The sequence below is a fragment of the Saccopteryx leptura genome, chromosome 10 (genome assembly GCF_036850995.1).
Source record: "Saccopteryx leptura isolate mSacLep1 chromosome 10, mSacLep1_pri_phased_curated, whole genome shotgun sequence".
Classification (NCBI taxonomy): domain Eukaryota; kingdom Metazoa; phylum Chordata; class Mammalia; order Chiroptera; family Emballonuridae; genus Saccopteryx; species Saccopteryx leptura.
Genome location: NC_089512.1, coordinates 3,425,228 through 3,494,712, shown reverse-complemented (window position 1 = coordinate 3,494,712; position 69,485 = coordinate 3,425,228). Strand labels below are relative to the sequence as shown.

General features: G+C 57.2%; 2 protein-coding genes across 3 annotated transcripts; one reads left to right on the top strand and one right to left on the bottom strand.

The window, feature by feature from the left end:
* The first annotated feature begins 36,565 nt into the window (after positions 1-36,565).
* On the top strand, positions 36,566-51,104 carry CRBN (cereblon). Its single transcript, XM_066352004.1, has 11 exons — positions 36,566-36,681; positions 39,655-39,761; positions 40,372-40,574; positions 41,266-41,415; positions 45,098-45,257; positions 46,357-46,419; positions 47,789-47,873; positions 48,390-48,505; positions 48,826-48,890; positions 49,503-49,634; positions 50,916-51,104. The coding sequence occupies exons 1-11, from the start codon at positions 36,615-36,617 to the stop codon at positions 51,094-51,096; spliced, it is 1,329 nt and encodes a 442-aa protein (XP_066208101.1). The 5' UTR covers positions 36,566-36,614; the 3' UTR covers positions 51,097-51,104.
* A 603-nt stretch (positions 51,105-51,707) lies between these two features.
* Positions 51,708-68,763, bottom strand: TRNT1 (tRNA nucleotidyl transferase 1). 2 transcript variants are annotated; one of them, XM_066352005.1, is made up of 9 exons: positions 68,722-68,763; positions 67,808-67,949; positions 64,530-64,723; positions 61,463-61,601; positions 59,235-59,361; positions 55,352-55,545; positions 54,431-54,684; positions 53,836-54,106; positions 51,708-51,796 (listed from the first exon to the last, which is right to left on the bottom strand). In XM_066352005.1, the coding sequence occupies exons 2-8, from the start codon at positions 67,947-67,949 to the stop codon at positions 53,858-53,860; spliced, it is 1,299 nt and encodes a 432-aa protein (XP_066208102.1). In that variant the 5' UTR covers positions 68,722-68,763; the 3' UTR covers positions 51,708-51,796; positions 53,836-53,857. The 2 variants fall into 2 exon arrangements, with proteins under 2 accessions (XP_066208102.1, XP_066208103.1); XM_066352006.1 differs by lacking the exon at positions 68,722-68,763 and adding an exon at positions 68,606-68,704.
* Positions 68,764-69,485: the final 722 nt, after the last annotated feature.

The window sequence follows — 69,485 nt, the reverse complement described above, 5'->3', positions numbered from 1 at the left end:
CCGGAATCAGAGAACCCACTGAGGAGCCCAGGGTCGCTTTTACTTGAGGACAGTGTCTGAGTGGTGCTCCTGAAATGTTGCACAGTCATGGTTCTTGACACTGTCCTTGCCCGGTCAGTGCTCCCGGAAGTCTACAGTTATGAATTGAATGTTTGTGTCCCCACCCCCCAAAAAAAGTCCTATGTTGACGTCCTGACCCCCACTATGAGGGTATCAGGAGGAGGGGGGGCTCTGGGAGGTGCTGTGGTCTGAACGCTTGTGTCTTCCCCCCAAACTCCCATGTTGAAAGTCTGAGGCCCCCACGATGGTATCAGGAAGTCGGTCGTTAGGGGGAGGAGCTAAGCTCACCAGGGCGGAGCCTCACCCAGGGGGTCGGGGTCCTTATGAATCAGACTCCTGTCCCTTCCGTCCGCCCTGTGAGCACCGCGAGCAGGCTGGTCACCAGGGATCAGGCTCTCGCCGGACACTGGGTCAGCACGCCAGCACCTTGATCTCGGGCTTCCCACAACTCCAGGACTGGGCCTAATAGACGCTTGTTGTTCAAGCCCTCAGTCCATAGTGTTTCTGTTAGAGCGGCCCGCAGGGAAAGGGCAGTCTTCCATTCCATCCACCCCTACAACCAAGAAAAATAACAACCCAAAAACCAAAGGCCCTCAGCTCCAAGTGCACATAGCACATTGGCACCTAGTCCCAATGTATCTTTAAATTCACCATCATTTCCACAAGGGCCACAGCCCGTCTGGGTACCAGGCTCGAGAGCCAGGGGCAGGGTCCCCGGCTGCCCTGCTGTGACAGGCGTTCTCAGCGCTTTGTTGCGAGGCCCTAAGGAGAGGCTAGGAGAGTGGAAGGTGCCAGGGGGACCCAGGAGAGGAGCCACCGCCACCTGGGGACAAGGGCAGGCCCTCGGGGGGTCCCAGAGCAGCAACCATTGCCCACGAGTAGGATTGTTTCTGCATTTGAAGTATCAGCAGAGCCGTTGCAATATTGTGACTTATAATAAGACATATTCATAAAACGTTAAGATGCTTTAAGGGAGGAGAGCCACAAAGTTGCCTTTTGCTTTGTGAGTGAGGCGACTCTTGGAAAACCTCTAAGTAACCTGAGGGGAGGGGCTGGTTTCCAGGGGACCCAACCGCCCGGTTAGAGAGGTTAACATTCAGTCCCTAGCCTCGGGCCGCTGGGAACCGGAGGGCTCTGGTGTTTTGTTGAGATGAGGTAGCAAAAGGAGATGAGAGTCCGGTCCGGTTTATAGCCGCCCGGCTTATTTCACGGCACTGGTCACCTTAGCGTGAAACGGTGAGAGGATGAACCGCCCCTTGGCTTTGTGTGCAGCCAGAAAACAGCGATTACACGCGGGAAGGACTCCGTCTCGGTGGGCGCGATTAGGCGGCTTATGAATTCGCTTTACTGCTATAAATACCTGGGGCACAGTTTTCAGGCTCACACCGCCTGTAATTATACCCAGGGAAGATTGGAGGCCAAAGTCATCTTAAGGATAATTGTGCGATAAACTTGTTCTGCACAAAAGGAAAAAAAAAAAAAAAGAAACCTCAGGAGCCCGGTGATGTCAGACACAAGATGCCGTTCCGCAGGTGACGAGTTAGCACCTGCTGCCCGGAGGTGAGAACTCTGTCCTGAGGACTCTGCTCTCCTGATGATTTTTGTGTTGTGCCCCCTCCCCCATGTTTAAGCGGATAGCCTCTTACCAGACAAGCAGAGAGAGGTTCCTAACAGCGAAGTTTCCACAAAAGTCAAGTCATTTTCTTATTGGCATGGCCCCCGTGATCACCTCGCCGTAGACAAGAAAGCCTAAGCTCCTAAGCTGCGGAGTCTGGAATTTGGGATGGAGAACTCATCTTGGGGCAATCAAGGAAGACTTCATGGAAGAGGTGGTATCTTAGCTCAAGCTGCTAAGTTGTGGGGGACTCGAACCACAAATGCCTATTCTCACGGTTCTGGAGGCTGGCAGTCCAGCAGCAGGGTGCCCGCACGGTCCGGTTCTTAGTGGAGGCCCTCCTCCTGCCTGACAGACGGCCATCTTCTCACTGCGGCCTCGCCCGGCAGAGAGAGAGAGCGAGAGAGAGAGAGAGAGAGAGAGAGAGAGAGAGGAAGCGAGTGCCCCGGCCTCTTTGATAAGGGCACTCACTAACCCTGTTCGGGAAGGCTTCTCCTCATGCTGATCACCTCCCAGAGACCCGCCTCCTCGTGCCATCACAGTGGATGCTAGAATTCCATCGTGAATTTGGGGGAGGCACAAACGTCCGGTCTGTGAGGGGTGGTGGCGTGGACGGGAAGCTGGGGACTGGACGGATAAGTAGGCTGTTACTTCTTGGACCAGAACAGAAGGGAGGAGACGTTCCAGGCCGAGGAAACAGGGAGAAGGAAACCAGCAGCGTGTGGGGGCGTTTCTCCGCACACCTGGCTGGTGCCTGGTGTCACGTGTGCCGGAGGCAGCGAATGAGGCCTGTGTTCTCACTGGCCGTGGGACTTCCAGGGTTCATTCATTAACCTGCAAAGACGGCGCACACTTTGCCGTTACCAGTTTTACTGATACGCAGGAGGGGAGTTTGAATGTTGTCTTAAAACGTCCACAGAACCGCGTCAGGGTGCTGAAGCGATCAGCATCCTCGTTAGACGGCAGTTTAGTTCATTTGAAGGAAACGGAGCGCAGCGCCTCCGTACAACGCGGTGCGCCTCCGCCACGGAACCCGAGGCTTCCAAACAAAATCCTCCGAGTGCCAATTACAGCAGGTCTCTGAAAAGCAATTATAGGCCTCCGTCGCCGCGGCTGCCTTCCGCCCTGAATTTTAATTTAATTACTTCTTCTTTGTTTAAAATCCGTCACCGGGCTGGAAGGGACAGCCGTGGAAAAGGAGTTTAGCTACTGAGAAGAAGAAAAAAAAAAAGATAATTTTTTGAACTGAAGGTAATTAATTAGCCTTGGTCACCACGGCCTCCAGGAGGGAGTCGCGGGGAAGTGAACTCATTCATTTCAAGTGGCCGTCGTCGTTGCCCAGGAATTTCAACTGTAGGTTGATCTGGAAGATGAGAGAGAGAGGCGGAGGGAGAGAGAGAGAGAGAGAGAGGGGCGGAGGGAGAGCTTCCCCGCCCCTGTGCCCACCTGGGGGCCTCTGCAGCCCCCCCACCCACCCCGGCAGGATCAAGTCCACAGATGCATTTCATCGGCGGTGAATATTTAACAATCTCATTTGGCTTCCGAGGCCTGTTGATAAACAGCCATTTGCACAATGCGTGACTTGGCTCTTGGTGTTTCTGATGCTTTGGAGCTTGGGTGGCTGGGCAGAGCTGGCCGGGGCTGGCCGGGGCAAGGGCTGGCCCAAAGCCAAGCCATATTGACGCCTTATATGATAAAAGAGGCTTCCCCGCCATTCTCATGGCTCAGCTCTTCTCTGGGGGCACCAGAGTCTCTCCCGTTTCTAAACTGGCCGTCTCCCTGGTGGTTGGTGAAGAATCACTGCATTTTGGGGGCGGAAAGTGTCCTTTTGATTACAGGCTCCCAGATGAGGTGACGGTGGGGGACTGTCATGCAGGTCGCCGAGATGCTAGCAGAGCAGGGACTGCCTCCCGGGTCACCCACCATACCATTCCCTCATGGCAAGAAGCAATGAGATCAGCGTTTGACCTTGACCTGTAAGATGAAGGTCATCTCCAGCCCTCCCCCACTTTTTGTTAATCTTGATGAGTCCCAGTTTTGGGGAGTCTCCATAACAGTATTTCAAATCCCCTGTATGAATCTTCCTTTAGTATAAAAAGTTTGGCCCTGGCCGGTTGGCTCAGCGGTAGAGCGTCGGCCTGGCGTGCAGGAGTCCCGGGTTCGATTCCCGGCCAGGGCACACAGGAGAGGCGCCCATTTGCTTCTCCACCCCTCCCCCTCTCCTTCCTCTCTGTCTCTCTCTTCCCCTCCCACAGCGAGGCTCCATTGGAGCAAAGATGGCCCGGGTGCTGGGGATGGCTCTGTGGCCTCTGCCCCAGGCGCTAGAATGGCTCTGGTTGTGGCAGAGCATCGCCCCCTGGTGGGCGTGCCCGGTGGATCCCAGTCAGGCGCATGCGGGAGTCTGTCTGACTGCCTCCCCGTTTCCAGCTTTGGAAAAATGAAAAAAAAATTAAAAATAAAAAATAAAAAAATAAAAATAAAATAAAAAGTTTAATTGCATGCTTCTGGACCCTGCACCAGACCCAGTGGGTCAGAACGTATCACACTGAATTTTAAAAATACTGCCCCTTCCCCGAGGTCTCTCAGCACGGGTGGAGGAGGCTGATGCATAAATCAGGGAACCTCTTTGAACCACATGTCCCAAGTGTCCCCTCATCATCACTCCCAAGGTGACCGTAAAAAGAATATTTATTCCCCAGTACGAAGACCACTGATCCAAAGAACAGAGATATGTCAGGTTAAATATTTAAAAAACAGAATAAATGTACGTATTTCTAACTGCTTGCACTGAAAGACACAGTTATAGAATGATTAAAAATAGAGAAATAAAAAAAAACAGAGCAAAATGAATGTAATAAAGATGTCTTTGGAGAGAAAAATACTGTACAGAAAACTAACATTAGTGAAACCCGTTAAGACAGCACGTAGCCACCTCCGAGCTTCTTTAGCAGCCAAGGTGAGAAGGGAAGTGCCGTCACCTGCCACGTTCTCGTCACCTAGCAGCAGGACACAGGCGTGATGGTGGCGTCTTTCTAAGCGTGGAACACTGAGAGAATCGAATGAGGAGCCGTGGAACAGCACAGCAGCGTGGTGGGTCCTTATGGCTTCTGAAAGATACAGAAAGGTTGTTATTCCAGCACCTGTCATGTGCCTGTGCCCACGCAGCAGGGCTCCGGCCCCTCCACGCCTCGACCGCATCGCCTGGCGCGTGGCAGGGGGAACGAGGGAAGGGAGGCCGAGGAGGACGTTCTCGGAGGAGTGAGACTGCAGACCTGGGTGTGCCCTCCTCCTGCAGAGAGAAGTGGCCCCCACGATGCCCTGCCCAGCACGGGGAACTGGGAGGCTGCCGCCTGCATCAGCCTCCGAGTTAGCGACGCCGGTGGGGGTCCCATCACGGCAGCCTTGCATCCGGGGCACTGCAGCTCATGGGGCGTGTTCACGGCCCACAGACAGGGACGTCACCGGGGTGTGATCACGGCCCACAGACAGGGACGTCACCGGGGCGTGTTCATGGCCCACAGACAGGGGCGTCGCAGACCCGGGCACCGGGCTGCAGCTCACCGGGCATGATCACGGCCCACAGACAGGGACGTCGCAGACCCGGGCACCGGGCCGCAGCTCCCCGGGGACATGATCACGGCCCACAGACAGGGACGTCGCAGACCCGGGCACCAGGCCGCAGCTCACGGGGCATGATCACGGCCCACAGACAGGGACGTCGCAGACCCGGGCACCAGGCTGCAGCTCACCGGGGCGTGTTCACGGCCCACAGACAGGGACGTCACCGGGGCGTGTTCACGGCCCACAGACAGGGACATTGAAGACCCGGGCACCAGGCTGCAGCTCACCAGGGCGTGATCACGGCCCACAGACAGGGACATTGAAGACCCGGGCACCGGGCTGCAGCTCACCGGGGCGTGTTCACAGCCCACAGACAGGGACATTGAAGACCCGGGCACCAGGCTGCAGCTCACCGGGGCGTGTTCACGGCCCACAGACAGGGACGTCACCGGGGCGTGTTCACGGCCCACAGACAGGGGCGTTGAAGACCTGGGCACCAGGCTGCAGCTCACCGGGGCGTGATCACGGCCCACAGACAGGGACATTGAAGACCCGGGCACCAGGCTGCAGCTCACCGGGGCGTGTTCACGGCCCACAGACAGGGACGTCACCGGGGTGTGATCACGGCCCACAGACAGGGACATTGAAGACTCGGGCACCGGGCTGCAGCTCACCGGGGCGTGTTCACGGCCCACAGACAGGGGCGTCGCAGACCCGGGCACCGGCCGAGCCTCCACTTTGGAGAACTTGAGCTTGAGTTTCTCACGGACGCCGGCAGCAACACCCTTTCTACCACCGCCTCTCGTGTGTCCACGAAAACGCCGTTCCTCTGGGCTGAAAACTGAACGGCCTGCCGTGCTGTTCTGCCTAGATATTTCACAGACCATGTGTTGAGGCTATAAAACAAAATAAAATCATTGATTGCCAGGCCAGTCACTCTCCGGAGAGCCATAAGGACAGTCTTTGTTTACATGAAGAGGAAAAGATTATTAAAAAAAAAACAACAAAAAAAAACCCCCAAACTACAATATCTGGCCTACAGCTTCTCTCTGACTCCTTTTGAATTGCAGAATGGAACTCTAAAATAACGGAAGAGTACCCCCCCCCCCCCCCCCCCGCAAAGACGAGGCTATGCAAAGGACTGCAGATTGTGTATTCCAGCGATGTTTTGTGGAACGAGCTGATTAGGACCTGTGAGATTTCACTCTGCCTACAGTTGAGTAGCTGTATGTGTTTTGTTTTGTTTTAGCCCCTGGGCCAGTCCACACCAGAAGAGCTCATCGGGCACATGGAGACGTCCTTTCCTGGAAGGAGGCGGTCTGGGAGGCAGCGGGCAGTGTCCTGTGAGACGCCCGGCGCTCCAGCAGAGAGACACGTCCTTGCCCCACCGGAGTGAGTCCCCTCTGGCCCATCGCTCCTTGCCCCACCGGAGTGAGTCCCCTCTGGCCCACGGCTCGCCCTGACAGTCGCCCCTGTGCCTGCTTGTCGGGTCAGGCTGGAAATCCTGCCAACTCTAAGGGGGGCCCCTGAGAGGTCTCTCCTCCGTCGCGAATGTGACGCTCGAGCAGCAGAAGTTACACGCGGCCGTGCCTCCTTCATTCTTTATCGATCTTCGTGAAGACCTCGCTCCCGGGCCCCCCGCTCCGTCTCAGCCAGGAGAGGACCGCAGACCCGTGTCGGTCTCAGCCTGAGCTGCCGGGGATTTCTCCGCTGGGCGGTCGTAGCGGAGAGCTATCCTAGGGTGTGCTCCAGCGTCCGGGGTTGGACTGAACCAGAAATAAACGCTTAGATACGGGAAGCTGAGGAACCTCTGGGAGTCCGGTCACAGGTGGAGCTGGCATAACACCGAGGAGTGGAGCTGGGGACCGAGGCCCCCTGCCCCCTGCCCCTCAAAGAAGCACCTCCTGCCCCCTCCCCCGCCCCCGCCACAGCTCCGGGCCTGAGCGTTGTGCCCTCAGGTAACGCATCACTTCTCTGTGGCCCCGGGCTTCTCGTAGACATGAAAGCGTCAGTAGGGAGGATGGTGACAGCTGTCACAGCCTTCTGTTGTCCCCTTAACTCTCCTAAAACAGTCTCAAAGCATGGAGGACGGTGTCACGCGTCCCCAGATCACACAGGGATGTGAGGATTCTCAACGAGGCCAAGGGGTGCACCCCACAAAGTCCTCCAAGCCTGGAATCACCAGCTGAGCATCCCGACTCCAGGACAAGTGACAAGGACAGCAGGGAGGGCCCCAGGCCCCACCTGGCTCCCTCGGCAGGGGCTGCAGTCACTCGCAGGTGTGAGTGACTGTTCCCTTCCCACCGTCGGAGGGCAGGCTCCAGCACAAGGACAAAGCCACCAGCATGGCGGGACAGAAAGGGGAGGCTCCTGGGTGCCCCCCCTTCCACACCCGGGAACCAGAGGCCCTGGCTGCACAAAGAGAAGCCTCGTCTGGTCAGTCAGTGTCCGCCCCAGGCCAGAGCTGCTCCCTCGACCCAGAGACAAAACAGATTTCTCTGAAGGGCTCCATATCATGGTCTCGCTGTACGTCTGACTCAGGGAGTGTAATAATAAGACCGGTCGATAGCGTTGCCTCTCTCTAAAGCAGGCTTGGCACCGTGCCCACGCAGGGCTTCAAGGAGACGAGAAAAGTGTTATCTCGCCCGCCCGAAAGGACCTGAAATCACTGCACGTGTAACGGCATGGAGGAGTAATGAGATTCATTGAGTTTAGGAGAGCGGAAGAAAAAGCTCAGACGCTCAGAGAATGAGAAAATAAATCTCAGCCGCGGGGTGACTTCCAGCTCCGTCTAGCTCCTGACGCTCCGGGTCCACGTTTCCCAGGGCGGGGTCCCCTCAGGCGCCGTGCCTCCCGGGGCTCGTGGGTGAGGACACGGGTGCCCGTGCACACACGTGCTTGGGACGTTAACAAAGCAAACCCGGGACTTCCTGGGGTCGTTAACCTGTGCACTGCGTTTCCCGGAGGTGGCCGGTAAGCCCGGTGTAGCGAACAGCTGTCCAGCGTTTGCGGGGCGCGCCCTCCCCGGACCCGTGGCTCCCCGGCTGCCTCCAGATGGCCGATGGACTGTAAGTGAAACCTATAATTAATGCGGGGGGGGGGGAACCCAGCCATCACAGGGCTACGGGCTAAATCAATACTCGGAGCCATCGCTGAAACTACAGCCTCAGTCTGATTCCAGGGCTTTGTGATCCCAAATTCAGAACACGAGGACGCCGCGCTCTGCCTCCACCCACGATCTTCGGGTCTGAGGCCACTGTCATTGGTTCCTTACGGGAAAAGGGCTATTTCCAAATCCCTACGTGTGTGAAGGCTCCTTCCACCAGCCGCTTCACAGAGAGAGCAAAAGGCTTGAACGGAATGGCCACGGAACGCCGGTGTCCGAGGGTTTGTTCTATAGCCAGGCAGATGCGATTTTCAGAACAGATGCTTCCCGTGCGTTACTTCGGGGAGTAAGTAACTTCCCCAAGGTCACTCAGAGGTGGTCTCAGGGACGGCCATGGAAGTCGCAGGCTCCTGGGTGGCGGAGGCTGCATGCAGGCTGGCAGGACTTGGTCCTCAGCCAGGTGGGAAAGGGGCGACTGACAGCCCGTCACACTTTCCAGGGGCCGCAAGCGATGGCCACCAGCAGCACATTCCCGAGTGAACCGACAGACATCGGGCGGACGCCACGAGCAGCCCTTTAAACGAGAAGGAATTATGTGCAGGTGCAAACAAGCATGAAATAGAATTCTGCTAATGAGTTTCCATCCGCAGCTCAATGCTTAATCAAATTACTTAGGTTCTACGAATGACAGTGAGGAATGAATTCATCCCAGACCGAGGGATGGGCATGGACCGTCCTGGTCGGCGTCTGACGTCATCTGGTCTGTAAGGGACGGACGTTTCCACTTCAGGGGCGTGCTGTCATCCTGAGCCTGTGGATCGCGAAGGACCAAGGGACAGCTGAGAAGTTCTGAGCTAACGCAGACGCAAGAAACGCTGACAGATTTTCCTCCAGTGTGTTTTATGTTGAAGACCTAGATGAAGGTGAAAAGGAGATTTCTTCTCTCCAAGACACGGTGCTGGAACCATTGAGCACCCACGTTCAGAATAAATAAATGAGCAAACCAGAACCCACACTTTGTACCTAACACAATGTAGCACGGAATGGACCCTATCCAAAGGTAAAACTTGGTTGGTTGGTTGGTTGGTTGGTTTTAACCTGTCTCGAGGTAGGGAACTAGTAATTATGAAAAGAGTCCTCAACCAATGAGAAAAATAAATTACAAAAGAAGAAATCAAGATGTCAACGTATGCATGATGTGAGAAAGCCTTCCCCGTCATAATGGTGAAAGAAATTGAAACGGCAACATCGTTAGCTGTCCATCAAACTGAAGACAGGCATAAGGGGTCATGATGCTCAGGGCTGCTGGGGGTGCTGGGAGGAGCCCTCACCTACCTGTGGCGAGAGCGTACCTCGGAGAGCCGTCTGCTCGTGCGTATCGACCTGTGACACACACATGCCTTGACATCGACTGATTCTTCCTCTAGGACTTGAGTCCAGGGAAGTGGTTGTATAACCTTATGAAAGTCTGGGAACAAACACATTGACTTCATTCATAGTAACAACAACAACGAAACAGACTAAGCCCAACGGCACAGGGGACTGGATTTCTAAAAATAACGACCTGGTGGCGGAGCGGCAAGCCATCCAGTGGTTACAACGATCACGGCAGATGCGTAAGGTGGTGACACGGGGGATGTCTACACCGTGATGTGAGCTCAACAGCATGGTATCGTCTAGGCAAACATAGTGTCTGTTGTTTTATGTAGGATGAATGTGTTTTCTACGCATGTGTTAAAGAACCTCGAGAGGGCTGGCTATCTCACAGGGACCGGGGGTAATGAAGGAAATTGTAACTACTTTGGCTACATTGTTTAAATATCTCGCAACGTCTCTGTACTACTTAAGAGTCAGGAAATACGCAGCCTGTTCTTTTGGGGGGAAGGATGCAGGAGGACGATCAGATCCTGACCTAGGGAATCATCACGTCCTGGGAGAAGTCGGCCCGCGTAGGCGTCAGCTACGCTCCCCTGGGATGAAGAGAAGCTACGGATGGGTGGACAGAACAGTAACGGACCATGTAGGACTTTCACGTGGTCCACAGAGATCGCCAGGAGCCGGGGGTAAACTCTCCACGCCTTTCCTACTTGTGCACCACGCCCACCGTGAGATGCAGACCCGCGGGCCCAGCCCCACGGCGGCTGACGCCAGTGCCGATGCCCTGACTCCAGTGACGGGGCCCTGGGGGTTTCCAGAACATAATCCGTGCCCACTGGGCTGCCTGAGGTCTCCCCCCGGTTTTCGGGTGAACCCTTTGAAATTGCCGTCATCGGGCCATGTCGATGATCTCTCCTAACGCCGCTGTCTAATACAGAAATGTCCATTTTGTCTGATGTCCGTGAATCGGTATCTCCGGCCTCCCCGAACTGTGGCCATCGAAAGGTATAGATTATATCCCAGCGGACTGGGCACCGGGCCTCCCCAGAGTGGAGGATGTAGAAACGTGTGGGTTGTCCAATCTGAACAGCCTGTCTTTTCTGCCGGTGTTTTAAAACTGCTGGTAGCAGTGCAGTTGGAGGCCGAGCGCCCCCCTTTCAGACTGTCCCCCTTTCTGCTGCCGCTGCTCTGCCTGGGGAACCCCGCACAGAGAGCAGGTGGGCCCAGAGTGAGGCAGAGCCCTGGGGCGGGCAGACTGGGCTGTTAGCCCCCCGTAGCAGGAGGGCACAGCAGCTAGGAGGACCTGAAATGTGACCAGGTCATGAAGGTGGAGTGGTCTGCAGACACGGGGGTGCAGGTGGGGGGTCGGCTCCTACCCTGGATGGATTGATGTTCAGGAATTGTTTGTTGTTGTTTTTTTTTGTTTTTTTTGTTTTGTTTTGTTTTGTTTTGTTTTTTACAGAGACAGAGAGAGAGTCAGAGAGAGGGAGAGATAGGGACAGACAGACAGGAACGGAGAGAGATGAGAAGCATCAATCATTAGTTTTTCGTTGCAACACCTTAGTTGTTCATTGGTTGCTTTCTCATATGTGCCTTGACCGCGGGCCTTCAGCAGACCGAGTAACCCCTTGCTCGAGCCAGCGACCTTGGGTCCAAGCTGGTGAGCTTTGCTCAAACCAGATGAGCCCGCGCTCAAGCTGGTGACCTCGGGGTCTCGAACCTGGGTCCTCCGCATCCCAGTCCGACGCTCTATCCACTGCGCCACCACCTGGTCAGGCAATGTTCAGGAACTGGCTCTTGCTACTACCGAGGCTGGGAAGAGTCCAAACTGTGTCGGGTGGACCAGCAGGCTGGGAGGTTGCAGCTCCAGTTCAGAGGCAGTCTGCCGGCAGAGTCACCTCTGGCTTGGGAAAGGTCAGTCTTTGTCTGTCTGTCTGGGCCTTTGACTGATTCGATGCGGCCCACCCACATCAGGGAGAGCAGCCTGCCTTCTTCAAAGTCTATTGACGGAAACGTTAATTCATTCAGCAAACACTTCACAGAAACACCTGGAGTTACGTGTGACCCAATATTTGGGCTCCATGGGCCTGTTGGCAGATAAAACTAACTATATATCACACAGGGATTTGGATGTGGACATTAGTGAATAATACATTCTGGGCACTATTTGGAGCTTTAATATATATGTCAACTCATCTAACACCAGGGCCACTTCGGGGGTAGGGTTACTATCACCCTCTCGCTCTCTAACTGAAGACGCTAAAACAGGGAAGATCAAACAACCTCACTGAAGTCACCTGGCTCGTGAGTGACAGGGACAAGATGTCCACCCAGGCGGCCTGGTTTTAATCCAGTTAAGTTGGGGTTAATAGGCGTATTTCTGGTGCATCTTGGTCTTCATCGTGTCACCGACCTTTAAATTCCCCCCGATATTGGATATGTCCGCCCGGATGTGTCTGACTTGCTCACTCACCACGTGACGGTGGCAAGTGTGAAGGGAGGGTGGTTTCTATAGTGACTTCTCCTTTCTCGCCTTTCTCCCCCCCATGGGGGTCGCCTCACACCCAACTTCAGATGGTGCCTCTTGATGTCGTTTGCTCTCACCCCGTCTGGTTTTGTGCGGGGTCCTGTTCTGGGTGGGGGGTTTTGGTGAGGAGCCCTGTGCTCCGTTCCAGGGCTGGGAGCTTCTCCCCAAGCGTACACATCACACCGTAATCTTGCCCGGGGGGGAGGCTGGGGATGACTCAGAGGAGCTGGGGGATGCCTTCCTCTGGCCCAGTTCCAACGAGAGGGGTCCGTGCCACGGGAGGACCTTGGGAGGCGATGGCAGGGGCGTGGGAGCTATATGATAATGCAGGCGGTTCTTGTCACAACCTGGGTACAGCCAAGAAAGCCAGTGTCTCAGAGGAGGGGCTGGAGAGGTCGGGAGCTGGGAGGTTGGGGGCCGGACAGGGGTCAGAGGCTGGATGGGGGTCAGAGGCTGGACAGGGGTCAGAGGCTGGACAGAGGTCAGAGGCTGGACAGAGGTCAGAGGCTGAACGGGGGTCAGAGGCTGAACGGGGGTCAGAGGCTGGATGGGGTCAGAGGCTGGATGGGGTCAGAGGCTGGATGGGGGTCAGAGGCTGGACGGGGGTCAGAGGCTGGACGGGGGTCAGAGGCTGGACGGGGTCAGAGGCTGGACAGAGATCAGAGGCTGGACGGGGGTCAGAGGCTGGAGGGGGTCAGAGGCTGGACGGAGGTCAGAGGCTGGACAGGGGTCAGAGGCTGGACGGGGTCAGAGGCTGGACGGGGTCAGAGGCTGGACGGGGTCAGAGGCTGGACGGGGTCAGAGGCTGGACGGGGTCAGAGGCTGGACGGAGATCAGAGGCTGGACGGGGTCAGAGGCTGGACGGAGATCAGAGGCTGGACGGGGTCAGAGGCTGGACGGGGGTCAGAGGCTGGACGGGGTCAGAGGCTGGACGGGGGTCAGAGGCTGGACAGAGGTCAGGAGGGTCCAGGCAGGTGTTCATTGCTCTGACCATCAGGTTCTCAGCAGAACAAAGAGAACCTCATTTTCTGAAGCCTTCTAAACCCCAGGGAGCTGACTGTGGGGAGCTGACCCCAGGGAGCTAACCACAGGGAGATGACCCCGGGGACCTGACTGCAGGGACCTGACCGCAGGGAGATGACCCCTGGAGCTGACCCCCGGGAGCTGATCCCGGGGACCTGACTGCAGGGACCTGACCGTGGGGAGATGACCCCAGTGGGGAGCTGACCACGGGGAGCTGACCCCGGGGACCTGACTGCAGGGACCTGACCATGGGGAGATGACCCCAGGAGCTGACCCCCGGGAGATGACCGCGGCTCTGGCTAGAGCTCTGCTGCCAGGACCATGGAGCGAGGACTGCCCAGCTGTCTTGCTTCCCATACGGACAGAAAGGTTTCAGAAGCTGTCGTGTTTACCATCCTTTTCCAAATGAAGAAATTAAGACGGCGTGAGACCGTCACCTGTCTCCAGGCTGTAAACTATACAGAACATTTTAATGGAGTATGTAATCACGATAAGCCAATAGAAATAATTTCCAGATGAAGAGTAACTCTTTTGGAAGACCCTCTGATGGGGCTTCTCACTTGGGAACCATTTATTCCTCTGAGAGCAGGAAGTGTTACTATGTTGCTTTTACCTTTATCCTTTATTGAGAACAGGGCCCTGAGTCTCACACCCACCACTTCCCCTGGGTTAATCCCTCCCTGCTCCTGCCTGAAATACATTTCAGCTTCGTGTTTATTTTCATCCCCCACACACACTTAGTATAATCTGTGATGGATCACTGTGCAATTAATTCAAATTACCAACATATCATTATGATAATCTTTTCAACTGCCTCAGAGTGAACTCGGTCCTGATTTGACAAGTCCTCGCTGTCTGGAGGTGGAAGCCACGGGGCTGCACCAGCTGTCCTCACACGCTGAGGGCGGGGGCGACAGGAGGTTTGTCTCCCTGCCTCCGCCCACCTGGCATCCCTCCCTCCCACGGGCCTCAGGCTTCTCAAACTGGTAACCCATCAGCTAGAAATGGCCCACAAACATGCTTTCCCTCTAAACCTATGTGATTTTTTAAAAAATATATGGATCAGGGGCCAGCTTCAAAAATTGAACTGTTTATGTAAATCCAAATTTCTAGCTTCTCTTGAATGAAAAAAAAAAAAGGGGGGCAGAGCTGAAAATGTAGCTTCGCAGCAGTCAGCGAAGGCCTGGTAACAAATGCCCCCATTCCACAGAACATCACTTTGCAGCGTGCCTCTGTCCCATCGAGTCCTCTCCTCCCTGTGAAAACAAAACATCACACGGTGGTGTATCCCTGCCAGTTTTTTTCTTATGGTGATGTTACCAGAGCATTTCAGGTACGTATCCGTGTTCCCAGGGAAAGTGTGAAGATGAAGGAGGAGGGCTACGTGCTTCACAGAACACGGGAGGGAACCTTCGCACGCGAAACTCCTCCAGGCGGGTGATGTGGCATCTCTGACTGAGCCTGCTGGTCTCCCGTCACTCGGCTCCCGGGAGGATGGAGCCGATGGGACAGAAAGAGTCCTCTGACGACAGGGTAACAGCTCATGCAGCTATGGAGGCCGAGAAGCCCGTGACCGGCCATCGGTGAGCTGGAGACCTGGGGCGTGGGGGGAGGAAGCCCCTGGCAGTGCAGGACTGAAGGCCTGAGGACCAGGGGCATCAGGGGCAGGAGCCCAGGTCCCAGCTCGAATGGTCGGGCAGAGCTCACTCAGCCTCCCTCCACCCTCCCGTTCTGTGCAGACCCTCCACGGGTGGGACGACACCCACCCACATTGGGGAGGGCCATCCGGCTTACTCAGCCCACCCATCCAAAGGCTCACCTCCTCTGGACACAGCCTCACAGACAACCCCCCTCCCCCCCAGCTCGCTGGGCACCCGGTGACCCATTCAAGTGACAAAGTACAATTAGCCATCGCAGGGATCTTGCTACGGGGGGTGAAGGTTCTGAAGGAACACGGAAGAAAACTCTGTGTGTGCCTCACGCACCGAGGCGGCCTGTCGGTGGGGACGGTCCACCACGAAATCTTACAGCCGAGAGAGAGGCCTTCGTGCAGGACTGCTGGGTCTGTGAGTTTCCAATCGTGTGTTTCCAGTCCTGGGCCTCTTCCCGGGAGTCCTGCCAGGGGTGTGTGTGGACAGAGACCAGGGCAGCCCAGGCGTCCTCTCGAGGTCAGAGCTTCCGTCCTCGGGGGTCCTGCTCGTTCTCCACGGACTCCCCCTCCTCGTGCGTCCTCCTCGTCACCAAGGGGTCTCGTGCCACCGTCAACTGACTGACGCTTAAATGAAAATGTTTGCCTACTTGTCACAACAAGAGCAGACGAGTGTCTTTTTCTCCATCTCAATAAACCAAAGAAATAGAAGTCTCTAGACGACGTGAAACTGGTGATAGCCACTCCCAACAGACCCCACTGGACGGTGGCTTCCCATTTCGGCCTTTGGAGCCTCACGGAGGAGCTCCCGGGTCAAGTCCCTGATTGAGGCTCTGGTGGACGATGTTTTAAACACCACCGGCCACCGTGAACAGTTAACAGCACTTCGGCCTGTTTGTACCTGACCTTCCTCTGTGAACCTCAAGGAATGGTCACGAGACTTGCTCTCTGGAGAGATGATATGATCTAGTTTGGGAACAAATCTATTTAATGAATAAGTAATAAGTGCATTTTTAAATAAAACGAAATTCCTGGGGGCTCTTTGAAGAAAATAAAGAAAAGTTTAAAATTGCAGCCTGGGAGTGGGTTGAGCATACAATGATGGTCATGAGCTCACAGTCTCTGAGCTGGGAAGTTTCTTCATTCCCCGGGAAGGCTCTGGCAGGAGAACAGACCCCCGCCACGGAGGTCCGCGGCGACTGACGTGGATTAACTGTGGATTCCTGGAGTCTGGTCTCAACCAGCTGAATTGAAACGCCCTCGTAACAATACCGAACAGCTACAGGGACACTTGGCGGGAGGGGTGGGAATGGAGAGACGCAACAGTGATGGTGAAAACCCCTTTACCCGGAGAGATCTGTGGGATCGGGGGAGGGCTGGGGGTGGGGGGCATGGTGAGGGTGACTAATTTGCGTTGGCTCGTCTGTCCACCCCGGGTGAGACAGAGATGAAGTCAGAGAGCTCGTGCGTGCCTGGCTCAACCCGTTTAAGGCCCCCCAATCGGCTGTCACTCACGCAGGAAACGGGAACCTCCCCCTGGCCTTCAAGGCCTTTCCCTGTCTGGCTTTTGTCTGTCCGTCTGTGTTTTCACAAGTTTCCTCCTCCCCCCCCCACCCCTTTGCAGGAAGTGAGCGTTCAGTGGGTGGTCTGGGCCTGCCTTTAACTCCTGATCCTGCTGTGAATGACCAAGCAGTGTCCCTGCGTGGCCATCAGAGAGCATGCGGTGGCCCCCGGTGTGCGGAAAGAGACAGCGCTGTGCCGATGAGGATGAGGCAGCCGCCTGGCCCCCCGGGCCGGGCACTCGCTTGGGACATCTCAGATATGTGCAAAGCAGGGATCTTGGTGCTGGAGGGGGTGGCAGGGACGGACGGGCCTGTCTGAGTCTCCTGGACTCTAAATGGCGACCCCTCCCCACCCGCTCTGCCTGCAGCCTCGGTCCATGGAGATCCCTGTCACCACGGTGCCTGCTCACCATTCCGGTTCTCCCCTCACCTGCACGCCGTAGCCGCTGCCTTCTTACCTCTAAGACGTGCATTTCAGGGATTCCTATCTACGTTCAGTCGTTCTGTTAAAACTCAGTAACCCTCGTCCAGGGGTGGCTCCCCTGAGATGCTCGTTACTTGGTGTCCAGCCAGCCCGTGCAGGGTCCCGATGAGGAAGGTGGTGTCTGGGCATCGCTGGGACAGGGGGCTGTCACTCCTGGAATGCCCGCCCCAGAGCCCTGCTGTCGGAGCTCAGGGCTGACCTCACAGACCACAGAGACAGGGACTGTTTGTGACATGTGGCTTCAGGGACTTTGGAAGGGGCCTTGCACCTAAATTCTCCCAGATCGACCTGTGTTCTTTGAAGGGTCACGGACAACGTGTGCAAACACCGTGAGATGAGAGACACAGTCTGAGCTCCAGCTATGCACCCGGCCTCACACTGTGCATTTTACAGACGTTGTGTGCCTTACGCTAATCCCTGGATCCTCTGCCCCCAGTCATATATCCAAGAAGCACCTGTGATGTTCAAAAATCAGTGGAGTTAACACAGTGAATTCTCCCCTCAGGCTGACAGAAATACACAAATATGTACACACAACACATCAGGTTACCCGTGCTCTGACGGACGCTCACGAAGGAGTCGGCGAGGAAGGGAGGGTGCAAACGCTCTCGGAAGAGCAGCAGAGGCACAGGGGCCAGAGGTGCAAAGGCCCTGGGGCAGGAGTGTGTCTGTGTCTCAGGAATAGTGTGGGGTGGGTGGGAAGGAGCAAGCAGGCAGAAGAGGCGGGGGTAGTGGTCAGGGTGGAAGGGGGTGGCCCCGGCACGTCGGAGTTAGAATTTGGCCCCGTTTTCCAGGGTGAGATGGGGGAACCAGAGCAGGGAATGATGAAGCCCGGGATGTCTCACAACGGTAGCTCAGATCGCGTCCAACAGGTAAACCGCAGGACAGGGCAGCAGGAGGAGGCGGAGTCCACGAGAGAAGAGGGCGTGGACGAGAATGGTAACCACGGGAACCACAGTGACCACGGTGAGGAGTGGCTGGGGTCTCCGCAGAGCTGGGGACGGGCTGAATATGGAGCGTGAGCCTGAGAAAGGGAGGAGCCAAGGAGAGCTCAGGGGTCTGGACCCGACCCACCGACCGACGCCAGGCCTGCGGCCCTCCTCTGCGCGGGGGTGGGCGGGGGAGGAGCGGTGACCTCACCCCTGGGAGCGAGGCACGGCGGCCCCGTTGTCCGGGTGGGAAACTGAGGCCTGGAGCTGGTACGCATTGCTCATGATCACACGCCCGGAAGACGCTGCAGTAGCTTTGACCCTGACCTTCGGCGAGCCTGTCCAGGTATCTCCCTCCACGAGGCGAGTGTCAATGAGGAAACGCATGCGCTGTAGAAGCGATAGGAGACGGCAAAGGACGCGTGATCATCAATGACCTTGCCTGGAGTTCTCCTGGTTACAAGTGACGGAACCCCCCGCCCCGTGCGCTAACCGGGGCGGAGCACGGGGAGGAAGAGGCGGAGCAGGGGCCCGGCCGCTGGCTGCGCTCAGGGAGGGTGCCGCGTGGGCGGCTGCGCTCAGGGAGGAGGCCGCGTGGGCGACTGCGCTCAGGGAGGGTGCCGCGTGGGCGACTGCGCTCAGGGAGGGTGCCGCGTGGGCGACTGCGCTCAGGGAGGAGGTCGCCTGGGCGACTGCGCTCAGGGAGGGTGCCGCGTGGGCGGCTTGCTCAGGGAGGGTGCCGCCAGTGGAGGCGGCCGCGTGGGCGACTTGCGCTCAGTGGGCGGCTGCGCTCAGGGAGGGTGCCGCGTGGGCGACTGCGCTCAGGGAGGAGGCCGCGTGGGCGACTGCGCTCAGGGAGGAGGCCGCGTGGGCGACTGCGCTCAGGGAGGGTGCCGCGTGGGCGGCTGCGCTCAGGGAGGGTGCCGCGTGGGCGGCTGCGCTCAGGGAGGAGGCCGCGTGGGCGGCTGCGCTCAGGGAGGGTGCCGCGTGGGCGGCTGCGCTCAGGGAGGGTGCCGCGTGGGCGGCTGCGCTCAGGGAGGAGGCCGCGTGGGCGGCTGCGCTCAGGGAGGGTGCCGCGTGGGCGACTGCGCTCAGGGAGGAGGCCGCGTGGGTGACGCGGACCACAGAGCGAGGGGCACCCAGTCCCCAGAGCCTGCGCGGAGGGCTCCCTCCCAGCTGCAGGCGTCTGTTCTTTTCTTCTTTTTCCCAGAGCTGGGCTGACCGCCTCCCCTGTGGCACAGCCTCCTCCCCGGGCGGCAGACGGGGCGTTAGCAGCTGGAGCTGTAAACCCAGAGGAGTCAGGGTTTCTCCCCGCCGGCGTTCATACCTGGATACAAGGTATCTCGTGTTACATCATGATTCAAAGGAACTTGCTCTTCCCCGCCCCACGAGGGGGTTTCCCGCGGGCCCACCGCCGTGCGTCCTGCCGGGACTGGGGTGCGTCCCACCCTGTCGACACGGGGCTCGGCCGTGGGTGTGCTGGGGCCCACGGAAGGAAAGCGAAGACAGGGTGAGTTTCCCACCGGGCCTCTGGCTTTCCTCCCCTGTCCTGAGACCCGGGGCGCCCTCCTGTCTGCTGGGCGGAGGCGCTGAGACCCCGAGCTTGTCTGTTTCCGCAGCCCAGCCGCCTCCTGCCCGCGCTGAGGAAGGGCCCCGGGTGGCTCCCCGTACCTCACCTGCCCTCGCGTGGACCACTTGGTGCCCAGGGAAATGGGGTTCTGTGTACATGAAAGGAAGCCCGGCTGCCCCGGGGTAACAGCCCCCCACCCTGGTGGGTTCGCAGGTCTAACTTGAGGTCTAGACGTACGAACACCGGTGCGTGCCCCCCACGGGGATCCTCCGTCAGACACCTCCGACCTCTCGGCTTCGTCCTTCTGTGACGCTTGATCTAAGCACCCAGCCTCCAACGTCCCAGGACGTGAAAGTGCATCTAGCAGTTCGGAAAGGGCGGGCTCAGGAGCCAGACGTGGACGCCGCACGCATCATCTCCGTCCGTCTGTCCGTGTCCCACACGTGCCATGGGGCCCCGGCGAACCACACAGCACATTGGGGAATAGGCGGTTTTCCGGTGGGCCCAAGAAAAAGAAAATGAATTCACGTTGGCTGCCCTGTGGCGCAGCCTCTGCTGCCGTCAGAACGGTGTCCAAGCAGCCTGAGCCGTGTGCCCCACGAGGCTGTGGCCTCTATGACAAAAGGGGACGGGACAAGGTGGGTAAGCAGACAGCAGCAGCCATCGTCCACGCTGAATGGTGGGACTGCGGCGGTCACTAAGGACAGTGGCTTGGGGCCCAGGCACCGCAAGCTCTGGTCCTCTATCTGTCACCTACAGAGACTCACACCAGACCCCGTACCCACGGGTCTGCTTGGCTCAAGTGTAAATAGGTCAAAACTAATTTTATAAATTATTATTTGGGGAGGAGGGGGCACACAGGTCTCTTTCAACATCTCATAGAAGTCACGGACCAAACAAAAGCATATACACACCAGGAAGGTGCTGTGCCTCAGAAGACAGTTCTAGAAATTGACACACTGGGCCCCTTCCGACTCTGACACTTTGTCCTTCAACTGGAAGAAAGAACGAAACAGTTCAAGGACATATCTCACGGGGGCAGCTTCACAATGCAGGGCTTGCCCTCCAGCTCACTGACAGATGCCTCTTAGGTGCCCGAGGCACATCGGGGTTTGTTCTGGAATGACAGAAGCCTGGTTCTAAACTACGGGAGTCCTATTCGAGTTGGGGAGCCCAGACCTTAACGGGGTCCGGGGCAGACTGATCCCAGAACGGACCACTTCGACGTGTGGGTTACATCGACCTAAAGACATTCAAGGCCCAAAGGACTCAGGACAAGCTTCTCCCCTCCTCCCTGAACTGCCTCAAAGAATTTAGACAGAGGGCCCGGCCCAGGAAGAGCGTTGTCACCAGAGATAACCATGAGGAGTACGGCTCGGGGTGGTGGGCTCGGGGGGGCTCTGCGGGGCCAGGAGACCTGTGCACCCCCCATCCTCACCCCCACCCCCCGTCTCCACGGGGCCAGGAGACCAGTGTCCACCCCCACCCTCACCCCCGTCTCCGCAGGGCCAGGGCAAATGCTCGTGTATAGACAGCCACTCTTTCCACCATCCTGCACATCCTATACATTGCCCCCCTGCCCTTTGACGCCCAGACGCCCCCACCACTCCCTCCTCCATTGCCCAGGGTGGCATAGCGTCCTCAACTGCCTGCCGGCTGCTGGGTCTCAGACTCTCACGGGGCTCCCGTGCGAATGTATGGAGCTAAATTTGGTTCTCTCCTGTCAATCTTTCTTAATGTCAATCCAATTGTTAGCCCGGCCAAAAGAACATAGAAGGAAGGGAAAAAAAAAAAAAAAAAAGCAGAGCTCTCAATGAAGAATTTGCATGTGCAGATGCCGGAAGGGTAGAATCTAAATCCATCCTTCGGACGCTCAGGGGTTTGCTTAACGCCCAGCACAGGGGCTGACGGGCGAACTCCCCAGACCGGCAGGGCAGGGTCACGTCTGGAGGGAGACAGCGGCATTTCCGGGAGCTTTGAAAGGACTCAGTGCCCCAGAAGGAGCCCTAACTCTCAGTGGCTCCCAGGTTCACCCCGGGGTCCCGTAAAAGATGAAGCTTGCCTCCCCACGGAGAAGCAGATTTTTTTTTTTTAAGCCCTGATTTCCTTCAGAACTGTATCGTAAAACATGCTCAGAGGCCCCACCTGCATGAGAGAAACAGCAAGGACGGAAATTGCCACCTCGCAGAAAATATTTTCCAAAAATCGTTTCCTGCTCCCCTCAAGATGAGTTCCGATGACATAATGACATGCAGATCGGGTGGCGACGTCGTGTGGAGCTGGACGTCTTATCGATGTTGCCACCACAGGTCTGGGTCTTTTAGCGGCAGGAGGGTCACTCGGGAAGGGACCAGAACCCTTTCTATCCGGAGCAGGACGACCCTGGAAAATCAAATTAAGAGGATGCAAGGAATGTTATTTTCCATTGCTAATTTGTTTCATGGTTATTTCAGCAAGGGAGGGAAATACAGTGCCCTCTCCAGCAAAAAAAGAAAGAAAAAAAACAGTGGATAACATGCAAATGAATTAATTATTCATCTCTAAATGAATAACCCTATCGTGGCAAGCCCTTCACAAACCCACCGGACACGCGGACACGCGGAGCAGACAGATCTCGCGTAGCTGCCACCCGGCGAAGGATCGCGCTCGGGGTCAGGCTCGTCAGTGCCGTCTTCTGTCAAGCAAACTTGCAAAATGCGCTGAATCGAACAAAACCAACCAAATTTTATTCCCATGGGGCCGCTCTTTACCATGGAAGCATTCAAGGGCTGTCTCCCAAAGGCGGATAAAACAGGCAACGTCCCCAAGCGCTCCGGACCGTGGACACTCCCACGGTGAGCGGGACACTGCAGGCCTCCGGGGAGAAAGGTGCTCTGCAGGTCCAGGTGTGACCAGGGGGCCGGTGCCCTCCGTTCTCCACCAGGCCTGGGCTGTGCCCGCTTCTACGGAACAGAAGGGGCGACACTCCCCTCCCCTGTCCCGTGCCGTCAGGCAGACCGGAGAGACAGAGGGCGGGTAGGAACCTCCATGCTTCCTGTCCACTCCCCACGCAGAGCATTTCCAGGGCCAGCCGCCTGCGCTTCCTCCCACCGTCTTCCCCACACCCTGGGGAGGCCACTGTCCACTCAGTTCTGACCCTGGAGTTCATTTCCCTCGGCCTGGAACTGGGGCCACCTCCACCGGGGAAAGGGCTGTCCCCACGTCAGCTGCCAGTCGCCCGTGCCCCGCCTTGTCACCGGAGGTTCTGACCCCGCAGCTGTGGGCAGGGGGGTCCTGCCAAACTGCCTCCTGGGGTTTGCTGATTTGCTGGAATGGCCGACGGCACTGTGGGGAGATATTTACCTCTCCAGGATGGCAGTGGGAGGAAGAGAGACAGGGGGGTGGAGGGAGTGCGAGCACAGCCGCGTCCCTCCCCACGGCCCGAGGCTGCAGTGCAGCGCTGGGCGTCCGAAGGCTGGAGGGAAATTCTGACACCTTGATGGGAAAGTGGGTGTCCTGAGGAGTTCCCAACCTAAGCAATGTGTGGCCCCCCGTGGAGGCTCTGCCCGCCCCCCCATGTGCCCCAGCCTCCCACCTACCCCCCCCACATCCACCCGGAGCAGCTGTGCACACGTCAGTGACACAGCAACAGCCCCCCCTGTGGAGGAGTGTGGGCGTGGGTGAGGCCACTGATCGACCACTGCAGAACACTGGAGGGGAAGAGGACTCCCACGGGCGGGCATGTTTGCACCGGCCGCGTTTCTCAGGGGACACCACGGCCCTGGGCAGTCAGGCCCAAGGTCGCGCGGTTCACGGTGCAGGTCCAGCCCAACGGCCCAGCTTCCCGGGTGTATGAGAGTCAGGAAGACGCCAGCCATAGAGCCCAACCCAAAGTCTGGGCCGTTCTTACCCAAAATGAAACATAAAAAAACCCAAAAAGCCCTGGCCGGTTGGCTCAGCGGTAGAGCGTTGGCCTGGCGTGCAGGGGACCCGGGTTCGATTCCCGGCCAGGGCACATAGGAGAAGCACCCATTTGCTTCTCCACCCGCCTCCTCCTTCCTCTCTGTCTCTCTCTTCCCCTCCCGCAGCCAAGGATCCATTGGAGCAAAGATGGCCCGGGCGCTGGGGATGGCTCCTTGGCCTCTGCCCCAGGCACTAGAGTGGCTCTGGTCGCGGCAGAGCGACCCCCCCGGAGGGGCAGAGCATCGCCCCCTGGTGGGCAGAGCATCGCCCCTGGTGGGCGTGCCAGGTGGATCCCGGTCGGGCGCATGCGGGAGTCTGTCTGACTGTCTCTCCCTGTTTCCAGCTTCAGAAAAATACACACACAAAAAAAAAAAAACCCAAAAAACTAGACCGACACAAGCTGAGTCCGGCCCGCCCCCCTTTTCATGAAGGTCCTGCCTTGGGACAAGCGTCGGCACATGTGAGGATCGGGGTCTGTGCTCTACGTCCAGGGCTCCGTGTCACCCTCGAAGTGTGTCTGCCGCGAGGGTGGGCGTGAGACGGGTCAGCAGTGCCATGGAAGTGACTCGGTGGGGGGTGAAGTGAGGACCACGGGGCCGCAGATGAGGGTGATCAGGACAGTGTCCAGAGGGAAGGCGGAGGAGGGTTTGGGGCAGGGAGCAGGGGCTGCCCGTGCAGGCGGAGACCCTCATGAAAGGGGGTGACCGAGAGGGACAGTGAGAAGCTCCAGCTGATAACCCACAGAGCCAGTCCGGGGCGCTGTGGAAATGTATTGACAGACATGGAGGTCAAGGACAGAGAGGTTTCACCCTGGGGTGTGACGGGGAGAACCAGGCAAAGAATCAAGGGCAGGAGTGTCTCTTCCCTCACCCAGAAGATGGAAAGGGTGGCGGCTGAAACAGGAGCGGAGTAGAAGGGAAATGTGGAAATGGGTCACCCTTGGTCTGACAGGTGAAACAGAGATGTGTGTGCAAAAAACCCCCACAAAACGGGGGCTCTGCAAATGACGAGAGGGGTCTCTCCCTGCGTTAGACATGTCCGTCTTTCTTTTCTTCTCTGTCCTGGTGAGAGGGAGTGGGCTCATCCTGGTGGTAAATATCTCGGGGGGGGGGGGGGAGGAACGGGGCGGGGGGGGGGGGAGGAAAAGTTCGAATCATGCGCAGGGTTATGCAGGGTCGCCCAACCAACAGTCGTTTTCACAGAGGAGGTTGGGAGAAAGTTTCCTATTTTTAGAGACTTCGTTGAGCATTTTTTTTTGTAATGCCTCTCTTTTCTCATCTGCTTTCGTTTCCTTATTAAGCAAAACGGGGTGTGCGCGCGTGCGTGTGTGTGTTCGCGCGTGTGCGTGCAAGCGCGCGCCTGTGCGGCTGTGTCTGCCTGAGCCCTGCCCAGCGCCCCACGCTCTCTGTAAACGCCGACCGCGCCACCTTGTGGACACTGCGAGCTCACGCGCCTGGACTTAAATCTCACTGAAAAATGAGCATCAAGTTTAAAAAATGCCTACGCTGTGATGGATGTCTCCTTGCTTTCCATCCTGAAATAAAACAGGAATTCGGATGCCATCAGCGTTAACTAGGAGCCGAGTGTCAGTGAGTGAGGTGCCTGCTGTACACTACTTGTTATGAAATAAAGGGACAGTTACAACGTACTGGATACACAACAAAACCCTCTACCGGACTCTCGCCCGCGTGGACAGAAGGTCCGCCCCGCTCCGTGACGACCCTGTGGAAGGCGTCTCTCTCCTGCTCAAACGGAAGGGAGTCCCCTCATCTCTCTCTGCATCAGCCCTTACCATTTCGTCGTATTGATTTTTATTACCAATTCCTATTTTATTCGTCTCCCTCCCCCCCCTCTCCAGAATGTAGTAGATCTCACGAGGTTGGGGTGTCTAGCCCTTCGTGTTTCTCCCCGGGCGCCCCGTGCTTGGTATCATTCCTGGCACATAGTAACCGCTCAGCTAAAGTTTGTCAAGGGAGTTTGATTGAAGTCTTAAAACACCCAAGGACACTCTCACTGGTAAAGGAGCAGATCTATGGAACTAACGCAAAATAATACTGAAAGTAAACTGTAATTAGAAATAAAAATTTTAAAATATTGGTAAATCCATGGACACGCATCGATTAGCACAGTCCCTCTGACCGACGCGAACGGACGTTTCTCAAGGCATTCGGTCAAGCTGGTTTCGACACACGTCTTCGGTACTTTCAGAAGCTGCACGGGTTGGGGTCCAGCCGGACACAGCCGAGGGCTAGCACGTGCCCGCTCCTCACCGAGGCGGCGTTGGTCACGCAAAGCCCTCGGCTTTCGGCCGGGGTTGTCAGCTGTAAACTGGTGCCTTTCAGAAATCAGCCATCAACAGGCCAGAACGGCTGGGAAATTGACGTTTGGGGGTTGGCCCGATGGTGCTGGGTGTCTGACTGTGAAATCACGGATGGGAGTGAGTCTCAGCATCGGGAGGTGGGCGATCCGCCCACCCTGCGGGCGTCAGTGCGTTTGGAAGCCACGTGCTGGGCTGGGACTCCTCGGACATGAATCATTCTTCCACGACACACTCGCTTCCCCGTCACGGCTCCACGTTGGCACCTGACCTCGGACACACATTCTCGTCCCGGGCAGAGTCAACGCAGGCGCCGGAAGGGACATGGGAGGGTGGGAAACCAGGCCACACCTGGGCTTGAAGTGGACGCTGCGCTGATTTTGTGTTCAGTCGACTCCGTTCCATTCAGAGGGCAGGCGTGTGGGCTCTCGATGCTTCCTCCGGGGGATGATGTGGTTTGATGACCTCCCCCCGGAGCAGGGGGCGCAGGGGAGTCGGGACTGGGGGTGACGTCCTGGTCATACTGGGGCAGCGTGCCCTGCTCTGCCTTCTCTCTTCCCCTCTCCTCAGCCCCAGGGGGCTCCCCAAGAGCCACGGAGAGACTCAGGTGGGGCTCTGCCAGCTGAACTGTTTTCATTTCCCACGGTAGGATCCAAAATTTAATGGGTATTGAAATCACCTGGGGTGCTTTCCAAACTGCAGGGTCCCGGGTCCCCCCTCTGCCTCTGTGGACAGGGAGGAGCCCCGGTCTGGTCATCAGGGGAGGCGGAGGATACACTCAGGGAGCCCCCGACTTAGAGACGGCAGTCCTCCCAGTGCGGGGACTGTTCCCTTCACCACCGTCTCCCAAGCGCCCCGGAGGGAAGGACACAGGGTCCGCAGGCAGTGAGGGAGCCGGAGGGTGGGGACGACAGGAGGAGGCTGGATGGAGTGACAGATCTGGGGACGGAAAGAGAGCGTGAGCAACACTGGAGGAGAGAAGGGTCAAGTTTCCGAGACCCAGAGACTCGCTGGACTTCTTCTCCAATAGCCGATGCGTCCTATGCCGCGCGGGCGCCCTGATTCTGTACAACCTTTATGTAAATACCACCCCTCCTTCCGGTGACAGAGTAACTGTGACACTGGGGACTAGCAATGACATTTTTATAAAATGGCAGACCATCCTGAAATTTCATTACAAGCCCCTTTGACACATTTCCGTTTTCATCCAAAACTCGTCTTCCGGGTAGAACAGAGATTCCCATCTGTGTGGTTTTATCAAAACAAAATGCGTTTCTTTCTGCGCTGAGAGTCCATCCAGAGGGGCCGCAGGGACCAGGGGGGAGAGGCTGGGCCCTGAGCTGTAGTTAAGGACAAGTGGCTATAGCCTAAGGCCAAGTTCGGGTCAAAGGATCTGCCGGAAACAACCAGTCCTGCTGGTCCCGGGCCGAGATCTGCCTCTTGTCCTCCACCACAATCACTCTACCATAGACACTCCCACCTCCTAGAAAACAGGAGACCAGAGAACAGCTTCCCACGCGTCTGAAAACTCCACCAGAAAATAAATAATAAATAAATACAGGCAGAAAATAGGTTTTTCAATGGCTGTGCACCTTACCCAGGACCATTGGTGACAAGTCACGGAAGAATTCAAGTGGATCTGAAGTTAATTTTCCAGGGAGGCTCCCTGCAGGTGAAACTGTGCTCACGGTCTCAGAACTCCCTTGTACGCGCTCGGTCGACGTGTCCAGCGCTGTTGCCCCTGACCTGTGCCGTATCAGAGTTGTGAGAATGCTCACGAGAGACGGTCGGGGCCGAGACCCCCCGGAATTCACTCCACCGACCCTGGGCACGACCCTGGGCACGCCCTCCGGTCCCACAGCACATGGCGCTCAGGAGATTCAAAGCCAAGACAGACCCACCGTGAGAGGGACCATGCTCCTCCTCGGCCGTACCTGGTACCCCCACGAGAGGTGAGAACGGTTGTTGTGTTTTGCTTTTCGATTTGCAGGGGACCCCAGGGAACCAAAGGCAGAGACGATACCCCGAAGGAAGCTGCAGCCCAGTCAGGGGAAGCCGGCGATCTTCAAGAGTCAGTGCCCCATGAAGACGGGAGAACGTCAGGCTTTAAATGCTTTAACTCTTTATATGGAAGGAACAGCATAGGGAATGGAGCGTTGCCAACTCTCCGTTGAAAGGGGGTTGAAACAACAACCTCCCCCTCCCCCCTCCTCCTCCCCCTCCCCCTCCCCCTCCCCCTCCTCCCCCTCCTCCTCCTCCGTCAGCACCCTCGGCGGGCACAACCGTCCTGACGTTTGCATCGACTTTCGGACAGAACCACGTGGTGTCTATTGTTTCCTGTCTCTTCTCTCACTGAACAACGTTTTTGTCAGAGGTCACCCAGGTCCCGAGTGGCGACCCTGGGTCCCTGTCTGTCCCCTGTAGGACACATAGCCGCTGTGGAAATGCACCTCCGTGTAGTTACTCCCGTTCTGTTTCCGGAGGGGGCGGGTGTGGCTTCCTCGTGCATCCTTGTAACCGCGTCCCTCCTGGAGCTGTGACTGTTCTGCTGTCACTGCGGAGCCCTCGGGCACAGCGCACACCACGCAGGTGCTTCCAAGCCCTGTCCCCAGGGGCGGCCCCCACTCCGCCCTCAGGCCCGAGTGTGGGCGTGTCCCGTTGTGTGTGGGCGTGTCCCGTTGTGTGTGGGCGTGTCCCGTTGTGTGTGGGCGTGTCCCGGTGCTCCTGGCCTCCTCCTCACTTGGTATTTTCATAGGTAACGTGAATCCATCTCACGGGCAGTGCACTGGAGCGTGAGCGCGTCTCTGTACCCAAGGAGGTCGGGCACAGCTTGTTCTCACCAGACGCCCTCGTGTGGATTCGTGTTCAGACCTCCCCCCACCCCCCACCCTGCTCACTTTCCTTTGGGATCGTCTGATTTTCACATCGTCGCCCGTCCGTTGCCAAGTTGGATGATATACAAAGCACTTCATTCATCAGAAGGCACCAGCGAGTGTCTCTTCCCACTGGGGTCACGTCCGCTGCCCACGTCACCCCAGTCCTTTGAGGAGAGAGTCTAGTACAAAGGAGGACGAGGTAGGTACAAAGCGGTGAACCAGGTAAGCGGCTAGCGCAAGGCCTCGGGGACAGAGCAACTGCAGGGGACAGCCGACACCCCCGGACCGGACAAGGTTGAGGGCAAGGTTGACCCCCTCACCTCGAACTCAGGACCAGTGAGAGGGGCTGCAGCCCCGCGGCTGAGCTGAAATTTGGTCCCGGAGACTGTGCTCGGCTGGGCCCATGAGTGACACAGTCAGGTCCCACTGCAAATGCAGGCAGAACTGCCAACGTGACCTGCTGGCCACTGTGGGGGCTGCCTGGCGCTGCTGCAGTGACCTGTGGCTACGGGCCGGCCCGGTGCCCGGGGACAGGAAGGCAGGGCAGTGCCTCCCCTCCTCCAGCCTCCCAGCTCCCTCTAGGTCCCCTGTGGGCAGGTGGCTCTCAGAACACAGCCGCCTAGGGTGTGTCCGAGTCCAGGCCCCACCCCCGACAAAGACTCGGAATAGGGACGGGGCAGGGGTGGCAGCTGACCACCCTGCAGAGAACAGAAAGGCAGACAGAGGACGGAGGCAAGACAGACAGCCGATGGTGGGCTGCGTCCCCTGAGCAAGGCTCAGCCATGAGTCCTCGCTGACCTCTGAGCCGGTCACTCGCTGTGGGGCTTGTTCTCCATCCATCTCCGCTCACCATGGCCAGCCGAGAGGAGCCCTTCTGATTCCCAGATTCCCACCTGTGGGGGGCGAGGGGGGCGAGAGCAAGGCCACAGAGCGCCAGCCACCCGCCCGAGGTCACAGGGCAGGGACGCACAGGGCAGGTGGCCATCCTAGCAGTCTCCTTCACCTTCATCTTCACGCCCAAATTCACAGAGAAAGAAGATTCACCGTGAAGGAAGCCATGAAGGATGATGGCGAATGGGATGTGGAAATTAATAGCAGGCCTGCTGACTGCAGGGGACTTTTACAGAACCCGTATTTTCTGGTCGTCGTAGCTCATGAGAAACACGGCCGGCGGCACCAGGCTCTGCTCTTCCTCCCGACCCTCCCAGGCGGTCTCTGTCCTTGTTTTATTTTTTAGCTGGTGTTTCAGCGTGTTTGAAATGACCTGTCCTGCCTGTGGCTTTCCTCTCTGTCCCTCTGCTGTCGTGGATGATCACGCTCTTCCGGTGAGACCCGCCCTTGGGCTTCTCCAGAATCCACGCTGGGGCCCGTGCTGCGGGCACAGCCAGCCCGGTTGGACAGCCCAGTTTCTCCGTTGCCGGCGCGGCGCGGGTCTGCTAGACGAGGCCGACCACCTGCCAGCAGCGTCACTGCGCTTCCCTCGTGCAGCCCGGATGTGCTTGTCTGTCTGAGGTTCGGACAAAGCCCGGGGACTCGTGCATACACTGATCCTCAGGCCAAAGTGTCAGGTAAGTAAGCTGAAAACCTGACTTCTTTCCTCTCGACACGCTGATGTTGTAGGTTCGATCCCCGGCCAGGGCACATGCAAGAATCAACTGGTGAATGCATGAATGTTTAGAACAACAAACTGATGTTTCTCTCTCTCTCAAATCAATAAACAAAAACTAAAGTAACTAAAAGCCAAGCCAGTTGGCAGTCTTGTGGAATGAGAGGGGAGAGCTGAGGTTCAGGGGGCACCCTCTCGGGGTCTCGGGCACTGTAGTGGGTGCTGCCACTGCCTCCTGATGGGTGTCCCCGTCCATCCACTCCTCCCCAACACACCTGGCCCTGCACCTGCAGCCACGTGCAAACCCAGTCACGGGACTCCTTGCTCCGGGGAAGGTAACGTGCTGAGCAGGCTCACAGGCCTGCGCTCCCTGGGGCCCCAGCTCAGCTCAGCTGTTCTCTCCTTCCTGCCTGAGCTCCAGCCCAGGACTCCCTCCTGCCGCAGGGCTCTCGCACAGGCTGTTCCTGCTGCACACACACACCCTTCCTGCTGCTCCAGGTATCATTCCTGACGGAGGTTCTCCGGCCCCCTCCTCCAGGCCCGGCTCGAAGCGCCCGGACCGTCCTCTGCAGCACTCGCCATCCGTGTAAGCTGTTCACTCGCGTGCTTCCCTGACCCACGTCCGTGCGTTCACCCCGCGAGCCTGCAGGTTCCGGGGGAGAAGGCGCTGTTCTGGTCGCCACTGTGCGTCCCCAGCCCTTCACACGGCGCGGGAATGTCTTCTTCCGAGTTGAATCCGTGCCGAGGACTCCCCGTCCCCCTCGCCACTGAGCACACAGAGCCCAGCGAGGGTGGTCGCTGCCCTCAGCAGACACGCCCCAGAGCTGGGAATGGGGCACGAAGAAAGAAAATCTCAGAACGAGGAGGCAAATGCCGCTGTCACTCGCAGGGACGGGGAGAGAGTTCTGGCCGGAAAGGCCAGGAGAGCTGCGTGAGGGACGGCATCTCTTTGCAGGAGGAGGGTCCTGCTCTCTGTAATTCACCGACTGGGTCACTAGCCAGGGCACTGGGCCACACTGTCGTCAGCGAGATTCCTGCTGGAGCGTTTCGGAGCAGTGGCGGCTTCACCTCGCCGTCCCTCCAAGCCCCAGCCTGGCACACAGACCTGCTGGTGGGGGCTGACCCCTCCCAGGACGCCTGCTGTCCCAGGGAGGGGCCTGGCCTACACTTAAACCCAGGTGGCCACTTTGCATGATTGGAACACGGTGGTGGCTGCCCCAGGCGTCTTCAGCAGGCAAAGGGCTGCCCCTGTTGGCTGGAGACTGGCCATGTGACCACAGCAACCTGGGCATCAGGCTGGACTGTCCTTTGGTGGCTCTTTGAGCCACTTCAGCAAAGCCAAGCCCCCCCATCCACCCACCTTCTGCATTCTGGTTTCCTCGGGCAACAGAGCTCCAAGACCAGCAAACACTGGACAGGGCAGCCCCAGTAAGGCCTCCAAAAATGCATCCGTTGCCAATATAAGAAGCAACAAAAACAAATTTAAAAAGAGGGAAAAAAAACCCTCAACTGTATTAACTCATGCCACAGTAAGAGCGGCAATGCCAAACCAAGACCAGCTTAAGACCGCTGAGGGTGTCTGCATAACACGGCATCTTCCGGAATGCCGCAAGGGCCCTCTCTGTGCTTGCACGTTCTCAGCAGGAATCTTTCAAATTCTAATCATGTTCTAACTGCAGTTTATGAAAACCAAGTCTTAGTTACCTGTCTGTTTGAGCTTGACGAGGAGCTAGCCCTTGGTCGGGCATCAGAATGAAAATCTAAGGGTCTTCTTTTGCTGTCTCCAAGCAAAACCTGTGTCCTGGGATACCTTTACCACCACCCAGGGAGGCCCCTGTCACCTGTAGTGGGCCTCAAGACCAGACCCTGAGAAACATGGCTCTCAGCAAAGCAAACATCCCTTCCTCTTGCACCAGCCCCATTGACTCGGTTCTGTCGTCCGTCTTGGGGAGGTTGGGGAGTGTCCCACAGGACTGCAGATCTGGAGGAGGAGGAGCAAGGTGGAGGTGGATCCTGGTGGTGCTGGGACAGGTACCCCGTGAATAGGATGAAGGTTAAACACACATTGTCCCCTCCACCATCCACCCACCCACCTACCCATCCATCCACCCACCTATCCATTCATCCATCCATCCATCCATCCATTCACATATCCATCCATCCATCCTTCCATCCATCCATCCATCCACCCACCCACCCACCTATCCATCCATCCATCCATCCATCCATCCATCCATCCATCTACCTACCCACCCATCCACCATCCACTCACCTACCCACCCATCCATGTATCCGTCCATCCATCCATCCATCCACCCATCCATCCATTGACCTATCCATTCATCCATCCATCCACCTACCCATCCATCCACTTATCCATCCATCCATCCATCCACCCATCCACCATCCACCCACCTACCCACCCATCCACCATCCACTCACCTACCCACCCATCCACCATCCATCCATTGACCTATCCATTCATCCATCCATCCACCTACCCATCCATCCACCCATCCATCCATCCACCCACCCACCTATCCATCCATCCACCCACCCACCCACCTATCCATCCATCCATCCATCCACCCACCCACCTATCCATCCATCCACCCACCCACCCACCTATCCATCCATCCATCCATCCACCCACCCACCCACCTATCCATCCATCCATCCACCCACCCACCTACCCATCCACCCACCTATCCATCCATCCATCCATCCACCATCCATCCATCCACCCACCCACCCACCCACCTACCCATCCACCCACCTATCCATCCATCCATCCATCCATCCACCATCCATCCATCCACCCACCCACCCACCTACCCATCCACCCACCTATCCATCCATCCATCCATCCACCATCCATCCATCCACCCACCCACCCACCTACCCATCCACCACCCATCCACCCATCCATCCAATAAACATTTCAGGACAGTTAATTAGTGACAAGCACTGTGTCCGGCCCTTGGGGCACATTCACACACAGAAGAGACAGAGATCACTGACCTCCCCACTGAACTTACGTTCTTGGAGGGGGAGGGGGACAACAATTTTTAAAAGTAAGACCTTGTAGCATTTTAGAAGTTGGTAAGTCCTTTGAAGGAGAATAAAGCAGGGAAGGAGGACAGAGATGACCGGACAAGGCGGAGTTGCCATTTGATGATGAGTGTCTGGGCAGGACTCCCCAAGGAGAGCGCATCTGATCCCAGACCTGGGGGAGTGGGGGGATCAGGTCCTGCCTCTGGTGCAGGAAGCACGTTCCAGGCAGAGGCCCTGAGGTGGGCGTGGCCTCTGGTGCTGGAAGCGCATTCCAGGCAGAGGCCCTGAGGTGGGCGTGGCCTCTGGTGCAGGAAGCGTGTTTCAGGCAGAGGCCCTGAGGTGGGCGTGGCCTCTGGTGCAGGAAGCGCGTTCCAGGCAGAGGCCCTGAGGTGGGCGTGGCCTCTGGTGCAGGAAGCATTCCAGGCAGAGGCCCTGAGGTGGGCGTGGCCTCTGGTGCAGGAAGCGTGTTTCAGGCAGAGGCCCTGAGGTGGGCGTGGCCTCTGGTGCAGGAAGCGTGTTCCAGGCAGAGGCCCTGAGGTGGGCGTGGCCTCTGGTGCAGGAAGCGCGTTCCAGGCAGAGGCCCTGAGGTGGGCGTGGCCTCTGGTGCAGGAAGCGCGTTCCAGGCAGAGGCCCTGAGGTGGGCGTGGCCTCTGGTGCAGGAAGCGCGTTCCAGGCAGAGGCCCTGAGGTGGGCGTGGCCTCTGGTGCAGGAAGCGCGTTCCAGGCAGAGGCCCTGAGGTGGGCGTGGCCTCTGGTGCAGGAAGCATTCCAGGCAGAGGCCCTGAGGTGGGCGTGGCCCCCACTTGGCGTGGCGTGGCGTGCGGCCTTGTGGGCCAGGGTGACAACCTGGCTTATGTGACATGGGGCATGAGGGAGGGGGCCTGAGTGGGGTGTCCTGTAACTGCTTTCTGCTTCAGCAGGGTCAGCCCCACTGCTTTGCAGAGAAGGGTCTACAAGGACAAGTGGAAGCCGAGAACCATCATGGAGGCTGTCGTGACGATCCAGACAGGACAGAATCGACCACTCAGACCAAGGCAGGAGCATTCTCTCAGCCTTTAAAATAAATAATAATAAAAGATCACTCAAAACAGAAGGGAGCCTGAGTTGGCTCCCCAGGTGGTGGGTGTTCCCTTGCTGCTGACACGGGGTAGAAGCCAGGTGTTGGAAGAGCAGGAGAGTTTTCATCCACACTTTCTCTCCTCTAACACCTGCCTGACTCACGCGCCATGCAAGTCAGTTCCCGAGCTGCAAGGTGATGACCTCTGCACTTCCGCATGTCCCGTCCCTCTGGCTTGCAGGGCTTGTCACCATGGGCACATTTCACCCAAGAAGAAATGTGAGGAACTCAGTACAACACCTTGTTTCAGGATAAAGTTACTGCATTAAAAATAATGGTGAAGGCCTTGGCCGGTTGGCTTAGCGGTAGAGAGTCGGCCCAGAGTGTGGACGTCCTGGGTTCAATTCCCAGCCAGGGCACACAGGAGAAGCGCCCATCTGCTTCTCTATCCTTTCCCTTCTCCTTCCTTTCTATCTCTCTCTTCCCCTCCCGCAGCCAAGGCTCCACTGGAGCAAAGTAGGCCCGGGCGCTGAGGATGGCTCCATGGCCTTCGCCTCAGGTGCTAGAATGGCTCCAGTTTCAATGGAGCAACGGCCCCGATGGGCAGAGCATCACCCCTTGGTGGGCATGCTGGGTGGATCCCTGTTGTGCGCATGTGGGAGTCTGTCTCTCTGCTTCCCTGCTTCTCACTTCAGAAAAATACTAAAAATAATAACAGTGAAGGTCGGTGCTTTTCTTTCTGGTCTTAACGACCCAGGGGGCTTAATCCAAGAAACCCGTTAGGGCTATGATCTTGTTCACTGGTCACTCGCTGCTGTTGAATGCTGGCATTTTGGATGGCTGGGTGGACCCTGGCCGGGTCAAGTGGAGGAGGCAGCCGATGGCACAGTGTGAAGGGAGGGAGGGGAAGGAGGCAGACAGGGACAGACACACAGATGGCGCATCAGCACGGGGCACCGTGTGGGAAAGGGGAAGGAAAGACCGGGTGCTTACTCAGCCATGTATGCCGGCCCGGCCAGGCCCACGGCGGGGTCCTTTCCTGTCCACAGGGTTCTTGGTTGGCCTCGGGGGAGACCACAGTGGAGGTGCCACCAGTGGGGAGGACCGCCAGCAGGGCGGAGCTTCTTCTTTGCTGAGCGGCTGGTGAGCACACCTGACTGCAACTCACAAGCCACGGTGGATGGTGAGGCTGCTGCACGGGGTGTGCATGTCGGTTCTTCCCAACCCCCCTTCACGTGCACGCGCATGCGCACACAGACACACACATGCACACACACACACACACCAGCCATCCTCTCATCTTTCCATCCTTCTAGCACTTTCCTTCTGTCGTTCTGGCACAGACTCATCCTTAAACTGACCAGCAGGGTCACCTTAACGCCGCTAACCCATCCCAACAACATGCAACGAGCCTGGCGTGTGAGCCTGGCGGTAAACGGCGATGCCATCGCGAGCGCTGTGGACACGATGAGCGAGAACACGTCCGGGACACGGTTCGGTCCCGTCTCATTTTGCAAACAGGTAAGCGGAGGCCTGCGGCCGGAGGTGCCTGAGCAAGGTGACTCGGGGACAGACGTGGAGAGCGGGAGCGAGTGGGTTCTGGGGCTGAGGTCCCCGGGCGTTCGTGGTGGTTAACTTTTCAATGAGGGTTCAAGCTCATGCCGTTTCCTGAAGTCTCAGGTGCCTCCTGTTTTCCCCAGAGCGCAGCTCCCTCCCCTCCCCACGTGTGCGTGTTTTATTTCCTGTAACGCTGTTTCGGTTTCACTCCTCGCCGGCCTGGGGAAAAAGAAGTTGGAAGCCACCCTGGGGGTCGCGATGCGTCTTCTCCAGCCTTCACCACCGGCTTATTTTAGGAGCCGGAGCGCTCGCCGCCCAAGCACGTTCTTAGTGGCGCCCAGCCTCTTCCGTTAAGAGTGAGGTGTGCAGACCAGAATCTGAGCCTCAGTTTCCCCAGGCGAGGGCTCAGTCCGCGCGGCGGGCACGAAGGTGCAGGTGCCTGGACCCCGCAGCCACCCCTCCTCCCCGGTGCCGGTGCCCGTGCCCTGCCCGCGGGGGCCTCCAGGGGGCGCTGCGGCGCGTGCGCGGCGGCGGTGACAGCGGAGGGAGGGGTGGGTAGCGCGTCCAAAAGGCACTGCGGCGCGTGCGCGGCGGCGGAGACGGCGTGACGGCCTCCAGGGGGCGCTGCGGCGCGTGCGCGGCGGCGGAGACGGCGTGACGGCCTCCAGGGGGCGCTGCGGCGCGTGCGCGGCGGCGGAGAAGGCGGCACCGCCCCGTCCCAGCGTGCTGTGCGGGTAAACAGACATGGCGGGCCAGGGGGACCCGCAGGACGCTGCGCACGACATGGGGAACCACTTGCCGCTGCTGCCTGGTAACGGCCAGCCCACAGCGGGGTGGCGGGCGCGCGCCCAGGGCCGCGGGCTGCGCGCGGGGCGCGGGCGGGGAGGCCGGGACCGGCCCGGGGCCGTGGGGCGCGGCGGGGGCCTCCCGCGAGTGACAGCCCGGGGCCCTGGACGCGCGACCCGGCGGCTCAGCGCGGGGACGGCCCGGGAGGCCGTGCGGTGCGCGACGTGCGCTCCGGCGGCCGGGCGGTGGCGGCGGCGGCCGGGGCGCGGCTCCTGGAGGGGACGCCGAGGCGCCGGACGCACGAGCTCGGGGCCGCGCTGTGCGGCACGGGGCCCCGCAGCCGGCCGGGGAGCGCGCGTCTCCCACCCGGACCTGGGCGGGGGCTTCCGGCGTCTGCGGGGACGCTGCCCTCGGGGGAGTCCGTGCACGGGAGGGGCCGGGCCGAGAGCGCGCACCCCGGGGAGCAGGGGCCTCCCGTGCACGGATGACCCGGGTCAGAGGGCGTTGCGGAGCCCGCAGCCGAGCTGGCACGGAGCGGAGTGTGTCCGCCGTCCCTGCAGAGCTGCCGTCGGCCCCGTGCGCCCGTGTGCACCTGCCACCCCCGGGTTTCCGGGGGGACCGGGTGCCCCTGCGTGACCTGCCCTCGGACTGCACTCGGCCGGCTCGCAGCGGCTGGCGTGTTGATCCAGAAAGTCCGGAGGGAGACCGGCCAGACAGGCTGTCGGTCCAGTGATCGCGCCTTTGTGAATCGCAGAGCAGTTATTTGGAAGGGAGCGTGGGGTGCTGCGTGAATCCGCGCGGCGGGAGTTTTGAGGAGTAACCCCTGGGCGCGTGCTGAGGAAGTGGCTGGACATTTAAGATGCAAAGAATCTGTCTTGGTCACGGTGACACTGATGACAGCTGAGTAGGGAAGTGGGTGTCAGCTCTGTGATGAGAAAGGCTACTCTGTGGAAGGAGATTAAAAGTCAGAACAGTTAAAAATTTAAAAATTTAAATTATGGATTGTAGTCTTTGAGCTAACATCTGATCTGCTCAGCTTTCTCTCATAGAGCATGTGGTCTCTCCATGGAATTGTAAAGGTACCGAATTTGAGTCAGGATATTTGTATCATCCGTTTATATGTTTTTTTAAAAATTTATCCATTGATTTGAGAGAGAGAGGAAAGGCGAGAGAGACGGACAGAAAAAGCAAGCTGCTCCTGTATGTGCCCTGACTGGGGAGTGAACCTGCAGCCTTTTGCTTATTGGGACAATGCTCCAACTGAGCTCTCCAGCCAGGGCCAGTTTATATATATTTTTAGTCTCGTGGAAACATCAATGTTCTTAGGAAACATTTGTTCTTATATGAAGTGTTAGGTCATTGACCACGTGAATATAGGAGAAAATGACCATGGTCTCTGCCAAAGCCTCATATCTAGAATTCCTAAGAATTAACAGACAGCCCAAGGCAATTGCCTCAAGGAAAGGCATTTGTATTTTCTTGTCAGGGACATAGCTGGAGGTTGTTTGATTTAAATAAGGATTTTGAGGGATGACATTCTATCTGTTTAGAAGATTATTTGGGGCATTTAGAAATACAGGAATTATCAGGTCAAAAGGGAGTGTCACTAAATCTTTGTGGTCATTGTAGGCCAGGGTTTCTCGGCCTTGGCACTTTTGACATTTGGGGCCAGAGAAATCTTTGTTGTGGGGGACTGTCCTGTGGCATTTTTAGCAGCCTCTCTGGTGCAGGCAGGGCCGCCCTAGTTGTGACAACCAGAAACATCCCAGACGGCCCCCAAAGCCCCCGCACGACAGTCCCCCTGCTGCAGGGTGAGGACTTGAGCCCTAACTGGTGGGAAAAGGACAGACCCCCAAGTTTTCATTTTCATACCTGTTGTTAGTAGTGTCAGGTTTTAAAGCCATTGAGCTTAGGTTTTATCATTTAAAGATTACGGGAAAGCTGGCCGAGACATTTCTTTTAAAATGTTTCATGGAAACTTTTTAAAACTACAAGCAAAATTGCTATGAAAATGAGTGCAGACATTTCATTTTCAAACGGTATTGTGACAGTGGTTCTGGGAAGTGATATCACTGCTGTGACAATCCTCCGGCCATGTGATGTCTTTTCTTGGCCGTAATTAATGGGTCTTCCGTGCTTCCTGGCTCGTGTAGGAGCCCCTTAAAGTTTGGGAGCCTAGGGATTGTCTTCTTCGTGCCTCACTTTGCAGATGAGGAAACTCAGGTTTAATCAGGTGCAGTGGGTTTTCTCAGGTGTCAGAATTTGTCCCAGGGCAGGAGACGAATCTCTCACCCAGAACTTCAACAGTGTGTGTAGGCGCTCCTTTAAGGAGACGGGTCCCTTACCCCTGCAGTGGCGGTGGGCCTGGTGAGTTCCTTCCATCAGTGAGGTGACAGTGGAGAAGTCCCCCAGACCCGACCTCAGTGGGGTGGTCTGGGTCGGCACCAGCACCAACGGTCAGTCGTGTTGGGAGCCTTTTGCCTTCACGGCCTTCCACCCCAGGTCAGGTGACCCTAGTGTCATCATGAGACTACGTCAAACCAAATGCCTGACCAGTACTCCTCAAAACTGGGAAGTGTGTGCCCAGCGAGCCCCCGGAGACAAGCGACTGATGTGGTCTCGGACGGGGGATGGGGGTGGGGGGCAGAGTGGACGTTAGGTGCAGACTGAGGGAACCCGGGTGGAGGGTGGAGGTGAGCTGACGCTCACCCCTCAGCGTGACCCGTGTGAACCAGAGGACAGTGGGCGTGAGGCGTGCAGGGACGCTCCTCTCTGTCGTCTTCTGAGACGAAGACTGGGCCAAGAAAGTGTCGTGGCAGCACCCGGCAGAGCCCGGGTCCCTGGCGGCTCGTCTCCGTGCGGGCAGGATTGTCAGGTGGGGGTGGTGTTTGCACCCTGGCCACCAGGGCTCAGAGCCCTCGCCAGGTGTGCCTTCGAAAGGGAGCTCAGCTCTGACATTGTCACACATGTGGTCTCTTCTTGCGATGTTCTCCTACAGCAGAGAGTGAGGAAGAAGATGAAATGGAGGTTGAGGACCAGGATTGCAAAGACGCCAAAAAACCCAACGTTATAAACTTTGACACCAGTCTGCCCACATCACACACGGTACGTCATGTGGTGGCAGAGCTCAGAGACACTCCCATGCAGCCATCGGGGGAGGTGGCCGTTCCTGTTCCCAAGGCTGGTGTCTGTCCTGTGCCCTGCTGGGCGTCCCTCGCCCGATAGCGGGTGAGGACGCGGCCGTGTTCCAGCAGAGGCAGGTCCCCGGGACTGCCAGCACCACCACACCGTGTCCTCGTGGGGTTCTCCCAGGAATCGCCGCCCTCCCCTGTGTGCGCGGGTCGAGGGGTCCTGGCGCTGCTGCCGTGTTACGTGTCGGGGCCTCCACCGTGCTGGGAGCCGGTGCTGTGCAGCCGACTCACGCCCTACACTTGCCGTGGGGGTCATGGGACATAGAGATGTTTCTTATCTTAGCCACAGTGAAATATGTGGAACTAAAACATGGTCGAGTTTGTATGGGAGACCCTTACACAGTGTTAGCAGTTCTGTTTCTAGGCATCAGAATGAGGCTTGGACGTGGGGTGCCAACACGCTGAGGTCACTGCTGTTTTAGTGAATGTGTGGTCCTCTGCTCACGTTCCTGCCTCTCACTCCTCCCGTGTCTGTCACACTGGTGTTGTGCGGCTCCCGTAATGGCGCGTGTCTTGTGCCGCAGTACCTGGGCGCCGACATGGAGGAGTTCCACGGCCGGACCCTGCACGACGACGACAGCTGCCCGGTGATCCCTGTCCTGCCGCACGTGGCCCTGGTCCTGGTCCCCGGGCAGACCCTGCCCCTGCAGCTGTCCCGCCCGCAGGAGGTCAGCATGGTGCGCGCCCTCATCCAGAGGGACAGGACCTTCGCGGTCCTGGCGTACAGGTGAGCCCTCGCGGCCTCTGCCGGCGGCAGGCTGCAGGTCCGCCTCCACGCCGGGCGGACTGTCGCCCTGCGTGTCTAGTGCCTCGGCGAGGGGGGAGGGGCGTGGTTCGGTGGAAAGACAGAAGTGGGAATGGGCCATCGTTACACTAACAGACGTTTTCCTTCGCACACAAGTGAACTTTCTGCTATTTGAAGTTATCATTAATATTTAACAAAAAAACATTTCTAGAAACTTACTGTTAAGACCAGTCTCTATTTAAAGAGGAAGACAGCTTTTGCATTTTAAGGTAAAGGATGACTTTTACAAAGAATGGCTGTTTTGTCTGGATTCCTGGGTGTCCGTTAGGGGCCGTGGTAAGCGGAAGCTGCACTGCGGGTCTCTCGTGGCAACTGCAGGAAGTCAGCGGCGGGGGCGGGACATGACCAGGAAGTCCACGCTGCTGCTGCGTGGACAGAAGGCTGCCCGGGTCCCGGGTCGCTGCCCTTGACCAGAGCTCTGTTTCCCTGGAAGCGCTCCCCCCCTGCTCTGAGGGCCCCTCCTAAATCTCAGCTGCCCTGGGGCGTGAAGGGACCAGTGCAGCACCCTGCAGGGGGTCAGTCACCACGTGTTCTCCCGCGTGGACTGCTTTGTCAGCTTTGCATGTTTAGAACTGAAATGCGCACGATGCTTCTCTCGCCCTCTGCCCTGAAGCAACGTGCAGGAGCGGGAGGCGCAGTTCGGGATCACCGCGGAGATCTACGCCTACCGCGAGGAGCAGGACTTCGGAATCGAGATCGTGAAAGTGAAAGCCGTGGGCCGGCAGAGGTTCAAGGTCCTGGAGCTGAGAACCCAGTCCGACGGGTGAGGGCGCACCTCCCAGCTGGGCAGCATCCCCGTGACGTGGGCGCTGTGCGTGGTTTCATCCTACGGGGCCCCCTCACTAACTCGTAACTAGTTGTTCTCTTTCCCTTTGAAGGCTCAGCCTAGTGGCTTTGGATTTTCTCTGCATCTCAGTTACTTGGCATGTTTTTAAAACTAAAGAAACCAGAGGTCAGCGTCATCCTCATCCCCACAGGGTGATTAGCCTGGGGACAGTCCACCACCCTCCTCCCAGATTTCCAGGTGACCCTGACGTCCCTGCAGGCTTGAGAGCGTGCTGCATGCCCGGAGGGCAGGGTCCTGTGGGCACGGCTTCAGGGCGGGAAGACCTCTCTCTAGAGTGAGATGGGGGCAGGGCTCGTGAGCTCCGTGTTTGCAGGGACACCATGGGGACACTGTGGTGTTTCCGGCGTCCCTGTGACACCTGAGGGCCACACCAGCTCCTGCGGCAGCCGAGCTGTGGGAGCCACGTGTGTCTAGTGCAGGTGCGTGTCGCCCATGAGTGTGTCACCTTCCAGGGAACCGGTGAACGCTGGGTGCCTTGGGAAGTGCAGGGACCCTGCATGCCGTCCGGGTGCCGGTCAGTGCTGCCTGGGTCTCCTGCTGGAGGTTTGAGAAGTGTAAGGAACGCTGGGCTCCTTAAAGATCCAGTTCACCCTAATTTATCCTCTTAAAATTATCCATGTATCCTCCGGGACGTGGCCTCGGCTCTGGCCCGAGACCCACCTCTGAAGGAAGGCGGGTTCTTGGTTCTGCCCGGTCCTGGTGCCCTGGGCCCTACCTGCAGCTGAGGTGGGGGTCTCGTCCAACCTCAGTGTCGCACCAGCAGCGTTTTCTCAGCATGTGGAAGCTACGAGGGCTTTGTAAAGATTTAGGACAAGTGTGCGCTGCACGGGGACAGGGACTGTGCCTCTCAATCACTCAGCTGTCAGCCACGGAGACGGGAGACGGGGTCGGGCCAGCCTTCAGGCTGAGAGCGTGGAGGGCGGGTGGGGGCCAGCCTCCCGGGACGTTCCGTGTGGACGCTCCCAGCACTGAAGACGCACAGTCCCCAGACGTCTGTCCCCCTCCGTAGGTGAGCTGCACCAGGACAGCGGCAGAGACCACGTCATCCTGCCTTCGGGACTCACGTGGTGCCCGTGGGGGACGGCATGTCCTCCTGAGGCCCTGTGCTGAGAGTGAGGCCGCTGGGTTACTGGGGCTGTCACTGGCAGCTCCGTTCCTCCGGCCAGGCCTTCCCGGCCTCATACTTGTGAAGTACTTACTATCAGTGGTCACTTAGCTCCGGAAATCGTGATGGGATTGGACATGGGGAAAAGTGTGTCTGTGGCTGTTGTGTGTCAGTGACTTGTGATTGTGGAAACACCCTGTGGACACAAGATGGCAGCAGCCCGTTAGCTCTGAGAACAGGCCGGGGTCTGTCCAGCTGACCGTACTGAGCCTGAGCCTCAGACTGGCCGGCTGGACAGGACTTGGCAGGGGCTCGTTCTCCCATGGCAGGAGGTTCTTACGTTTGCTGCCCCCGGCGGGACGGGGGTCACAGAGATGACCAGTGCCACCGCGACCTATCCTGACGTGGAAGCCAGTCCTGGAGAGGGCCTGTCTCAGCTGGCTGGCTCCAGGTCCCTGCCTTGGAAGCTGCAGCATCTCTGCAGAGCACGGGGGCACTGCTTCCGTTCCTCCAGCGGGCAGCCTGGGGCGAGAGCCCCGTCGCCCACACGAGTGACCCTCCTGTGTGAGGCCCGGGCCACCTCTTCCCCTTTCTAGGGAACAGGCTTCGTCCTGTGCCATGTGCTGAACACGTGGATTTTATTTAAGTTAATTTGAAAGCAGTCGTGTATCTGAGTCACTGCAGGACTCCCCAGTCCTGAGTGCTGCTCCCCGTGCACAGAGGAAGGGGCGGTGACTTCCCATTTGGAACTAGAAGAGGCTAATAATAATGTCCTAACTGAGACCGATGACTGTTTGTCAGAAAGTTAAATCTGGAAATCATGCAGAGCTGCACACACACCTTCATGTTCGTTTTGTCACCGTGTGTGCTGATGTCCCTCCGTCACCGTCACTGGACGGAGACATTGGGCCAGGTCTGCAGGCCGAGGGGCGACAGGCGGCCGTCCCCTGCGCAGCCCTTCCTGCGTGTTGCGTGTCCGTGGTCGAAGGGTCCCCGGGGCAGCGTGCGCCCGAGCCGTCCCTCCCGGTCTCCCAGTCAGTCGGAACCAGATTGGGAAGCGTTCTTTGTGGTTCAGCCTAATAGTTGTTGGAACAGTTTTATTTCTGTACTCATTTTTTAAATATTTACATAAAGTAATGTGACTGTAATCTCAGACAGCTGCTATAGCAGGTTGGAAAGGGAACCAGACTATGTTCCAAATGGAACTCGGCTCCAGGGCACCGTCACTGGCCCCCCAGTGACCAGAGCGTCCGTTACCCTGGGCGATTCAGACACCTGCCAGGCCAGCCTCTCAGGTGACCGGGAAGCTGGCCTTTCTGTAACGTTAAGGGTGTTATCACAACAAGATAAAAGCATGCATCACTATTAATGTAACTGCACAACTAGTGTTGGGTAAAACATCATTCTTAATGTAGTTATTGATGACCTTAAAGAAGAATCCAATTTCTAAAAAGGTCTGTATAGAGGTCCACGCTTTTGTTTTAAAAATAGGATTACTAGTTGTTTGTGTTCACAGGTCAGGTGAAGAGAGTTGAGGTTTGTTTCTTTCTAATGCACTGTAGCGATATTGTAAGAACCTGTGAACACAGTTTGAACAGTCATTTCTTTTTAACATTTTCCAGAGTCACGCAGACATAAGCGTGAGCTTTCGGGAAAGAAATGAAGGTAGCAGAGTGGGTCTGTTTTCATTCAGTGAAACCCAGATATTTTTAGACAGACGTAACTATTTTATTTTAACAAGTAGAAGTATGCCAGTTTCCCTCAGAACTATTTGTTGGTCAGGACAGTGGTTACGGGAAGACCACTTTAGGTTCCTAGTGCACTGCGGGACTGTGCAGGGTGGCACACTGTTCCAGGTGGGCCGTGTCCTGCTGTCCCCAGGGGAGCGCGCCCGCTAAGAAAACCGCTCGCAGCCACAGCCTTCCTGTTGGCATCGCCCGCGGAAAGACGTTGCAAGTAGGATACAGTCTCCAGTCCCGTTCTGGAAATAATGTTACTATCATGAGCATTTAAGTTACTAAAAAAAAAAAAAAAAAAAAGATAATATGTATCTTGTTTGCATATTCATGTTAGACATGAGAATGAGGGGTAATGCACACAGAAGTTAAGGCTACAAGTAAATTTGGTCTAATTTTCACTCTCCCTTCTGTTCCCTGCTGCTCGGGTGGGGTGATGGCAGGGCCGGTGCAGGCAGTAGTAGGCTTGGTGATGCTTTTTAACTGGTTCTTTTATAGACTGCTCCTGGAATGGAAACACCTTCCGTTCCATTCCCTAGGGAGGCGGGAATCCATGCCTTCGGCCATCTCTGGTCTTAGCTTTGCTATGATTTATGAGATGTAGTCTTTTTGAAATTGTTTTATATCATAGTATCAGCATTTGATGAGTGTGTTAAGAAACTTTGAACACCGCAGTAGTTGAAATTCGCCTCGCGCTTCGAGTCGTCACCGTTTGAGTTAGCTCGTCTGACGACGGCCCCGCTTGGCTTGGCTGCAGGATCCAGCAGGCGAGGGTGCACATCCTGCCCGAGTGCGTGCTGCCGCCCACCATGTCCGCCGTGCAGCTCGGGTCCCTCAGCCGCCGCCAGGTCGTCCCCTCCACGCCCAGCTCCTGGGAGGACCGCCGCTCATACGTGTGGTGGCAGAGATACCAGAAGGTGAGACTCCAATTGTCTGTGTCCTCAGAAAAATGAGGACGGTGCTGATTTTGTTTTTAAAAAGCAAGAAACACCCACAGGTCTCACTGAGGATGCGTCCCCAGACGACTGTGGCCTCCCCGTGGCCACGTGGGTTCTGAGATGCGGTGGGTCCGCTGTCGGGGAGGGACTGCCGCGGGGCCTCCCTGGTCTGCAGTCGGTCAGACATGGGGCCCGCGCCCTGACCCACGGCCCCGCGGGAAGGAGAGCCGGCCCCACGAGCGAGACCCCGGGTGCTCGGCGAGCAGCCCCCGCTCCAGTTCCACACGGTGCCACACGGCACCACACGGCACCACACGGCACCACGGGCCTCGGGGAGTCGGCACGTCCCTCTGGCTACGTCACTCCTTCTCCTGGAAGGACAGCTGACAGCCTGTTTCTGCTCCTCTGTGAGAGGCAGCAGTTGAGGACAACAGTATTTATGATTTCTGCTTACAGGAAATGACTAGTTTATAAATGTAGAAGAAATGGGCTTTGTGAGGCTTACCTTTCAAGGATATGGGAAGTCTCCGTAGTAGCCTGGTAAGCCCCAGGCTGATGGCCCTGCTCTGTCAGGTGTCAGGTAGGGTAGTGGGGTTCATGCTGTGATGCCGGCGAGTCCAGATTCACTCACACTTTTATGTGGACCTGAGATCTCAGGGGACCCGATGGGGCATCCCAAGTGCGTGGTCACTGCCGCTCTGGGCTGTCTCCTCACGGCCACCTCACAGGGACGCTGGACACAGTTCTTACTCAGTTTGGCTTGTTTTCAGGTTTTCACTGCAGATGCTAGACACGTGCTTACTGGTCTACAGGTCAGTCATTATGAGGTGTAGGTCCTCTGTCCCAGTGGACTGGGTCGTCCTCAGTGTGGGAAGTCACGATTGTAGTTGCAAGATGTATTTGAAGGCTATAAAAACATGACTGTCAGACTTAGCCACCTATTATGGGATTATCTATGAAATGTTTCTTCTTTCTTAGCAAGTCTTTTTCTGGCCCAAATCAGTTTTCAGATGCAGCTCTTTCTACCGTGAGAATGTTGATAGTGAGGTCACTTTCTTGACTCTTTTTCTGTTTTCAGAGAAAATTTCATTGTGCTAACCTGACTTCCTGGCCTCGCTGGCTGTACTCCTTGTACGACGCTGTAAGTCACGCCCCCTCTACCCTCTGCCTCCAGGGGAGGCTGGTCCTTAAGGCAGGGCCTGTAGGACAAACACAGGCTTCCGTGCTCAGTGGCGTTTTACCCTCAAACCCTGCATTCATCCCGTCCAGAGGGAATGGTCAGGGGTCAGAGAGGCTCCCGGGAGACTTTGCCTTTAACGTGTAGTGTCGGTGCTCCCGGTTTCTTAGGCCTCGTAACTAAGACTAGATAGAGACGTTTTAGGGCTTACCAAGCATTTTGTTGGGTCAAGTGCTAGTTACTCTTAGAAAATTAAAGAATCCTTTAACAGTATTTTGGGTTTTTCTAAACAAATATCTTTACGCCTCCTGACCCCTAGGCAGTGTGCTGACCACACCCACTAGTGTTCCTGCTCAGGTCTGAGCACTAGGCACGCCCCACCACACAGAACTCAGTGAGACAGGCTGCCTGGTGGAACAGCTCAGACACTCCTGACCCCTAGGCAGTGCACTGACCAGCACGTCCACTAGTGTTCCTGCTCAGGTCTGAACACTGGGCAATGTCCTGACCAGCACACCCACTAGTGTTCCTGCTCAGGTCTGAACACTAGACACGCCCCACCACGCAGAACTCTGAGACAGGCTGGTGGAGCAGCTCAGACACTCCTGACCCCTAGGCAGTGTGCTGACCACACCCACTAGTGTTCCTGCTCAGGTCTGAGCACTAGGCACGCCCCACCACACAGAACTCTGAGACAGGCTGGTGGAACAGCTCAGACACTCCAGGGTTTAGACAGACTTTTCCCAGCCTGGTTTCTATCCCTTCCTCCGTGGTTCGAGGCAGGTGACGTCTCTAATACGGGCATCCCAGCAGTGGCTGCCCTTGGCGCAGTGCCCACTCACCCATGCCCCCTGTGCCCGTGGGGAGCCCTTGCCCACCAGCCTCCGGTCTGGGGGACGCCCAGCAGGTTTAGAGCACGTCCACGTGCACAGCACCACAGAGACGCCTCAGCAACATCCCAGCAGACGGGGCTGTGTGCACACCGGGGAGTCGGTGAGCTCTGTTCCGGGGAGGCATGTGCACAGAGCGGGCGAGCCTGCAGTGCACACACAATGCACGGGGCCACAGCCCAGGGAGCAGGGGAGCCTGCAGTGCACACACAATGCACGGGGCCACAGCCCAGGGAGCAGGGGAGCCTGCAGTGCACACACAATGCACGGGGCCACAGCCCAGGGAGCAGGGGAGCCCTCCCTCCCGACAAAACACATTGAAACTGGAGCTCAGACGGCTCGTGAGACTTCAGTTGCTACTGTTATCAGTTTTATTAGGGTTGACAGGTGGCAGTAAGCTCTAAAGGCCTGTGAAACTTATTGTGGCTTTTATTTTAAACAAGGAAACTTTAATGGATAGAATCAAGAAACAGCTACGTGAATGGGACGAAAACCTAAAAGATGATTCTCTTCCTTCAAATCCAATAGGTATGAAAAGTCAATTCCTTCCTGTGGCACTAACAGCAATATTAGTTTTAAAAAGCATATGCATTTCCTTTGCTTTCAGCAACTTTTAAAATGAATACATTTAGTTAAGTACAACCAAGTTCTTAAATTCCATGAGCACTCCAACTTTCAGCAAGGTGTTCGTAAGTTCAGGCTGCACTGTTGGCTGGCTCTCACTCCCTGCCTAGCTGCCCTCTCCCCGTGCAGTGCAGTCACACGCCCGTGTCTGTGGGGTGGCTGCTGCTTAGCTGTTTCTGGTCTCCTGGCAAATAAGTCACTTCCCACATGTGTTAGACTGTAAGTCACAAGGCACCTGCAAAACCAAGCATAGGACAGGCTACGTTTTAGGGCTTGCTAAGATCCGAGTCCCTCCTGAGGCCAGTGCACTTGACTCCTGCTCCATGTGTGAAAAGCGTTCTTGGGAAATCCTGTTGAGAAGGATTCCAAAAGCATATGATCTTCCTAAGTTTAAAACCTGCAAACCCACCGTGTCTCAAGATTTTTCTTACAGAGTAGCAGCTTGTCTTCCTATTGACGATGTATTAAGGATTCAGCTCCTTGAAATCGGTAGTGCTATCCAACGACTTCGCTGTGAACTAGACATCATTAACAAAGTAAGTAGAGCGGGCACGGGACACTGTGCTTAGTCCCCTGGGAGCACGGGGCCGGGGGTGGGGCCTGTCGCCGGTCCTGACGCCAGAAAACCAGACCGTGGAAAGGACAGTTGTCTTAAGTGTCCTGCTAGGGGTCCCAGACAGAAGCTCGGATGGTCTTGTGTTTCTCGGCGATGACCCTTGGTGAACATCTGTGGCCACGTGTCTGTTTAGGCGAGTCATTAGTTTAATAAGTGAATGAACAAGCCTCAGAGAGGTTTTTGTTAATTACATTATTACATGAATGAATTTTCCCCACTAATTTCCTCCAAATTTTTTAGTGCACGTCTCTTTGCTGTAAACAATGTCAAGAAACAGAAATAACCACCAAAAATGAAATATTCAGGTGAGACACTACCTTTTTAGTAAATTTCTGAGTACATTTTCCCAGGTACCTTACCAGAATTATTGTTGGGACTGTTTCCATTTTCCATAATTTCCCCCCTGGTCACACTGTAAGGGAGATGTGAGTGCAGTGTGCCCAGGGCTGGGCGGGCACCAGAGGGCGGGGTGGGACCGTCCTCCCGTCCTCGGTGTCACTGTGTCCTAGAACACAGCGAGGACCTAGAGCGGCACCCCGGCCTCATGTGTCCGGAAGCACCAGGGTCGCCCCAGAGGCCTATGATGAGCAGGACATGCTCTGACCACGTCCAGTGCCGTGTGACGTAACTGTTTGGAGGTCGTTCTGTGACAGATCCATAGTTAATAGTTATAAGTCAGGAGGGCAAGAACTGTCTGCGGAGTCACAGGCTGCCTGGTGACTTCCTCCTGACTCCAGGTGACACGGAGCTGTGGACAGAGGGAAAGCAGTGGGCTGGCCGCCCTGGGCTGAGGTTATGGAAGCTAACTACAGGCCAGGAACGGCAGCGCTCCCAGCCTGTCCTGGTCAGCGGGCACAAAGCTGTTAGGCTCGGGCTTGCTTCTCACGGTGCCTGACCCCACGCGGCCTCTGTTGCAGCTTGTCCCTGTGCGGGCCGATGGCCACCTACGTGAACCCTCACGGGTACGTGCACGAGACGCTGACCGTGTACAAAGCCTCCAACCTGAACCTGATTGGCCGTCCGTCCACGGAGCACAGCTGGTTTCCTGGGTAACTGCATCCTGGGGCTGTTTCAAGTGTTGCCTTAAGTGGGTAGAAACCAATTTTCAGCAGCATTGCTAGAACTGGAACCCACCGCAGAGAGCGGGATGAGGGATCCTGTCTGACGCTCTGGCTTGAGGGGCTGCAGAGCCCAGCCTGCCCACAGCTGCTGCTGCCTGGCCGAGCCTGGGACCAGGAGGCCCGTGGGAGCGGCCACCTGTCAGCAACAGTGCTTTCCGGGGTCCTAACCTCTGTCTTCCCTTTAGGTCCCAAGCCAGCCTGTTAGTGAGCTGGGCAGGAGTTGGGAACATGACTCATATTCTGAGCCTAGAATGGTGCCAGCTGGACCAGTCGTATCTGACACCCTCTTTAGTCCAGGGACTAGAGTTAAAATTAATGCTAAGCGTGGGCAATGCCCAGGGAGGAGGTCCGGGGACGGCTGCAGTCCAGGGCTTGGTTTACTTTCCTGAAGACACTGGACAGCAGCAAGGCCATGGCCTATGTTTCTGACACAGTCCCCCCTGTCTGGTCCTCCAGCGGGGGTCGGCCTGGTCAGAGTCCCCTGTCGGGTCCTCCAGCGGGGGTCGGCCTGGTCAGAGTCCCCCCGTGGGGTCCTCCAGCGGGGGTCGGCCTGGGCAGAGTCCCCTGTCGGGCCCTACAGTGGGGGTCGGCCTGGTCAGAATCCCCGTCAGGTCCTCCAGCAGGGGTCAGTCTTATACAAGGAGCGCTCGCCTCCCCACCCCACAGGGCTTCCTCCTGTGCACACCTTCCCTGCCAGGGAGGTGTTAGTGCTCCAGGGCCCACGGGCTGTCTTCCTGGGTCCAGGTGTCTGGAGAGCTGGCCTCTAGCACATCTGATGAGCCCCTTGCCCACTGACTTCCTTCACTGCCACACGCAGTGACTGGGAGATGGACTGTGATGCAGGTGGCATACAAAGGGACGTCACTGTCTGCCGTGAGGGTGAGGGAGGAACAGCGCACCTCAGGGTGGCGGAGAGAGCTGGGGGCGCCGCCTAGGGGAGGCCCCACAGCCTTATACAGACCATGCCCACACACTCATCAAGCAAAGTGCTTGCAGCCAGGAAACCCACAGGCAGGCCTAACACAGCTGCCCCCCCACATACAAAGTAGAAAACCTTTTTATGGGGTTTGGTTCAGTGACCTGTCAAGGTCAAAGTTCAGCCTTTGCTCTGATGCTTATACTTGGCTCCAAGTTCTGTCTTCATAACAGCGGCGTTCTGGGCTGCAGAGCAGAAAGGCGGCCCCGGCTGACCCCTCCTTCCCTCGGCAGGTTCGCCTGGACGATTGCCCAGTGTAAGATCTGTGCCAGCCACATCGGGTGGAAGTTCACTGCCACCAGGAAAGACATGTCACCTCAGAAGTTTTGGGGTTTGACTCGCTCTGCCCTGTTGTTCACGATCCCGGACACGGAGGATGAAATCAGCCCCGACAAAGTAGTGCTTTGCCTGTGAGCCTGCACGGCAGGGCTCCGACATGCAGCCGTCGGTCCTGAGGCCAGTGTGCGCCCACGTCCCTGCTGCTGCTGCTGCTGCTGGTGCACGCCGTGCACAGACCACGGGGACGCCCAGCTCCCAGCCAGGTGGCTCTGAGGTCGGACCTGCTGCGGAGGGGCCCTCAGGACTGGTCTCAGGAACGTGTACTTGACACTTGACCCCGCAGCCTGCGCGCAGGTGTGGAGGGGGCCACCGGCAGGTCACTGGTCTGAGTGAGGAGGTGCTTCCTGCAGGAGGCAGACGTGGGGACCCCCGGCTCCCACGGGCAGAGGGGACACGCGGGTGCTGCCAAGCTCAAGTACCTGTTCCTTTCCGATGGGGCGAGGTGACGGTGTGACCTGGCGACCCTCTGAAAGGGCTGTTCCTTCAGCGTCTAGTTTCTCTGATACTGATGTGTAAATTCTGAAGATACTAGTTAAAATATGCAGTTTGAGCCCCAGAGTAGTTTCCATTTTCTCGCTGTGTGTGTGTAAAAACTCGTACCCTCTGCACTTGTCGGGTGTCTGTCTGGACTGTCACACCGGTCACTCTGCTCCCACGTGGACCTGGACCCTCGGTGACCGAGCGGCGATGCTCGCGTCCCCTCGCTGAGGCCAGATGTGGCAGGAGCCTCTAGGTTCTTCTGTTCAGTGTGGGTTGAAGGAGATCTGTAAGTAAACTTGAAGAACAAAACTGAGTTAAACACGTTCCTTGCTTGAGCCCATGTCAAGTGTCCAGTCCAGCAGCTGCTGCAGGTGTGAGAGCTGAGATGGAGCTCTCGACAGACGGGGAGACCACCTACCCCTCTGCTCATGCACCCGAGGGTCTAACTCGCTCCTGTTCCTGCCGCCTCACAGAACTCACTGGGAAAAGCTCGCGGTCTGGGCAGGACACGAGGCTGCGCCAGACGAAGTGCTGCGGTCCTCAGTCCTCTTACCGACCACCCTGACGCTGGCCCGGGGCCACACATTCGCAGGAGAGCGGGCACGGAGCCTTCACCATGCCGGCCTTCTTTAGCATGTGCCCACCTGGTCCCCAATGCCACAATGTCACTTCTCCCCGAGCGCTGCCGTCACCACTAACGATGGCCCCGGGTTTATGGAGGGACTGGTTCAACCGTTGTGCGGCGGGGGCGTCACGTCTGCCCCCCGGTCCCACTCGGAGTGGTCTGTACTGTTACCGACACGTGCAAATAAACTCTCCCACATAGAAACAACAAGTGCGTATGCTATTTTACAGGGTTTTATCCAGGACAAAACCAGACTTCTAAAATCGCTGAGTCTGCACACATCCCACTGAGAACAGGAGGCATTCTGTGCTGGGGGTCCGGGCAGGTGTGCAGGGTAGAGACGTGCCCCGTCTAAGCCTGCAGACGTGCCCCTGCACGGGGTGGCACTGCCCAGCGGGAGCCCCCGGGTCCATGCTGCTGTCTGGGCCTCCACAGAAGTGCTGCTGCCTAGGACAGAGGCCCGGGAAGGGCAGGCCAGCGGCACGGGGCTCCCGACTTCAGGAGACAGTACAGCACTCGGCCAGGTGACCCGCAGGGGCCATTCATGCAACAAGGAAGGGCCTGGACTGGAAGCAACGGGGAGTCCAGGTGGGGCTGCCTCGACTCGAGAAATCTACAGGAAAGGAGCGAGCCCACACGGGGAAGTCAGAGGGCCTAACAGGGTCGGGGGGTCAGCCCAGGACGAGCTGCCGCTGCCCACTGCTCCTCCGGCTGCAGGTCTTCTGGGGCCCGCAGCACTCAGGAGGCACACGTCTGGGGGAGGCGAGGGCTCCCCACAGGGGGAGCTCATCCTGAGCCCTTTGTCTTGAGGGCTTTTGCAGACTGGGGATCCGGGGGAGGCGTTTGATAGAATAGTCATCAGCTTCCCCAGGTGTGCCTTTCAGGGGTTATCAGTCAAAACCACCTGGTTTTGCTGCTTTTCTGGGCCTGGAGCTTAAATATTACTGAGGCCTAGATGCTAATTCTAGAGCAGTGAACTTTTATATCTGGCTATAAACTGCTTAGCCAGTGTGTTCAACTGTCTGCCTCAGTTTCCCCGTTCCACTTGCCAAGGCATTTTCCTGGCGTCTCCCTCTCCTGCCCAACTAGAACTGACCACACACAAAGGAAAGTCAACTATAAAACGTCCACAGAGCAACTGGAACAGGCTCCATGCCACCCACCTGCCTCCCGCAGAGAGCATGTCGGGGTCAGCCCGGAGCGTGGACGCAGGCCTGCTCACGGACACACACACCAGGGCCTGGCCCTGATTGAGAGGACCGAACAGCTTGCCACAGGAGGACTGGTGAAGGAAGCTGCCGCCTGTTTTACAGGGTATTTTGTGCAAATTTTTCAACTATTTTCAAATATAAATTCATTCTGGAATTCAGGTAAGAACTGATACATACCAAATTAATATAACCTGGGTATTTCAATTGCAAATACCAGAAACATGTTTTTCCAAACAGACTGATTTTTTTTTTTTAAAGATTAATCTTAGTAATGCCACGTGTAAAAAAAATGGACGCCTAGACGGGTCTGAGACAGGCACAGCCCGTGTCCTTTCCCGGGGGAGCGTTTCCGGAGGAGCTCAGGAAGGAGGTGGAGGGCGGTGGAGCCCCTGGCCCATGTCCACAGCAGGGGACGCCTCTCTCCCGAGGGGCCCCGTTCCCCGAGGGGCGCCCGCCCACCCCCCGCGGGGAGGCACCAGCCCGGACAGGAGCGCCCACCTCGCCCTCAGGTGGCCTGGGCTCAGCTCTTCCTCACGTGGCTCAGCAGCTCGTCCTTCTGCATCTGGTAGCCGCTCTGCTTCCACTGGTCCCGCAGCTGCTGCAGCAGCGCCCCGATCTCCTTCCCGGAGGAGATGCCGGCCTTCCGGATGTCGTGGCCGCTCACGGGGAACGGGGGCACCGACCAGCGCTGCAGGCCCCGCAGGAGCCCGGGCTCGCCCTGGTACTTCAGCAGCTCCTGGACGCGCGCGCCCGCGTCGGGCTCCCTGCACTGGGGGCCAACGTCACACGTTAGAGAGCATGCGCACGGCCCCACCGTGACGTAACAAAGGAGACTGCGCCGTGGGCCGGGCACTGATGCAGGCGCTGCACCGACCGCAGGGGCAGGGGCGCGCACGCGCATGCGCACGGCCCCACCGTGATGTAACAAAGGAGACTGCGCTGCGGGCCGGGCACTGATGCAGGCGCTGCACCGACCGCAGGGGCGCGCACGCGCATGCGCACGGCCCCACCGTGACGTAACAAAGGAGACTGCGCTGCGGGCCGGGCAGGCGCTGCACCGACCGCAGGGGCGCGCAAGCACCGGCGTACTCACGTCTATGAGGAAGTCCTGGTAGGGCTTCAGCGGCTCGGGGCCGTCCACGGCTTTCACCAGGTCCTGCCTGTGTCTAACGATGAACAAACCCAGGTTCTTCTCCTCCTTTGAAATCTTCAACCTCAAATCCAATTTTGTGACATCATCCTGCACTTTGAATAATGAGGCCAAGAGAGTCATTGGCTTTGGTGAAAAACCTTCAACGTTTTTACAGACTTTGTCAAACTCTTCTAAACTTGCATTAGCAGGTAAACCTGTAGGGAGACAAGTATGTTTCACCTGTTTGTACTGTGGATCAACTTACTGAAGAACACCAGGTGGTACGCAGACACGCCCGCGAGTCCCTCCACCTCACAGGGACCGAGCGACACGGCTGCTGTCCTCGTCCCCTCACTCCGCAAACTGAGAGGACTCCAAAGGGCTCGTGTCCAGAGCCAGCGGCAGGAGGAACAGAGCCAATCTGGTCGCCAGCTCCTGACCCCTGGCTGACAGACGGCCACAGAACACCCACCCCTCCATACTGCCTGCGTGAACTATGCCCAAGCTGCCGAGGGGGACATGGAGAACCGTACCCCTTACTGAGCCGCCCCTCCCCGCCCTCGGCACTCTGAGTGCTGAGCGCACTGACCCCCACCGCCCGGCCCTCCCCTGGACAGACGCTGTGCTCGGTCCTGCCTTTAGATCCCGGCAGCGCCAGCCCAGAAACTGACTCGTGTCACGGGGCTAAAGGCTCACAGAGCCCGGTCACTAGTCCACGCTGTTTGAGTTGTTCTCCAACCCCGGACAACTGTCCTGCCCCATGCCCAAAGCTCATTTAAAAATACTCCATTTCTCTGAGAATTCTTCAACTATATAAACACATTTCTTCAATGAAATTTTAAACCAGATGAAAACGCCACCGTTGTAACAGCTCGGCCTCACCGATGTACGGAGCCACGTCAAGGTCGTAGATGAGGTGGAGCAGATGATTGACGTGATTACCACCAAGGATTTTTTTCAGTTCCACCCAAATCCTCTCCCCTGATATTCCAGCCAGGCCGCTGGCATTTTCTGCAATTGCTTCCAAAGTCTCAGGGTCGTGGTCACCAGGCTTGTCTACAATTCTTCCATAAAACCTACGGAACAGAATTCCCAGCGTTACCGGTGTTGCCGCATCTACCGGAAGCACGTGTTCCGGCCTGGAGTACTGCCCCCCCCCCCCCCCCCCCCCCCCCCGTTTAATCACAGACAGCAGAGGGTCCGGTGGGAAGGGTCCTGTAAGTCACACGGTCAGCTCTCCAGGGACTGGCTCTTTTCCCCACGTGAGAAACCCTGACAGCCAAAAAAGTGTAAGCCACTTCCAAGCGCTGGCCAGAACCAGGCCGTCCACCGCGCCTCCACGTCCAGCTCCCTGACGAGCACCTACAGCGCCGTCACGGTCACTTCCTGAGTTGGTACTCACAGTGGGTGAAGAAAAACAAGGTTCTTAGTTCCACGGGGGAAGGGAGAGAGGCTTAGCGCTCACACATTCAAAGTGTGGGTTCCTTGGAGCCTATTGTGGGGACTGGTCAAGGGGCTTAGCCACCTCCTGGGGGAAAGGTCCCACTCCGCATCAGTGTCGACTCTTGGAGTCTTCCTCCCTGCGACCCCGGGGGGGGGGGCTCCCCAGTGGGAGAAATTCTGCAGAGGGGCTGTCGGCCCCACCCAAATGGAACCTGCTGCTCACCTCTCTGGGGAGAAATGAAGTGTCAGAGCCTCTGGAATAGGGCCACTTTCCCCATACTAAGCTCTTGACCAAGAGACTCCTGAAGTAGGGGCTCTCGTTCGTTAATGTACCCTCGTCTCAGTTCCCCAACCCACCAAACTGGCAGCCTGTGCAGAGGCTGGTGGGAGGAAGCCAGTCTGAGCCCACTACAGAAAACACGGGCAGTGAACGCTCAGACGCCTCTCCTAGCAATAATCTCCTTGGGCAAGTAAAATAAAGGACTATGTTGAACTAAAAAGCTTTTGCACAACAAAAGACATTAACAAAATAGACAACCCAGTCTGTGGGAGAACATATTCACCAGTACATCTGATAGTGGATTCATAACGAAAACTTATTAAAACTTAAAAAACACCAGAAACACAAATAACCCAATTAAAAAGTGGGCAAAGGAGCTGAATAGACAATTCTGCAAAGAAGACATACAGATGGCCAAGAGGCATTTGAAAACCTGCTCAAAGTCACTAGTCATCAGAGAAATGCAAATTAAAACCACAATGAGATACCACCTCACACCTGTCAGAATGGCTCATTAACAAAACAACACACAAGTGCAGGCCAGAATGTGGAGAAAAGGGAACCCTCCTGCACTGCTGGTGGGAATGCAGACTGGTGCAGCCACTGTGGAGAACTGTATGGGGTTTCCTCAGAAAATTAAAAATGGAACTGCCTTTTGACCCAGCTATCTCATTTTTAGGAATATATCCTAAGAATCCCAAAACCCTAATTCAGAAAAAGCACCCCCATGTTTATAGCAGCATTGTTTACAATAGCCAAGATCTGGAAACAGCCCAGGTGTCCGTTAGTGGACAAGTGGATAAAAAGCTGTGGTACGTAAACACAACGGAATACTACTACGTGGCCACGAAAAAGGAAATCTTCTCTTCTGCGACAGCATGGACAGACGTGGAGATCATGCTAAGTGAAATAAGCCATGAAGAGAAAGACAGATATCATATGAGCTCAGATTTACGTGGAATCTAATGGACATGATGAAGTGGTCCCAGGGAACAGGTGGACAGCTGTCAGAGGGGAGGGGATGAGGGGATGGGATCAGAGAAGGTGAAGGGATTAGCCAGACTATATATATGTAACACAGAGCTACAGACACCAGGACAGCACAGCCCAGAGGGAAGGGGGTGGGGATGAGGGTCTGGGGGGAAGGGTGGAGACTTTGCATGGGGAATAGAGGGGCACAGAGCAGTGTGTAGAGGATGTTATACTGAATGGGACACCTTGAAACCATGTCAACACAATACCTTTTTTTTAAAGTTTAAGAAACAAAAACAGAGTGTTCTTATAAAGGCACCCGCACAAGACCAAAGGCCGACCTGGACCAGTCACCGTCCCTGAGAGCTGGCCGGTCACATCGGGACTTTTAATGAAGTTTCACATATGACACACCCAGCGCTGGGACTGGAGAGGCCCTCACGGACGCTCAGCACCGAAGCCTCAGGTACACCCACTCACTTCCCTGGTCTCCATACACCCGCTCACTTCCCCGGTCTCCATACACCCGCTCACTTCCCCGGTCTCCATACACCCGCTCACTTCCCCGGTCTCCATACACCCGCTCACTTCCCCGGTCTCCATACACCCGCTCACTTCCCCGGTCTCTCAGGGAAATCGTCCTGGCTCGGACTGAGCTCTCCTCTTTGTCAAGAGGCTGCTTGCAGATGCTCAGGTTTGAAGGAGCAGCACCTGACAACGTGGCGGGGTACAGAACACTGACAATCACCCCAACTGGGGAAAATCAGTATATTAATGGACACAAAGGAGCCAATCAGCAGAGTTGATGAAAAGGTTAGAGTTCAAGTCATCACCCCCCACAGAGCCATCCAAATGCATCTCATTCTTACCAGGGTCACCTAGGAGGGTGCCCGTGACCCCAGGACTAAGCCACAGGAAGGCAAGGGCTCCCGATCAATGCCCTGCGCTCAGAGCACCGAGCAATGCCAGACCTGAGAGAAGCTCTCAAATGTCTCTGTGAAGAACGACTAAGGCAGGAAATACTTGACTGAAAAAAAATGGACACTTGGCCCTGGCCGGTTGGCTCAATGGTAGAGCGTCAGCCTGGAGTGCAGAAGTCCCAGGTTCGATTACTGGCCAGGGCACACAGGAGAAGCGCCCATCTGCTTCTCCACCCCTCCCCCTCTCCTTCCTCTCTGTCTCTCTCTTCCCCTCCCGCAGCCAAGGCTCCATTGGAGCAAAGATGGCCCGGGCGCTGGGGATGGCTCCTTGGCCTCTGCCCCAGGCGCTAGAGTGGCTTTGGTCGCAACAGAGGGACGCCCCGGAGGGGCAGAGCATTGCCCCCTGGTGGGCAGAGCGTCGCCCCCTGGTGGGCGTGCCGGGTGGATCCCGGTCGGGCGCATGCGGGAGTCTGTCTGTCTCTCCCCGTTTCCAGCTTCAGAAAAATACAAAAAAAAAAAAAAATGGACACAAGGAAAGACTAAAAGCTGAATTCGATAAGAGATCACAGAAGGGAGTAAATGTGGTTACGTTTTAGGAATGAAAACATCAAGTTTCTAAATAATGTCACACAGCCGTCTCCTTTATTGGGGGGGCATTCCAAGACCTCCCACAGACGCCTGAAACTGCAGCCAGCACTGAACCTGTGTATGCTGTTTCCCAGTATATACATCTATGCCTACGATAAACTTCAATTTATAAATCAGGCGCAGTAAGAGTTAGCAACAAGAACCAGTAACAAAGCAGTCACAGCTTGCTGTAATAACAGTTACATGAACGTGGTGTCTCTGATGACCGATGTGACGCCCAAGACCGTCCTGAGTGGCTCACAGGCGGGGACCACACACCAACTGCACAGGGCAGGCCCAAGGGGTTGAGGCCCACAGTCCTGGGTGGGCCAGGGCGGGGCGGGGCTGGACAGCTTCCAGGTGTGGCAGCTGCTGGGAACTGAAACCGGGCGAGGTGCCTGGTCTGAGCCTCCCCGGAGGCAGCACCTGGGAGGTGGCCACCTCGCACACCAGCCTGCGCGGTGCATTCACGGGGTCAGAACGGCACTCCGGTAATAACTCACAGGGTTTTAGAATTTCTTACCTGAAGTATCTTAGGATTCTAAGGTAATCTTCTTGTATCCTCTTTTTAGCATGTCCAACAAATCTCACTTTCTTATTTTTTAAATCTTCATAACCATTAAAGTAGTCATATAAAGTGCCATCGAAACCTAGGCATATGAAGAGAGGGGAGAAAAATGTCAGCGAGTAATAACCCCGTGCACACGTCTGCAGTGAGTCACTCGGCCACAGACAAGAATCAAATGTTGCCATCTGAGAGTGGGCGGGCCCTGAGACATCAGGCTCGGCGCTGAGCCCCACTGGGAAAGGCAAGTACACTGAGCTCACTTACACATGCAACCTGGAGAAATCAAAACTCAGACACAGACGTCTTGGTGGCGGCCAGAGACGGGGTCGGGCAGACGCAGTGGGTGAGGGGGAAAGAGGCACCCCCCCAAGCTGATTTGGTTTATGGCATTTGATATGGATAGCAAATCTAAGATGTTTCAGATTCAAAAAGAAAAAAATGGAACAAAAAAAATGTAGGTAAATAAAAACAAAAATGTGACTGTTACAAAGTGACAATGTACCGCTCCCCAGAGAGCAGGGAGATCACGATGTGCAGGAAGGAAACATAGCGTGTGATAAAAGCGAAAATAAGAGAAATAAAGTAACCAGAAGCATCACACCAGGAATGTTTCATCAACTGAGGCCTGAAGAGAGTTTGGACAAAAAAATGCTTAAAACATTAGAGTCACATTGGTGCATGCTTTGCTTGGCCTGTCATTTTTTAAGATATGGCGAATAAAGACGTGGCAGCTTGAGGCGCTGCCGACAGAGCCAGGTGCACTGGAGGGTCAGTGACGTCAGCGGGCCCGGCGCCCAGCAGGCCAGCACAGATGTTTGGGAACCAGCGTTTTGAAGGGGAGAGTTAGTTTCTGTGTTCTGGTCAAGCTGTGGATGAGAAGGCTGAGAAGGCAGTCCTGAGGCTGTTTAGACGGCTGCCTGCAGCACCGACCTACGTGAGGGTGCCGGAAGGACGGACAGGCACTGGAGTGGGACCACTTCACCGAGAGGGGCACGCCACCGCCTGGGCGCCCTCTGGCCACCGCTCCCCAGGGCTCAGGTCCCGGCTTTCTCTGACCTGAGCGAAATTACTTCACATCTGAGTCAGTTTCCTCATCTGTGAAATGGAGTCTATTGACCTCATGAAGCTTTTCCGTGAGGTCCGTGACGACGTACAGCAGCGACCACGTCCGTGCCTCAACCTGGCAGCTTACAGCGTCAGGACCTGTCTGTCACGCACGCACTGTGGAGCAATGCCCATCGCGTGAGGCAAACTCGACCATCACCTGCCCTCACTGTGACCCTGTCACACGAGGTGACGACACTGGGTGCTCTTTCTCTCTCTCGTTTCAGACCCAAAGTATCAAACATATAGGGCAGGGGTCCCCAAACTTTTTACACAGGGGGCCAGTTCACTGTCCCTCAGACCATTGGAGGGCCACCACATACAGTGCTCCTCTCACTGACCACCAATGAAAGAGATGCCCTTTCCAGAAGTGTGGTAGGTGGCCGGATAAATGGCCTCAGGGGGCCGCATGCGGCCCGCGGGCCGTACTTTGGGGATGCCTGATATAGGGCTTTCCTGAGTTTTAAGCACAGAAAACGAGGCTCAGTCATGCACGGAACCCTGACCTGACTCGCCTCTGACCCCTCAGGGCTCTCCCTCCTTCCACAAGCCAGCCGAGAGGAGACAACCACTAGACTTCCCCTCCCGCCAGCCTGACCGACCAGACAACTCCCGCACGCCCTGGAGAGCGCGCCACACAAGCGGGAGTCGTGACCCAACGTGTGCCAGGCCCGGGCGGGAGAGGGGACACACTGTCAGAGAGCCACATGGGTGGGTGTCACTGTGTGGGTGCACACTGCCCGCTCTCTGCTGAAACGCCAGTGTTCTCACGTGCACCTCGCAGGGTCACACGACCGAGCGATGGCAGTGCCCGGGCTGATCTAGGACTTGGATCAGGGACACCCCGGGCCTCAGAGACCCTCACAGGACGCGCCACTGACATCTTCCCATCACAGCTAGGGACGGGTCAGAACCCGAACCCAGGGACCTGGGGTCCGGTCATCTTGTAACCACTGTGCTACACTGTCTCTTAGCGGACATGAAGGCCACCTCACAAGTGGCACAACACTCCAGAACGCAGGCTTCTCCAGAGAAGAGGCCTCCCGACAGCCCCGTGACCCACGTGTCGCCGCGGTTACCGAGGAACATGGAGTTGATGGTGAGGTCTCTGCGCTCCGCGTCCCTCAGCCAGTCGGTCGTGAATTCCACCTCCGCGTGTCTCCCGTCGGTGACCACGTCGATCCGCAGTGTGGTGATCTCAAAATTTTCCTGATGAAGCTGAAATTCAATGTACGTTTTATAAAAGTTAGTTTTTAGTACCACTGGATAGACTGCAAACACGCGTCCTGACAGCGGGGTGTCTGGTCGTCCTACTTAACGTCCACCAGCGCACGTGTACGCCGAGGCGGACACGCACCCACGGGACCCGAGGACTGTGCTTACAGATGATAACCCGTCCTGCTCTGAGCACGTGCGTCTGATGCAGAAGCGGCCCCGTGACGGGCAGAACGCCACGCACACGGACACTTCTGGGAGGAGCGCTAACAGACCCGTGCAGGGCGGAGCCGCAAGGGCAGAGATGGACATACGGACAGCACTGACCACCAGGACAGCACTGACCACCAGGACAGCACTGACTAGCCCGCACAGCGTCTGTCTGGGCCACGGCCTGTCTGCCGCTGACAGGTCAAGGAGCCTTGGACGGGCATGCGGGTGGAGCAGGGCACGCCGCAGGGCCTGTGCAGACATGCATGGGACGGAGGGAGGGAAGGAGGGAGGGAGGGAGGGAGGGAAGAAAGGAGGGAGGGAGGGAAAAAGGGAGGGAGGGAGGGACGCAGCATGCAAGCCCGCACTGACGGGCAGCACACATTGCATACGGGGCGAGCAGCACTGGCCATCATGCCACGCGGGGTCGGGCTCTCTCCTCGGGAACGGAAGCCCGGGCGGATGACCACTAGAGGTCCGTTCTAGAAGCTCCCACATCACACTCTTCTCTAGGTGCGTGCTCGCTGCGGAATTCAGAGCTCTGCACCTGAGCTCAGTGCTCGCAGACCAGAGGGAGGAAAGGGCTCGCAACATGAGGACTGCGTGAGACGCGTACAAAGGACCCCCACAAAGCCCTCACTAACCCACCCAGGAGGCTGGCCTGCACACAGTCCCCACTGGACAGCAGCACCGACGACCACGGAGCCACACCACAAGGAGAGCAGGGGAACGCGAGGAACGTCGGCACACCGAGCCCTTTCCCCACCGGGGTTTGCAGCTCCCAGCGGGCCCCCTCAAACCAGGCCACGCTGGACAGCTCCCGGCTGTCCCAGTGACAACGCCCACCTACGGAGGGCGGGGGCCACGCTGCGTCCTGCCTGCGGGCACCTCCACACGGGACTGAGAAGCTCTCCAGCCACCTGACACACACTGGGGGATCACCCCAGTCACGGAGGGGGCCAAGCACACCCCACTTAAGTGAAGCCGAAGGAAAGACAGAGGAAATAACATTACTGGAGAACTCTGAGTGGGATTCCAAGGAAGTAAGACAGAAACTTTCAAAGGAGATATTCTCGGAAAGACCACTAGAATTTCAAGAGACAGGAAACCTGCGTATGGAGCAGAAAGACTGGTGGCTGAGGTACGGCAATCCAGTGGAAAGTAAAGACCAGTCAGGAGAATAAAAGACACAGGAGACAACAGGACAGACTGGATCAGCCACCGTGGTCTACACACCATGTCACCGAGTTTCCAACGGGAAGAGCCTGAACCAGGCAATGAAGAGAGAATTCAGGAGGCCCACTGAGCAAGGCATCAGCCTGAAAATAAAACCAGCAGTGAGAAAAAGACCAGAAAGGCTTCCAAAAGGAAGAGCCCGGTCTGCCAGAGACCTCGCTGGGGCTGAGGCTTCCTGGTGGCCCCAGGAAAGCTGGCCCAGTCCCGAGAGAACTCCCTGCTCGAGTCACCATCAACAACACTGCTGAGAGCAGAGGGGAAAGATGTGTCAGCTCACCCAGGTTCTGGACAGTCAGAACACGGGCGGCACCAGACCCACCTGCAGCACCCAGGACACAGGCTGTGGACAAAGGGAGACTCGGGAGGCCCCGGGAGCAGCGCAGGGGGCCCAGCGGGCAGCGGACAGCCACCCAGACCATCCAGTGAGGGCCCAAAACCAGGACTGAAACATGGTGGCTGGGGTCCACCGAGAGGACCCTGACCGTGTGACCGCCCAGGAACGAGTCCGGAGCACACCCACTCCGAAAGCCACGGCCAAGAAGTGCCGTTAACTGCAGAAACGCAGACGCCACCGGGACGCGGTCTCAGTATGCTCAGGGTGCAGCTGGGCACGGGGTCCTGGCACACACCCTGATGTGACCGAACCACAGGGGTGACACCCCCTCCCTCCCGAGCAGGACATCTGTCAACAGACCCCATGTGAAAATGGGGAGTCAGCCGCAAACAAACACCACGACAGAACGGTGTGCTCGGCAGTGTGCCGGGACCGCAGAGAGGAATGGTGTGCTCGGCAGTGTGCAGTGTGCCGGGACCGGTAAGCGCAGAGAGGAACGGTGTGCTCGGCAGTGTGCCGGGACCGGTAAGCGCGCAGAGAGGAACGGTGTGCTCGGCAGTGTGCCGGGACCGGTAAGCGCGCAGAGAGGAACGGTGTGCTCGGCAGTGTGCCGGGACCGTAAGCGCGCAGAGAGGAACGGTGTGCTCGGCAGTGTGCAGGGTGCCGGGACCGTAAGCGCGCAGAGAGAACGGTGTGCTCGGCAGTGTGCAGGGTGCCGGGACCGTAAGCGCGCAGAGAGGAACAGTGTGCTCGGCAGTGTGCAGTGTGCCGGGACCGGTAAGCACGCAGAGAGGAACGGTGCAGGGGAGGGAGAAGGCTGCCTGTGGCGAGGCTCTTGCCGGCATCTGCTCTCTCTGACTAGGACCGGTGTCCGAGTCACTGAGCCGGGAGGAGGCAGGCTGCGAGCGTCCCCTCACCCTGAGTCACTGGGCCGGGGGGAGGCAGGCTGCGAGCGTCCCCTCACCCTGAGTCACTGGGCCGGGAGGAGGCAGGCTGCGAGCGTCCCCTCACCCTGAGTCACTGGGCCAGGAGGAGGCAGGCTGCGAGCGTCCCCTCACCCTGAGTCACTGAGCGGGAGGAGGCAGGCTGCGAGCGTCCCCTCACCCTGAGTCACTGGGCCAGGAGGAGGCAGGCTGCGAGCGTCCCCTCACCCTGGCCGTGATGGTCCCGTGCTTCTCTCCCTTGTTGTTGATCATGCGGACGCCCGCCGCCTGGAACAGCCCCTTCATCTGCTCCGGGGTGGCGGTGGTGGCGAAGTCCACGTCCTGCGGCTTGACGCCGTTCAGCAAGTCCCGCACGGCGCCGCCTGCGATGCGTAACTCGTGCTTCTCTTTGACAAATAATTCTGAGGAGAAAGGCATCTTCGTTTCAACACGTTGCTTTTAAGCACAGGGGAGGGGTCCGGGGTTCTCCAGCCCGGGAGCCGGCAGACAGGGCAGGAGGCAGGACGGCTACACCCCGTGGAGCTGCAGACACTGGCAGGGAAGACCAGCCGCCAGACTGAAGGCTGAGAACCAGCGGACGACCAGCTGGAACTGAAAGGTGACAAACTTCACCTAATGTGACCCCTAGCCTCACTAGCATGCCAAACTATGCACCTGAGCAGCCAGCGGAGGTCTTCCTGGAAATCCTCACCCCTCCCCCTGAATGCCCCACCCTGGACTGAGGGAGCCTCAATGGAGGAAGAAAGCCCACTCCAGGGCGGAGGAGCTGCTCTGTCTGTGAGGTAGCTGCTCTCTGTCTCATCGCTTCACTAACGAACTCACTTCAAATTTGACACTGGCTCACCTTTGAATTCTTTCCGGTGTGAGGCCGAGAACCTCCAGTGGGTGTGAACCTTTGGGTCCCCCGCCCTGGAATGCCTGTATCGTCTCCAAATTAAAACACTATCTAAGCAACTTTTGGGATGCAAACCCAGGGCACACTTTTCTTTCAGATGAACCTACTGTAACTGGAGGAAGGTCAACAATGAATTCACAGACAACCAGTTTGAAGATGGTCAGATTGGCTCGGCCATGGTAAAGTGAGAGCCCAGTCACCCAGTGAATTAGCTGCGTTAGGGAGAAGAAACCAGCCCAGAAGTAATGAATTCACCATTGTCAACAGCCTACGGACACGGGTACCTATTTCCATAAAACTCGCAATTCTGACATTTCAATACAACAGATAAAGGCATGTCCAGGAGCCCTGACACTGTGAGAAGGGGCGACTTCATTCTGACTGGAACAGGAGGGACGGCAAGCTTACAGACGCCAGCTCCCTCACTACTGACACCTTCAGGCTCCCAGGAACACGGACGCAGTCCACATGCCAACAGGTTTTGCAACCACATACATACTCAGTGGAAATACCACCTAATACCACTAAACTGTGAACTTAAGGCTAAGGTTCAAGAAATGCAAAACCTTCTGAAACTGGTAGTTTGCTTCATGTCTGATACTAAACTGCTGTTAATTATTCTCATTAACAATCAAAACACCGTGACACTAATGTGTCAGAAAACTCAGATGACTCCATTTTCATGAAGGTCTTCCCTTTCCCGGTTGAACTGAGTGCTGGAGGAGAGGGCTGGTGAGCAGGAAGTGTGAGCAGGGAGCCCATTACATGGCAGGGCTGTGACCACCTTCTTCAGTTTCCGGGAGTGATCAGCTTGTTCCTATTGTCCTGAATGTCAACAGGGCGACTTTCTGACATCACACACCCTCAGCACTATCGCCCAGCAGTCAATATGGACCAAAACCATGCGATCAAAGGCTCCTGGCCCATCCACTACCTCTGTGACTTGAGCAAAGAACACTGCACGTGAGACGTAAGTCTCATGTGCAGAACGGGGAAGCAATCTTATGTAACAATAGCATTAAATGGTTGTCCTCACGCAAAATGAAAAATGAAGTACATGAAATAAACTGACAAACTATAAAGCCCTGTATGAGCACAATACACCATCCTAACTTCCTAATTCTTGCATCCTGGAAACTGATTTCCCAGATGGCAGAGCACCTGTGAGGGTGAGAACTAGTGGTCACCCTCACCACACAATGCCCATCGGGTCTCTTCTCTCTGGGCGTCTCCGTATTTGTTTTCGTACAGAATATTTTAATAAGGTCTTTAAAAAGCAGCAAAGACAAAATAAAAGCAATTGTTTGCTTTTCAACTATCGAGCACTTCACTAGACAACTCCCTTCTTTACTCTCCCACTGCAGCCTACAAAAGGTCAACTCTGGAACAGGGCCATGCTCCCATCTGCCAGTCTTTCCAGGACAAGATCTCGGGGGCAGTCACTACTTCCTCAGCATGCTGACTTTATTAGCACTTCACCACTCCCCAAGGAGAAAACTGAGCTCCTGCAGTCAATGTTTGAGAACCTGTTTCCAAAAGAAACACACAGGAGCAGGGTAAGCTGAGGCAGCCCCTGGTGTGCAGTCATCGGCTGGCTGGCTGCCAGCAGCCGTCTGCAATTAAACACGGGAAGACCAGGAGAAGGGAGACACATGGCGACAACAATCTGGAATTCAGCTCAAATCTGGAGCCGTGAGACCCGTGCTGTCCAAACAGCAGCCCCACGCGGTTACTGAGCACCAGAAATGTGGGCAGCCTGAACTGGGACGGTCTGCTTGCAAGACTTACAAGGAAGGAAGGACATGAAGTATCTCATTAACCGCTTTTGATGCAAACCTTATAATAAAATGACAGTATCTCAAATATGCTAGATTAAATGAGATGTGCTGAAAATAATTACTGAAATTAATTTCGCCCACTTCTTTTTACCTGTTACTGTGGCTACTAGGTGACGGTGCGTGTGAGGCACATTTCTATTGGGCAGGGCAGCAGCTGCAGGCCCTGTACCTCAGAACTACGTGAGGAACCTGTAACAATCAACAAGGTCTGGACCATTTACCTTCTGACCTAAAAAAAAGTTGCCCCAATTCAGGAACAGGAAAGGGGCTTTAGGAACAAGTAACACCCCTTTAAAGCAGGAATCACCCCTCCTTCTGAACATCAGAACGAATGAAGTTTTCATAAAAATGTCTAGATACCCATGCTCCCCGGAGACTCCAGTCCAGGTCAGGGGCAGGACCCCAGCACGGGAGGTTTTCAAACTCCCCAGGGGCATCTGATGGCAGCCAGGGCTGCAAACCACCACCGTGCGGGTCACGTGTCCACATACAAACACCTCATCCTCAGGTTGCAGGTGCCACTAAACCACGGGCTTTGAAAGGCTGAGCAGCCTGTCCCGCACCACACGGAAGCCCTTCACACACAGAAATAAACACGCTCTTCCCTGGTCATTCTCCTGCCTCTTCTTGTGATCCAGCTATAGCTTAGCATTACCCATTGCAGGCCTTTCTCTCACTGGCTAAAAACAACACGGGGACCCTCTGCTTCTCCATCCGCACGGGCTTCCAGGGCACAAGGCAGGCAGGCTCACCCGTGAGGCTCTTCAAGCCCTCCGTGAAAAGGGACTGGAACTCGGGAGACTGCAGCTTCATGGTGAACAGGTGTCGCTTCAGGAGGTGCAGTCCAGTCCCGCCGAGGCTCGGCCCCCAGGGGTGCAGCAGGCACCTCAGCATCTGCGACACAAACGCGCGCGCACCAGGACGGACTTGAAAAACGCGGCGGGAACACGGGGCAGGCCGCAATTGCACGTCCCAGCGGAGGAGTTGAGCTCCTGACGGGAGGTCCCGGGGGGGTGGGGGCGGCTAGGCTGGCAGAGGTCAGCTCACTGTCGTCAGCAGGCCCTCCTGGGAGGCGGGCCGCCAGCAGGGCGGGCCCGACGGGCAGGAGACACTAGGTCCCCCGGGTGTCACCTGGCGCTCGTCGGCCTCGGTCCCCGCCCCATCGGGCATCCCTGGCCCCGTCCCCGGGACCACCTCCCTGACCCCCCAGCCTCGCCGGCCAGCCGCGCCGCCCCCGGGGCCACCCACCCCGCCCTCGGCTCGCCGCCCGCACAGCGTTCCCCACGCCAGGTGGCTCCGCGGGGCGGCCCCGGCCGCAGAACCGCTCCTTTCCGTGGAAGGCAGGTGCCGGGGGGGGGGCGGCGTTCCCCGACAGGGACGAGCGTCCGGCCCAGCCCACCGCAGCGCGGCTCGCGCCCCCGCCGCCTCCACGCGGAAAGCCCGCGGGGACCGGTCCCGAGGAGGCGTCTCCACAGCCGGCGCCGGGCCGCGAGGCCCAGCGACACGCTGCGGGCCCAGGCGCGCGGCACCAAAGGGTGCCGGGGACTCACGGTGGGCGGCGGCCCGGCGCGGACGAGCCTCTTCCCACCCTGGGCCCCACGCGCGGACCACCTCTGACTCCCACCGCCGCCCCCTTCCCTGCGGTGCGTGACCCCAACACGCTCACCAGCCCCGTCGCTGAGGTTGCCCTGCACGCACTTCCGGTCGGCGGTCTCTGTGACGTCACTGGCGCGCGCCGGACTCTGGCCAGTAGGAAGTGCAAGAAGGGCGTGGGTGTGGCGATTTGTGGGCGGAGCGGGGCAAGGCGGGTGTGGGCGGGGCAAGGCGGTGTGGGCGGGGCGTATTCGGGCTTCTACACGTCTAGGGAGATCGCGCGCGTTAGCCCGCCCCCTGGGGCCCCGTGGGGACCAGCGCCCCCTGAGTTTCCGGTGCATTTTCGCGCACCGCTTGCTTTCCCAGAGGGGGTCGGCCGCCCGTGTGCATTGCACACCTGTGTGATCTTGGATCAGGGATGCTGTTTTCCTGTGAACGCCCCTCCGCGGGGGTTCACTTGTTCTTGCCGGCTCCCCGATTCGCCCTGGACTCCGTACCCTTCTGGCCCCTGAGCTCCGCGCGGGAAAAAGATACTTTAAAAATAATAATAATAATCAGCGTCGAAGACACAGCGTTCAAGACGCGCTTACTGTAAATGGAAGCCCCCCCACACACACACACACACACACACACACGCCGGTCCCAGTCCATTGAAATTACTGGGCGTATTTTATGTTCCCACCCGGTTGGTGCAACCCTTGTCTTTCCTGGTCTGCAAGCTTTTGTAGCTTGTCAAGTGAAGAGCTTGCACTTGACTCAGTTCTTGCATTCGTTTCCCCCCAAAGCAGAGGAGTGAAGAGAGGGGCAAAGGAGTGGAAATGAAATGATCATCTATCT

What these genes read in the sequence shown, in the direction of transcription:
- CRBN (XM_066352004.1), top strand. Translation starts at nt 36,615, where the DNA reads ATGGCGGGCCAGGGGGACCCGCAGGACGCTGCGCACGACATGGGGAAC. An exon ending in GTCTGCCCACATCACACACG is followed by an intron (nt 39,762 to 40,371) that starts GTACGTCATGTG and finishes CTTGTGCCGCAG; the next exon opens with TACCTGGGCGCCGACATGGA. An exon ending in CTGAGAACCCAGTCCGACGG is followed by an intron (nt 41,416 to 45,097) that starts GTGAGGGCGCAC and finishes GCTTGGCTGCAG; the next exon opens with GATCCAGCAGGCGAGGGTGC.
- TRNT1 (XM_066352005.1), bottom strand. Translation starts at nt 67,949, where the DNA reads ATGCTGAGGTGCCTGCTGCACCCCTGGGGGCCGAGCCTCGGCGGGACT. An exon ending in AGAATCCTAAGATACTTCAG is followed by an intron (nt 55,546 to 59,234) that starts GTAAGAAATTCT and finishes TCTGTTCCGTAG; the next exon opens with GTTTTATGGAAGAATTGTAG. An exon ending in ACCAGGACTTCCTCATAGAC is followed by an intron (nt 54,107 to 54,430) that starts GTGAGTACGCCG and finishes GTTGGCCCCCAG; the next exon opens with TGCAGGGAGCCCGACGCGGG.